The following is a 69,889-nucleotide window of genomic DNA, read 5'->3' on the forward strand; positions in this document are numbered from 1 at the left end:
CCTTCAGGGGTCTCCACATAAACATAGTTTAAGTAAGACATGACGGACCTCATGACGGTCCATCGTACTCACGACGAGCCGTCACCTGGTCCGTCGTGTTTCACTGTTACTGCAGAAATGTTATTACATCTTTGCTCTTATATTTATCTTGTGTCGTCTTTGCTTGTCTTGTTTGCCCCTTCTAGTACTAATATTTTTTTTTATAGGTACTATCTCTAATGTCACCAAAATAAGATCGAGTTTACGCACGTGGGCGTTCAAAGTCTGTCCCCCCGTCTGCAAGACTGGTTATAGGGTCTAATGATGAGCATGATCCCGAGTTCGTTCCCCCAGGCACTGCCACTCCATCATGAGCTGCATGTGCAACCAGAACTACACCCAAAAAGGTGGCATCCGGCGTATTCACTGCCTCCCAGTCTGATGAGGAGTGCACACTAATCGGCAAACCTTCTGGGTCAGCTACACATGAAGAAGGACCGTCTAGCTCCTTAGGAGTTTCGTGGTCGGAAGAAGCCTCCAGGTCCGCAGTAGTCCCTGCACCCGCCACAGCTGCACAGTCTGCATCGTCTGATAAGGCTGACAATCCTGAATACACTCCAGGCTCAGCGACAGGTGCTCTCCCCCCGGTTGCCGACCATCCCAACTGGTGGTGTGTCGACGGGCAATACCAAGTGTATTCAGACGCCAAGTTTCTAAATGATAAAGGCGTCATGACACGGACCCTTACACTGGAGAGACGGGTCCTTACGGGAAGTCTCCCCACCATGCCAAAGATCCACAATCTCTTCACCAGACACCGGCTAAAGTGGACAGTTCGTTTTTTAGGCCTCTATAGTGAGGAGTTGGTCCGAGAGTTTTACGCCTCTTACGTGGATACTCTCCAATCACAGATAGATAGGAGGGGTGCCCCCGCAAAAAAAGCCCCACTTGAGCACGTCCGAGTAGGCGGCATACAGGTCGACATCTCCCTGCCCGCCATCCGTCGGTATCTGTACGGAGAGGATGTTGATGACAACAGGACCCCTCTCACCGCCGAGTTCGACTACCGGTGGAAAATTGTAAAAGATGGCCAATACTTGCGTAAGCCATCGCTGAGAGAGACCACCAAGAGGTGGATAGCCCTGCACTTGTCTATTGATTGAGAGGGTACCAACTGGGCAACGGAGCCGAAAGGAGCCATCAAGAAGGCTAACTTCACCTTCACGGCTAAGTTCTTATGGTTGATTGTTTGCCACAGCCTTTCCCCCACGACTGCTGATAATATAGTCACATGGGATTGCACAGTTCTGATGGCGGCGATGATAGCCGGGTTTGAGGTGGATTTCACTTGGCTTCTATAGGCGGTCATTCACGAGAGGGCTTTCAAGGTCACAACTACTTACCCATTTCCTTGCATGATATTTTCCTTATGCAGGTCACCAGGTGTGCCCATCTGGCACATTGATCAGCTCAAGACTCCGTTGGGCACTGTTGATATCGGCCTCATTAGGGATGACGCTAATGATTTGGCTCCACGCAGAGGGCCCCGCACAGAGTTGCCTCCACTTGTTGAAAATCTGGTTGGTACGGTAGCACATGCTCGAACGGCTACGAAGGCTGCTTCTGAAACCACTAACACTACCCCAGTCGAGTCTATCCCGAGTAGTAGCACTACCCTTAGCTCCTCTCGCTAAGCCCCATTCCCCACTCTGGTCCCACTAGCTAGGGTCCAAAAACTAGAAGCTCAGATGGCCACACATCCGCATCACATCCAGCCTTGGATGCAGAGGTCTATCGCTGAGGTGGAGGAGAGCTTGGAGCGTAAAATGGTCCAGCACACAAAGCAAAAGATCGCTGAGGTTCATCAGTGCTTGGACGCTTTTGAGTTGCGGGTGCTAGCCTGGCCAGCCCCTCAGGTGGACGTGTCACCCTTCAGGCTGCGATTCAGAGTCTGCAAGCGGATATTGATATGATCCTAGAGGCTAGGGTGCCTCAATCTGAGGCCCCTTCTATAGAGACTGCTGAGGACACAGTGATGGCTGCCTTATGTGCCACTTCTGAGATTCCACCACCTCCCCCTCGAGATCATACCAAGAGGCGGAAGGGTCGAGAGGAGCATGAGGCTAGAGCACGAAAGAAGGAGAGCCATGAGATGGAGGCTGCGAGGAGAGCCTCGCTTGTTGATGAGGGGGGCGTCGGATCAGGGCTGTAGAGTCAGCTGCTGGCGCATCTAGCTCCAGAGATGTGGACACCGCGGGAGGTACTACTGATAGTACTGTTGCTGATGAGGACACTAGGGTCCAGACTACAGAGGTAGTGGGTTCCGGGGAACCTGACCCACCAGCTTGCTGATCGTCGGTGCTGTGCGCCCCAGGTTTGCTTCACCTACCACTCTCATATTTTAGTTTTTTGTATGCATTGGGGACAATTTCATATCGTTTTGTTGGGGGTGGGGTAAATGGAATGTGAGTGCTAGGGTGAAGTCTTAGTAGCCCAATTCACGATCCTCATTTGGGGTTTCCTTGCCTGTGTTCTTTTTCCCCAAGAGACTGATTATTTTTATTGTTGAACCGGCATGTCTATATCTTGTGTACATAGTATAACTTTGAAGCATGATGTCTAAAACAAAAATGATATCTTGATGTAACGAAAATGATGCATGACTAGGCATAGTAATTGATAAATGTGTGGCTCTAAGCATGACCTAGCGATACACCACTGCATGACCCTAAGTCTAAAATTCTAGCTAGCTGTCTGATAATCTGGTAGAGTAATGAGATGTCAAGTGAGTGTGAGGAAGATTTGAATAGTCCACTATTTGTACTGACCTAGAATTTGCCGGGTTAGTCCTGCTAAAAGTAAGTTGTAATAGACAATTAGGAACGGATCATAGGCCCTTGTTCAATATAGCCATTTTTTAGCCTAATAAAAAAATGAATGAAATTAATCCCTCTTTGATCCAAATGATTTGAGCTTAAACTAGACTTTTCTTTTTCACCCCAACCGATCTTTTCTGCGAATAATGTGTTGGCCCTGGTATCTCCTTGGACATATGCACCTCAGCTTATGCCAAAATCATAAGTTGAGTGTGGCTAATGCAGTAAAGAACCTGTTCATGGCCCTTACCCACCTTTGGGTATTGTGTACTTTGACTCATGGCAAAGCCATGAGTTGAGGGTGGCTATTATGAGTAATACTTTGGAAAGTGGGGTTTGAAGAACAAAGAGAGAGAAAGAACAAAAGTAAAGTGACTCAAGAACCAATTGAAAGAAAAGGGAAATTTATATATATATATATATATATATATATATAGTAAATACAAGCAAGAAAAGAAGAGAGTCACTTACACAAATGAAGAAAGATAGGAAAATAGCAATGTGAAAGAATATGAGATATTGGGCGAAATAAAATGATAAAAAGTGGTATGTTTACACGATATGTCAAGGTTGGCAAAAAGTCACTAAGGTATACCTAAATATACCCTACCTGACCCTGCGCCTATGTTACAAGTGAAGAAAGTCCTATCGTGATCCTAAGAGTTGTATGGCGAACTTAAAGCAGTGAAAATATGGGCAAACTTATTGCAATATGTATGAATGAGTTGTCAATTTGTTCTGAGAGTGAGTGTTGAAAATTAATCCTTATACTCAAACTGAAATCATTATGTGAAAAATGAGGATGTTGTTTTTAATTGAGGACACTAGTTGCAATACCGGAAATATTGGCACCTCGGTGAGAAATTGAAGAGGATAGAAGTTAGTGCATGGTGAGTCTGTGTCATGGTCTGATTCCACATAATTCAAGCCTAATAGTGATAACATGCATAAATATGATGAGACTGATCATGATTGATAGCCAAATGATTGCGAAAGCTAAAATATGGATATTACTGTACAATGATTTTGTAGTGAGTCATAGTGCGTCGCTTGAGGACAAACAATGAATTTAAGTTGAGGGTGTTGATATACCGTGGTTTCATGGTATTTTTAATACTTTTTCCGTAAGTTTAGTGTGTGTCCAAAAGCCTTTTTGTATTGATTTTTATGTAAGTTTCTCTTTATTTGTAGGAAATCTGTCCAAAGATGAACGCGGAAATTTTTGAGCAAGAAATGCAGAAAAGTTACCACCTACGGATCTTATTACGGTCCGTCAAGCTTTTGAAGGTCCGTAGGTGGTAACATTGTGAAGATGGTGAAGGAAAATGGGGAAGTCTGACCAAGTGTGGGATTGCGGATGTTCATGACCTACCGTCATAGCCACGACGGTCCGTCCTTTTGGTTTTTCACAATGATTAGAGAGTAGTCCCAGTACCCAATTTACAAGAACTTTAAGTGTTATGGAATAGAGTACCTCGACGGACCATCGTGCTTGGAACGGTCCGTCATACCTGTCGTTAAGGGTAATGAAGAGAGCAGCAGAAGAATTTGTGAAGTATGGGACGACGGAGGCCATGACGGCCCATCGTGACCACGACGGTCCGTCACGAGGTCCGTCGACCCAGCAGCGTTTTGATAGATTTTCAGTAATTATAGTCCTTCTTTTATTAGGTTTTTGTTTTTTTATAAATAGTTCAAAAAACCTCATTTTTTGTGTTAGACTTTTTTGTATTAGACTTTTGTTAGTAGACACTTTGATATTATACTTTTTGATTGTTACACTTTTTCTGCAATTGATTGTTAGTGATTTTTTTGATTAATCAAGTGAATTTTTGGATTTTATTCTGTCTCATCAAAGTAAGTGCATGAATTCTAATATTAAATATATGAATATTGTGATTATGACTATGGGTAACTAAACTCTATAACTAGGGTTGTGGGAACCATGGGTGAACAATGAGGTAAATCTAACTAAAATAATAATTCCAAAATAGTGTCTTGCATGTATTGATAATTCTTTCGTTTAGAAGTTTTTTAACGAATGGCCAACGTTAGATTTCGCCTTAATGCTACTTGTCGGACAAAGGAGGTAGATAATAGGATAAGAATTATTAATATAGATTTAGTGTATACTATCTAATAGGCTAGTGCCGATTGGTACGAGGTAATAACTTAGTCAAATATCTAATACAATGCTTAATATGAGGTGAGGTAAAGGTAAGGGTTAGTATTAGCAACACACGTAGCCGGACCAAGGTGCGGAGTGGAATTTTCTAGATGCCGGACCAAGGCTTTAGAAATACATAACTTATCACTTTGCATGCAAGATACCAGGAAAGAATTGTTATAGTAGAATTATCAAGTTAAGAACCTATGGGGAACACTTAAACCCTAATTATTTTTATTAATTGATTAAACTCCAAGATTTGAATCTGTTAGTTGTTTACATTAATTTAGTTTGTTATTTTCATTCATTTAGAAATAAACCCCCCCCCCCCTTTTATTATCTTTTGTTTTCTAATGAAATAATTGACTAAATAATAGTAATAATACATTAAAGTTAAGTCTAAACTATTTTCCTCGTGGGAACGATCCCAACCTCATCAGGTGGGTTCTTTACTTGATACGACCGCTTTACTTCTTATTTGAAAGTAAATTTGAGTGTATCAAGGCTGCCCAAGTTAGTGTCCACCAATGGATGCAACCCTTAATCCATTGTCCAATCGATGGACACTCAGCTAATTTTTTTGAAGACTGAAAATGGACAGTCTCTGAACTTAGCGATGGATGTACAACAAGAAGGTGAACAATGTCCGTCGATGGACACACGATCCGTTGATCGTGGTCTCGTCTTTGATGGGCTGGTTTTGCTGCACGTTTTAAATTACTTCATTTTATTAGTACGCTTAGTTTAGAGATTAATTAGGGGTTCGGGGAGGTATAATTAAGATAATTAATAACCTATATAAAGAACCTAACCTAATTTGACTAACCTAAGCCCTCATAATTCACAAACCCAAACTCTCTTCTTTCTCTCTTCTTTCTCTCTCTAGTTGAAGAACTCCATAGGAACAATGTCAAAAAAAGGGGGGGGGGGTTCTAGGGATGCAATCAACAAAATTTCTCCATAAATATTCTTCAAACAATAAGGTATGGGATTCCTTTCACCTTTGGGACTTCTCTCCCCAAAGAGTTCCATCAAATTGATTTCAAAAGTATGAAATTCAAGCGGGTCTTTTCCAATCTCAAAATTGATCTTGTGAATTACATTTTTATGGTTTATTTTGAATATAATGAGTAGATTATCATGTATGATAACTCAATTGTGTTATTTGTTGATGTATTGGTCTAGTTTGTGGAAGATGACATATTCCCCTTAACGCTAGGTTATGATCTTGATATGAATTGTGTAATGTTGGTTAAATTAACTTGGTTATTGGTAAAATTACTACTAGATGATGTTATTGTGTCAATTATGAATATATTAAGATTAATTATAGTCCTATCATGCTAGTTTTTGAGTAATTGATCTAGGTTATGGAATATGTTATGAATTCGGCCTAACTCTCTTATCTTAAGCTATAAACTAGTAATGAACTGTGACGTAGTGATTCAATTGTCTTTGTTGTCATGTTGGTTTTTGATTTTTGATGATATCACACTATTTTTTGGTTGAGTTAAGGGTTGATGGTAAGACCTTGATGATGGATTATTGAAGGAGACTTGGTAATTCTTGTGATCACTATTCTTTACTTCAATTATGGTTACTTGAGATTGAGTGATGATGTTACATTGAATTATATCTTGTATTAGGATTGATAGGGTTTGTATGATGTTGAATTGAAACGTCTTGACTATGGTTTGTGAGGTATTGGATAAGATGTAAATGATATAAGGATGGTGAGAACTTACCAATGTTCCTTATATTGATGTGAATGTGTAAATGTGCTAACATCACTTATGTGAATTGTAATGAAAGGATTATACTCATGCAATTCTTATTGAGCTATGTTGATGAGTATACAAGGGTTAGACCCTCTGACCTTCATTAAGCAATGATGATAAATACAGGCATTAAAGACATTTCATAATAAGACTCTTGCTTAGAACCGAGTAAACTAGAGTGAAGAGTGTCCCTTCCCACATCGGGAAGGTAGGATCACTAAGGTACTCTTGAGATTGGAGGCTATAATGCGTGTAGCATAGAGAGGGTCCCAACTATATCTTCTAGTTTTTGAACTATGTTTCCCCCATTGAAAAACTAGCTAGTGGATCCACATAGTTGTTATGTTCATGTTTTGGTACTACCTTGGCAAGTAGTTCGCCTTCCTTCGGTGTAGTGTTGCATAACACCAGATTCCACATTATCTAATGTGGTATACGTGGGTTAAGGCAAGATGTTCCTAAAAGGTAAAATGAACTAAATGAATGAACTCTAACTAGGATAACCTAAAGGGTTTATATTAGTCTAGGTAGTGGTATGAGACTCTACCTAAACATTGAACTAGTTGGACTTGAGAGAAGTTTTAGGAGGACGATCTTATATATGAATATTCATGTAATTGCATGTGCTATGTAAATGATGTTCTTGAAGAATGGTGATACTACATGATGGTTAGTTTTACTTATGAATATGTGTTTGGTCTCTATGTCTAAAGTATTTTATATGTACTCCTAAATGATATGCTATGTGAAGTTGGATGTTAGTCATGGTTTTTTCTTGGGTTAATTCATTGAATTAGGTTATGGGGCTTTGCTTGGTCATTGCACTTGTTGACTTAATGAGGGTTCATGGGTAATTGTCTTGGTTTGATTATGTTGTAATGAAATCTTATCTACGCTTGTTGGTACTATAACTTGATGATAGATTTACCTTGACAAAGTGTTCAATTATGTGATAGGCATGTTGAATTGACTACATTTAGTACTTGTTGGTCTTGTGATGTACATGCTTTGGACTTAATGACTATGTCTTATTGATGGGTATGGTCTTCTTGAATATGCATAAGACTTTCTAAATGTAAAATAACATGTTTTAATGAAATGTCCCTGTTTAGCATGATTTGATAATATATGTGCATATGGTCTCATACTTAGTACAAGTGGTGTACTAACACCATTTTCTTCCTTTCCCCCCAACATTTTAGGTTCTGACCGTTGAAGTACTTTGAGATGACTTTGAAGAAGACTTCGAATTCTCAATCATCCAAGTTGGTTAGGTCCTCACTTTCCGAGGGCAATGCCAATATCAAGCTACGAGGTTTTTTTAGTTTTAAGACTCTTATGTTCTTTCCTTTCAATTGTGTATTAAACTTTATATAGTCTATATGTGGCTTTATTACTTTGATGTATGGTCTAGGACAAAATTGTTGTACTCTTGTTAGATGGTTATGAGATGATACATCCCATTGAGACTGTTATATCTTACATATCTATGTGCCATAAAAGTTGAATACTATGTAATCTTCTTATATGAAGGGTCTATGTATACTCGATATAAATATTATGTGTATGTAGAGGTCTATGTAAACGTCATTGTAGAAGTAATGAAAAGTTTTAAATTTTTCATATTTTTGATCTACGAATGTAATATTGTAAGCTAAGAGACTAGTCTTAATCGTCAAAGAGGACGCCGACACCGATTACGTCTAGGGGGTACTCCCCAGATGTGACATTAACCATCTTCCTTTTAGATTATTTATCTATAATGGAGTAAATAATAAAAACTATCATTAGTAGTTAATCAACAAATTTGGGCTGCTTGATCAAGACCAAAACAATACTTGGCAGTAAATCTATAATTGATACCATCAAGGGTGTTCTTCCCACCCATTCTCCTCTAATTTTTTTCTTATACTATACAACCTTCTTATAAGGTCCTCTGAAACTCCTTGGGCTTCACATTATTGGAAAACAGTATACAAAGGGATGGCATGAAGTAAGCTCATGCAATACTCAATTAAGTGTCATATATATACACTTTTCAATGTTCAATCCTATAACCAGTTCCCCTGACTNCCCCCCCCCCCTTATTTTACGATACAAAACAGTCCCCATGACTCACAATGTGGAGATAACAATATTAACACATCACTTCCAATCAACATCCGTGAGTTCCAACTAACATTTAGATTCTCAAAACAACCTCACAATCAAAATTTAAGGGGACTAGACTACATGTCTAACCCAACAAGCACCTCCTTCCTGAACATTCAACAAGCTCACAGCATATAGAGGCAACACTCCTCAGTTCATTAACGCATACAAACTTTTTACATATAATGCAAGAACAAGAGAGAGATTAAAATTTCCACAAGTTACCTTGCTAGACATAAACTTCACTTGCCAAGACATGGATTCTTCAAGGTTTAGGTTGTTATTTCTCACATACCTTGTTGTTAAATCAGATTATTCACTGGATTTTTTAAAGATTCTACCAGCTTGTACTTTTGAAACAATGGGTTTGCTTAAGATATTAATGGTGAAGCTATAGTCTAGAATTCTTGGAGCTTCCATGGCTTCCCCTGGTAGTAATTTTCTAAAAAAATAAGTGATATGATAAGCTTGATGCTTTAAAGGCTCAATTTTGGACGTTTTCCCTTTAATAAATTGGGAAAAAACATGGTCCTTTACTTTAATCAAGCAGGTTCATCACCTCCTTAATTTCTGCTACAAGTTTTTAAGTAGTTGCTTCAGCTACTTGCCCTTTTCACATAAATGCAGTCCACTAATTTTAAGTAGGTGAATAACCTACTTGCTCCTATTTCACTCAAAATGCATTCCACTAATTCTAAGTATGTGCATCACCTACTTGTCACCTACAAGCATAGTTTAGTCAAGCAAGCACCTCAATTGTTTTACAATGTTTTCCCCATTTAAGTTTCTTTAGAAGACCGTAATACTAGTACGCACTTGACCACTTTGACTGTTACATGAATACCATCTTTTACTATCCCGAGTTTGAATTTTGAGTTCAATTATTTGTATATGTGCAGGAAGGCACGTGCGGGGTATTACAAATTTTAACATATTCTATTGTCACCAGTCGCATAGAAAATCGAGGCCATAACTATACCATGAGGAAATTTTTAAGCGATATGTACATGGAATTAGTAATGTAGAATATAGGCGTGTACAAAAACTAAAATTTATATTAGACAAATAATTAAAGTCTTTATAAATGATATAATAATGGAATATTTGATATATAGATTTGTTGTTGATGATATATTAATTAATAAAAATATTTCCTTATGTAATTAATTTTCAGATTTCAATTTAGCATATTTTAATTCAAGGTAATCATTAAAACTGAAAGTAAAAATTTCTATGAAGATTAGGAAATGCATGTTTGACAAAAATATTGTTATTATAAATATAATGTCATAAGAATACTTGATAGATAACCTAACTTCTAAATTAAAAATAAACATGTAATATAATACTCTTTGTTGTGTCGTAATTTTACTATCTTTAGAATTTTTTTTAAAGATGTTCTATAAAACAACAGTAGAAAAACACATAGAAAATAGTCGCTACTTTATTTTTTCAAAGAAATTAAGAAACCTTAATTTTAAAAGGCTCTAACCAATTAAGTCTTTATAAATTTAGTAAAATGAGTAAGAGATCTTCATTTACACTTCAAGAAAGTCTTTAGAGCACTTAGAGTGCCCTCTAACACGCGGTTATCGTACGATTTGACCAAATCTTTTTTGACTAACTTTTGAAAGAAATGAACATTAAAAAGATAATTTTACTTTATTTTGCTTGCTTACTTCTTTTATTTTCATTTCATTTATATATAAATATGTGATAATTTAAGAAAACACTTGAAAGGAAAATAACTTAAGCGATTAAAATAATTAGTAATTTTGTCAGAATAAAGATAAAAAAAATTTAAATAAATTAAAGCCGCTAATAATTAATCAAATTTGTTAAAATAGACTACAATAAAATATTAATAGAAATCATAACCAATTTATCAAATTAAGATACAGAATTTTACGATTTCTTGTTTTTAGTACCACAATCTGCAATTTCTTCAAACTCATTTAAAAATATTAATTTGATATATTACTTTAAATTATCCTAAAATAAATAGTATTAAGATAAAATAGATATTGTGGGCAAGTCCCAAAATCATTTCAATTGAAAAATACACTAAAAGTTTAAGAAATAAATACAAACGAATGGTCTTAAAGAATTTAAATATCATATCTTACACCAATTTGATCAATAAAGGCAAGAAGCTATCTAAAATTAACTGAATACAAATTAACTGAACAGAAGTGAGAGTTTAGACTTAATACAACTGATTAAATAAGAAATAAAGAGTGATAAGATACAAAAAATTCTAAAAGTAAACTTCACAACGAAAAATAGTTCATCTTTGGGGGAATTAGATTAAAATATTGACTATTCTAGCGTAAGAGTTAATAATAAACAAAGAATTATAGAATGAACATTAAATAATGACAATGAAATATTTAAGAGTAAAGGAGAAAGTGATTTGGGCCTTTCTTGGGCCCAATACTCTGCTGCTTTTGGGGTTTAACCCAATTTCATTTTGTATACAGCAGTCGTATATCAGTGTATAAAAGCATAATACAACCAATTTTGGACTTCCATACAGTCACAAATCAACCTCAAACACTGTATTTAACCTCCGAGGACCTGTTTCTTAGCATCTTTTTGATAGAACAATATGGGCTGACTCGAGAAAAAATTAAATTGGGCCTTCAAAGCACAATGGATATGAAAGGACCAGTGGACTTCATAGTGGTAAGCTCACAACAAAAAAAATGAAATAGTAACCTGAAAGAAAACTCAATCCTAAATTAAAATCTGGACACAAATAAATAAATAAAATTTATCAAAGAAGAAACTCAAAGATTTATACCTATTTTATTAACTGTCAACTTCACAAATGAAGCAATAAAAGAGGACAGTAGTTGCAATACTGGAAAAATTAGCACCTAGGTGAGAGATCGAAGAGGATAGGTGTTAGTTTGTGGTGTGTCTATGTCATGGTCTGATCCACATAATTCAAGCCTAATTGTGATAACATGCATGCACATAATGAGTATAATAAGGATTGATAGACAAATGATTGCGAAAGCTAAAATACGGATACTCTTGTACAAAGATTTTGTAGTGAGTCATAGTTAGTCGCTTGAGGAAGAACAACGAATTTAAGTTGAGAGTGTTGATATATCGTGGTTCCACGGTACTTCTAATGCATTTTACTTAAGTTTAGTCTGTGTAAAAGCCTTTTTCTATTGATTTTTAATGTAGTTTTCTATTTATTTTTAGGAAATATGTCCAAAGGAGAACGCTGAGATTTTGAGCTGAAATTGCAGAAGTGACCACCTACGAACGTCACAACGGTCTGTCGTGATTGTAACGGCCTGTAGGGGCCAACCTTCGTGAGAATAATGGATGCTAAAGGAAGTTGGGGAGTTCTGACCAAGTGTGGGACTATGGAAGTTCACGACGGACCGTCATTAGCCACGAAGAACCGTCCTACACATTCGTCAATGCTAACAGAGAGAAGTCCTAGACCCTAAATTCAGAAGATTCTATGTGTCGTGGAACGAAGCCCCTCGACGGACCGTCGTGCTTGCAACGGTCCACCACACCTGTCCATCGAGGGTAACAGAGAGTTGATGAAGAAAAGCGGCATAAAAAGAGCTAAGTAAGGAGCGACGGAAGACCACGGCGGTTTTTCACGAGGGTAGTCAACTCAGACGCATTTTGACCAGATTTTTCCTTAAATAGATTTCCCTCTTTTATTTGGTTTTGCTTCTTACAAATAGTCGGAAAAACCTCATTTTTTGGGTTAGACTCTTGGATAATTTTTAGTTTTATTGTCTTAATATTGAACATTTGATTTTGTGATTTAATATTACTTTTGCGGAATCGATTATTGGTTTTTTTTGTGATTTATTTTAGTAAATTTCTGGATTTTGTTCATTCTCATCAAAGTAAGTGCATAAATTCTTACATTATTATTATTATGAATTGTGTGATTATTAGCATGGGTAACTAAACTCCATAACTAGGGTTGTGGGAACCATGGGTAAATAACAAGGTAAAACCTAACTAAAATAACGATTCTAGAATAGTGTTTTGCGTGTATTGATAATTCTTTTGCTTAGAAGTCTTTTTAACGGATGGCCAACCTTAAAACTCGCCTTCTTGCTACTTGCCGGACCAAGGAGGTAGATAATAGGAAAAGAATTATCAACATAGATTTAGTGTGATAGGCTAGTGTCGGTTGGTACGAAGTAACAACTTAGTCAAATATCGAATATGATGCTTAATATGAGGTAAAGATAAGGTTTAGTAAAGAAACACACGTAGCCGGACCAAGGTGCAGAGTGGAATCTCTAGATGTCGTACCAAGGATTTAGAGATATCTAACTTATCAATTTGCATGCAAGATACTAATAAAGGATTGTTATAGCTAGAATTACCGAGTTAGGATCCTGTGGGGAACACTTACGCCCTAGTTACTCTCATTACTTGATTAAACTCCAATACTTGAACCTGTCACTTGTTTATTTTAATTTAGATAATTGATTTCATTAATCAGAACCCCCCTTTAGTTATTTGTTTTCGTGAAATAATTGACTAAATAGAAGTAATAATAGAATAAAGTTATGTCTGAACCATTTTCCTCGTGGGAACTATCCCAGCCTCACAAGTTGGGTTCTTTACTTGATGTGACCTCTTTTACTTCGTTTCGAGAAGTAAATTTGAGCGTATCATGCATATGAAAACTATCCTTTTCTTAGTCACCATGAATCTAACTTACTCATAGGTATGCATGAGGTGTGTAAGTACATTGGTAAACATGATCACATAATGGAAACAATATGGTATTGAGGAAGCCACCCTCTAAAGATCACAAAGCATGTACAACATCCCTCAAGTCTAAAGTCACACATATAGAGAGCATTTAGGAACTATAGACCACAAACTCACATTACATCATAAGAGACAAGAACATATTCAACATTTGAATAGAAGACTTTTAATCATTCTCAAGACTACACATTATACAGGGTTACATAGTTAGGGGTCATTGTAGGATGTAATTCATCACAACCAAACATATACCAAAGTTAACCCTAACATATTCATTCACATGTTCATAACATTAGCAATACACCCTAGATCATAAATTAGAATGGAAGACTAGGCATAAAACTTAATATGTGTGATCATCATAACCACAATTTACCAAACATCAATTTGCCTTCAAGGACATGATCATAAAATATAAGAATGTACAAGAATATAAACACTACCACCATAAGTGGACCATACCACGCAATGTACAAGTCAATATCTATTATATCCTAAGTAGAGAAAATAGGTCAATTTACCAACTCTCCAATATTTGATCATCATTGATAAAATCCTAACAAATTATAATCAATTCACATATATCACAATAGCAATAGGAAATTCAACATAGTCGAATCATCATCTCATAAACATCTTAACAAGATCACAATACCCATATCGTAAGCTAAATTGAGAAATTAGAAGGATAATGGGTTCTTCATGAAATTTGATTGAAATTCATCATAAAATCAGTACCTAATGATAAATTAATCATTAGAATGTCTTTGGAAAACGTTTGACCATGAACCCATGCCTAGATTGAAAGATAGCAATTTTGTTCAAGAATTCTCTTTTAAAATTTTTTGAAAGAACTCCTCAGATGAAAGGTAAATTAAGGATCAAGGATTACCATACCTTAATACATGATAATACCACTAAAAATTGAAAAAAAAAACCATTAGAATCCATCCCCTAGGCTGTTCTTGAGCTTGATATCCAATGAGGGTTCTAGACGGAGTTTGTTTTGAGAATAAAAGGTTTTCATTTTGAAGAATGAATTTTAAAGGGGGTTTCATATTTTTAAAAAACATAATATGCCTAATAATATACAAAATAATTGCCCATACCCTATCTGGAACGTGGTCTGAATTTCCCAATTCAACCCTTAACTTGGTAGTGTAGAGACAGAAAGTTGCAGGTCCATGTGAATATGGCAGTCGACGGACCGTTGATGGAACGACTGTGCCATTCTGCACTATGCGTTTTGGACAAAGACCTCATATTTTGGGGCTGAGATCCCACACATAAGTGTGTAGGAACTCCCCCAATCGATGGACCGTTGGTCAAAGGACGGGACGTCGTTGCCAAGGCAGTGTCTTACCAACTTTTGAGTCCTCCTCAAGGACCCCTTGGTGGTCCTTGGGGATACGTGCCAGAATATTTTGACCCTTAACACGATCATATACATGTTAGGGTCCCATCCTATAATTTAAGGCACCAAACAATACATAAAACATTCAGAAACACACTAGAACGTCTAAAGACTAACTTTCGCATGTCTTTGTCGTTCTTGGACGTTTGACCTCCAAACTTCTTCAAATCAATTATACAAGTTGTAGAACACTTTATTAACATGTTATTAACCTTTTAAGGCACAGGTGAGTTTCTACATACCTTAGTTCATTTTGAGGGTCTTAACACATGTATTATACATAGTTACAATATTCAAACATTTCCATTTAGATCTATGACAATGTTAGGAAAACATATCCTAATAACTAAACAAAAGGATCCATTCTAAAATACCTGTGTTCATCCTAACTGATGGTCAAGAAAAAATGAAACAAAATCAGGATTTCAGCATCATGCCACTGGTCTTTGTTTCCTATTTTACAAGTATATGAATGCATGGAACATTCCTGAAAATAAGGCGTAATGAAGTAATATGAATGTGAGGAACATTACTATGTTACGGTCAAATAAAAATTAAAGAAGTTGGAACTTCACAAAAAGCGGGAACACGTTAAACAATAAGTGCAAAGGAAAACAACAAGATTATGTGATGTTCACACCGAAACAGGCAATGACAGATGAAAGAAACTCAATACTATTCACATGCATGACTCTGCTCTTAATACAAAAAAAGTCAAAACCTTCCCAAATAGACGATAATAGTAATCAACCAATCAATCAAAAGGCAACCTCATGCATCTATTTAGCAACTACTCAAACTTAGCCACAATCAACACCAATCCTATATGGCTGAAAGAAATCATACTTTTAATTTGTATCCTGGATGAGGAAAGATGTCCCTAATACAGAATGCCAACACATTAGAGCTACACAAGTTGAACAATAAGTGATTAAAGCACCCAAATATTCTATTTTTTTATAAGCTCCATATACAACTGTTTTATAGAGTAACATAAGATTTTCTTTGATTGAAATTGGTTTGGAAGAAACACTAACACTAGCCAACATTACTAAGAAAGAAAACTAAGCAGCCTACAAACATCTTGATTTTAGAGAACTGATGTTACTTGCGTCTCTCCCAGGGGTAGCTGATACTTCTCAATTGCGGGTTTATTCATGGGAAGTCTCAATCAGCCAGAAGCAAGAATGACCAACGTCTTCAAAATGCAAATCATGTGGTGAGAAAATATTCGAACACTTCCAGATGATGAATTGACCCTAAACTAGCACCAAATGTGTATTCATGGTTAGACGACCAAACTCCAATAGTGAGTGATAGTGTTCATCAGAGGAAGCCCGAACATCACATTGCAAACATACTTTACAAAGAAATGAATGTATCGAATTTGAAGTGACTTCGGCCTCCAAGTAGATGCTATGAAAAGTGTAAAATCAAATCCAGGGGTCATCCAATTCAAGAAGATGGCTCTTTTCTCAACACCTTTCTTTCTGATAAAGATTCCCCATCTCAATGATGGTTTCAGTTTGAGCCATCCAACAAAAGTTTTTCCTTAACGGTTACGGTCCTCATAAATACCATAGCTTAAAAATGTACTTGGTATGCATGGTGATCCACATGGGTAATTATTATATTCTGAGGTACTAGAAGAATCATAATGCTGGCCACTCATGTTGAATATATGAGAAGATGTTGCATGTCGACATTCTCTTACATTTCATGACTTCTAGTGCATATATCTTCCTTTTTAAAGAAGTAATAAGCTCCTTTATAGGATGAATTAGGAGTTGCAGCAGTAAAAGAGTTTTAAAATGATGGCTCTGGTGGGAGAAGATCCATTCTACTCTCACTTCCAGGTGGTTGAGCTTGTTGCGTCATGCCTACAAAGTTGTTATGAGGAAATGAAGCACCACTTAGATGTTCATTGACACTAAGATTGGTGTTTTGAGACTTTGTGGTGTATAAGACTATCGCTATACCCTGGTAAAATAGAGATATGTTCATTATGAAGCAAAACATTATAAAAGATATGGAAGTTACAAATAGGTGTTATTGCATATCTAATGAGTTAGATCAAATGGGCAATTATTAATACAAATATTAGCCTATAGTTAAGTAAGAGTTACAAAGCATTCAAGTGCTTAACTAGAATGAGATAATGTCATATATGGCAGCAAAATATAAATCTTAAGGTACTTTTTCCCATTTCTTTTTTTAATAACCGAGAAATTCATTTGTGATCCGCCCTTTGAGCCAATCACAACCTTTTAAACTCGGTTGATGATGGGCCTGCCCCTTTACGCTTCTCTGCTTAAATACCGGGCTTCAGTTTGCATGGTGTTGTACTTTGTCCCATTTTACGAGACAACTTACTAAGTATGATGACCTATGTTGCTCAGATTCTCCAAATAGGTTAACAAACCCATGCTATATCATCCAAAAAGGCACTAATTTTGGAGGATCAAACACAAACCCGTCAATATTTTAAAAGTGCTAAGAAACATAGATGGTTATTAAGAAGTAAATTTACTTAAAAATAACATCTTTTTAAGAAAGTAATTTGTATTCTGTTACAAAAATCAAACCTGCCACAATATGTTACACGTTTACTAATTGCAAATAGAGGACATTGTCAGGAAGATCTTCAACTTTATTAGAAAAATTAAAAAATGCCTAAAACATTCATCACTGATTCTAGATCTTCCATATACTCTTGTTTACACCAAAAACGAAACGAAAGCAAACAATTCATCTTCATTTTTTGTCTGTTGTTGCTTTTTTTCTTGAAGCATCCGAAATTCCTTTCTTTCCACACAGACCACCAAATACATGGGGGGATGATCTTTTATAAGTTGGTTCAGAGTAATACATCACATTATCGTACTTAAGACTATTTTCAAACTGATTCAACACTATTGCAGTCTTCTTCTATTGAGATCTGCGACAAGCTATATTTTCTAAAATAAGGTGGAATTGTTGGAGGGAGTACTATGTTGAAACAATGAATAACATGCTTAGACAAGAATTCACTTGTGAAACCTATAGTGGGTTTATTTCTAAAGCAATACAGCAACAGATCTAAGATTGTTCTTGCCTGTGTACGTGTGTATAATAAAGAATGCAGAAAGCCTAGAAGTGACAACTCACATGTATAACTCTCTTTATTGAGTATTGACGATCAAAGGTTACAACTTACAGTGCTCTACAGATACTAACATAGATATAAATAAATTTGTTTTTCCAACTCTTGAGTTGTTAAAGCTATATGTCGAATTTTGATGTCTAAATGAATAAAACTATTCCCAAATAACGCATAACTTTTGGATATGAAGGCATAGTTGATTAAATCATGAGAAAGAGAAAGCATGTCAAAAAGACAAACCATGTTGCAGGAAACAATTTATCAAGTTATCAGAAGATCACTAATCATAGACTGGCAAAGGACGGGAACACGGTAACACAAGTCTAGGACAACACTGTCTTAGTCTTAATAAAAGGGCATGCAGAGAATATCTCATGTGTTATTTACACTAAATGTTCAGGCTCATGTTACTGGATGTGTGGAGTTTCTTATAATTTATATTCATATTTAGCAATGAATTCTCTTTCATTTATCAAAGGACCTCCCAAAAAAGCGAACTCAGTAGTAAAAGCAAAACAAAGAACACAATAGAACACACTTCAAGATAACATTTTTTAAGCATCGAACTAATATCTTGCATCCGGTGGCATAAAAATATACCTCCCAACTTCATGTTAAATCCTGAATTAAAAGGAGACTGCTCTGATGAAGTTGAAGCAGGAAGACTTGACAACTTGAGTTGATGATCAAATGAATTAGGATGGTTCTGAGAACCAGTTGAAAGATCATACTAAGGAGCATCTAAGGTTTTATTCTGATTAAGGCTTAAAAGAGATTTTCCATTATATTCAAAACATGTATCTAGTTGCCATATGCCTTCTTGGCTATGTCGTCCACATATTCCTGCAAGAAGAGTTTGATGTTTGCTTAAGCTCTTCCTCATACCGGGAAGTTACAATCCATAGTCAAGCTTATCCAAATGGTAGTAACATGTTAATTATTAATAACCACTACTTTCACAATTTTACAATATGACAGAGACAAAAGGAAGAGTACAAACCACATCAAAATATAGGCTAAATGCAATAGCTGCCAAGTCGGTATATGAACCCTCATTTCGTCATTCAAGCTCATATCATATCATAATAAAAATAATAAACAAAATAAAAGTGAAAAAATACATTAAAATTATATAAAATTAAAAATAAATAAAATAAAAGATAAAATTAAAACAATAATAATAATAAGAATAATAATACAAGTTCCATACGAGACTAAAACCTAAACTCAACAAGTAGTTATTACCTATTATTGATCTTTTACCTCCATTATTCCCTATCTGTAGATATGTATGTATTGACACTAACAATTGTAGGTATTTGGAGACCACTTCATTCCATATAATTTTAGCCCTACTCTGTCCCCTTTACCACCTACACTTCATGTTTCACACATACGGACCGGTGCATCTATAAGTCAATGCAGAACATGTTCAAGCTATCTCAAGAGACCTTCTCCAAGTTTATCCTCAGTGTGTGATACTTGCACTTCTTTGCGAATGCGGTCATTTCTAATCCTATCTAATCTGGTAAAACTGCACATCCATCTTAGTATCCTCCATATGCATCTCTATGACACTTATCTTGTATATATGTTTCACTTTACCTAACATTCAGTACCAGACATGATACAACAACGTCAATCTTATAGTTGATATATAGAGCTTATCTTTCACTTTGATATGTATCCTTCTATAATATAACACCATAGTAACAACTTCTCCATTTACACTATCCCATTTAAACCCTAAGAGTAATATCTTCATCTATAATTACATTGTCTTGATAAAACGAACCTAAATAACTAGACCGTTTGGAGTTTATCACTATGATACAATCTATTCTCACCTCAACTTCTCTCCTCTCATGTTGACTAAACCTGTAATGCAGGTTCTTAATCTTACTTTTACTTATCCAAAAACCCTTACTCTATAACATGCTTCACCATAGTTCAAGGTTAGGTTGATATCCTCGTTTCAGCAATAAACATAATATCATCATCATTTAAAGAGGCTAAAACAACTTTAGTAGAAAAATTGTGCAAATTGCATAAAAATAGGGTGGCGACTGGAAGATCAATATTGGATTTAAATAGGCAAAAAACAGATTTAGTAAAATACTCGATCTCAAATACATTACGGTCAAACACGGTTGGGCCAAAATATTTGTGTGGTGAATTACAAAAACCTATATTTAAGTCATTTAGGGACGTGCTTGATAGCACCCATTTCCTTGACTTCGGTATCCAAAATGACAAAGAAAATATTGTTTTTGGAGGTGCTGGAAAAGATGAATTTTTCTCTACTTTGCTGCAAGCAAATTGAAGAGCATAATATTTTTTATTCTCTTAAATTTACAAAATAATTCGATCGGTCCACAACTTATTAAAAAGAAGAAAAGAAATCAAACATAATTATGTAAAAGAGAAAAATTAATTCAAGAATACAAACCATTTGATACTATGAAAGAGAATCAACTGAATGATAGCGTCAACCTGAGATTAAACCACACAACTCATAAATACTGCTAGAAACAACCCCGACACTCTTCATATCATCAAGATAATAGACATAGAGTTTTCCACTAAGAATATAGATTTTATCATGCTCCACAAGAGCATCCCACATCTTATTTGACATTCCACTTCCCAGGACAATTAGGTGAAAAATAAAAAGAAATGTTGGATATAACCATATTTATCAAATTAATTTCCGATGTTATCGGATTGATATTATTAAAATTTGTAGCCTCTGAGAGTGTATAACGATGAGCAATGGAAATTCTTCCACCGTATATGTGCCAGCTTTATTTAGCCTCTGGTGGAAGGATCTATTTTTTCCTATCTTTTATGATCTCCAAACAACATCATTTAATGCGGGTGGATAATGTTTCTTAATACACTGAAGAATAAGACAGTAACGGAACTACAACATATAAGCTAATGGAGATTTGCATAAAAATTGCACATAATTTGACATTTAACATACTCACATTCTCCTCGATGATCCTTCACACTAAAGGCTTCTGTTTTAGCCTCTCGAATATGAATCCCCTCATGATAACCTCATAAAACATTAAGCCTAGCCTGAAGTTTTGCTTCTAATCCAGCTAGAGTTGTCTGTAAATGTAAACTTGCCAAGACTACCTACACCTTCCTAAAATATAACTTGCAAGTCCCCTCTTAGAAGCGGCCTTTTCCCATCACACTCCTTCACAATCTGAGATTTAAATTCTTCTTCACTCAATCCATTATCGTCCTCATTATTGAAATCTCCTCCAATCACAACAAAATTTTGTTTAACAGTGGACTCCTGGCGGACTGTTACAACATGGCCTGTATTTCTATTAAGCTAGACAATATGGATAGCATAACCCTGTTCCCCTTCTACTTTCCCTCCTGTAAAGAGAGGCAGTGACAATTTAGACCTGAATTGAAGCTACAAATTTCTCCCATTTTGGCCCTTCAATTCAATTTGGAGAAAGCCGACATCATTATTTAGTTGTTCATATCAAGGTGGAGTGTATAGTCATTAAAAGCAAAATTACATGGAACTCAAATAAGTAGGCCCAACTCAAACCCCAAAAGCTAGCTATTGAAGTGCAAGAGAAAGAAGGTTGTATAAACTCCACCTCCGGACAAATATAGTAGTATCGCTGTTATACTGGACCATAACAAACCACCAAGCTCCGCATCCGTCATCCTCGATGGATGTATGCTAGACATTACTAGCCCAAGAAAAACACTGCAATACCAGCGTTACCCTCCAAGGCACAATGGACTGAAAGGGCGATGGTGGATCTAATACCATGTAACAACATTGGGTTTCAAATCCCAAAATCTAGCTATTGAGGTGGGAGACCCCAAGGCTACATAAAGCCCACCTCGACACATAGTAGTACTGATGTGGGAGTGGTCCACAAAAAAATTGAATCATTACTCTAGCTTTTGATGAAATCGCCATAGTTGTAAAGAATAGAGTGGCAAAGAACCTAAAGGCTTTGATTCAACTTCAACAAAGGCACTATTTCTAACCAACACTATAGAGAAAAGAATAAAGATTGCATATTTTTAGTAACATCCAAATGTTAGTCATGCTAATTGCTTAATTTATTCCTTTACGTAATTAGTATCCAATGGAAGACTAGTCATAAATCTATACAACTTTAAAGAAGAAATTTATGACAAGAAATCAAGTTAAATACATATTGAAGTTTGGAACTATCATATATACAATAATGTGAACTATATTGTGCCTATTGTATCAAATGTTCCTGAAGTTTCTCTAAAATACATGATGCATGGTTTCCAACCAAATGACCCTTTTAAAGCATGTTTTCGCATGGTTATCATACTTAGTCCATTATTGTACTAAAACCATTCTTCTTCATCTTTTTACACCAAATGTAGACGGCAGCGGCTAAAGGACCTTTCCTAGAATGAAGAGCTTGGATTACTTTTCCCAAGTAACTATCGAATCTTGAAAAGGTTCACATAAATTATATAATATCACGGAGTACTTTAATGTGAGCAGAGCATATTAAGCATCAGATATGAAGAGAAAGAAAATAGTTCATTCCACTCTGATTGAAGCCAGGGCCCTTTTCCATTTAGTATGCTTTATATCTAACCACTTATGGAGCTCTGTAAATTGATAAAGACTTAACAGAGATATTTTTTAAACTATTTAATGTCTTTCCAAACTGACATCATGTCTCTGTAACCACTCGTTTTACCAAACTAGCTCTTATATTGTTTCCATGAAGCACATCATTTCATGAAAAATCTACAACATGGAACCTAATCATTAGAACATACTAAATACATGACTGTTACTATGGTGCCTGCTGACCTAAATTTGTTATGTCAATCAAATCCAGGCAAACCTCCTCTCTACTGTTCACTTCTCAAATCTATTTAGAGAAATAAATAATAGGTTCAAAGTTAAGTCAAATGATCCTCAAGGGGATTAATTGTAAACACCTATAATCTGACATACCTTGCATTAAGTTTAGTAGGGACATGTTTTGCAAAAGCTCGCTCCACTTCTTCACTAAACTATTGAGCACAAAAGAACATCAAGAATTAAAGATACAAGAACCACCAAATCCAGAAGACATCTTGTTCAAGTGCAACACCAAAAGAAAGACTAATTATTGGCAGTGATCCCAAAACCAGGAAACACAAGGACGCTTCAATGTTGTTTCCCGATTTAATGTACTGGTTAATAGACTTTCTTGATCAAAATCATTCAATGTCATGCAACAGTACAAAATAGCCATTCCCAAATGTATTCTCAACTAAACCTTGAAATTGTGATCAACAAATAAGTTTCCTATCACAACTTAAATTACATATTCTGTTTAACAGAAGAAAGAGACTAATACACTTAAATCTGTTAGATAAGAAAGAGAAACTTGAGGAAATGGCATCTTAAGGAAGCATTGACACTGTTCAAATAGGCATAGATATTGAGAACACTCTCACATTGTAGAGTGAGAGAGATCTTTGTAGAGATTAAAATCGCAATTGTTAACAGAGGCGGACCGGACTTCCTTAGGTAGAGGGGTCATGGGCACCCTTTAACCTCGGCAAAATATATTTATACATCTTAAATAATGTATATATTTATGTATTGGCACCCCTAGTAGCAAAGGTAAAGTTGTTACACTGGTTGATTTGAGGAACACAGGTTTAATAAATACCAAGCTCACCCGGGTTTGGTTCCCACAATAGAATTTTCCAAAATTCATAATTTTTGACATTTTGTTAGTTATAGTCTATTTAGTTTTGTTCTGTTTTCGGTTGCTTCTTTTTTAAAAATATAAATCAGAGAGTTCCACCCGTAACTTTGTAGTGAGATGTTGATATGGAGTTGTTATTTGAAGGAAAAGAACTTAACATGTTTACAGTAAATATAGTTGTGCCCCCTCAAGATCCATTTTTCAAAATAAGAGGTTGCAACTTTCACAAATGTAGCTCAGATAACCTCAAAACGACTTTTTCAGGAAACATCAAACCATGTATTACACTTAACAAACTGAGTCATAATAGAGCAGACAACACTATGAACCTCTGGAAATGATGAACCACATCAATATGTCCGGGAATGTAATACTTAAGAATTAATCTTAAGAGAACATAATTCAATTGTCACTAGAAGAACCACAAATTGGCTAGTCATGAATCCAAATTTAACTCTTCCTTCCCCCAAGTACCTAACAACTATTAAACAAATTATCTGTTCTCAATGGTCTTCGTAAAATGACAAACATATCCATCAATATAATAACTTTTCTTAACAAATTTATTACCCACTAGACTATTATCCTATAATCACTCTCAACCTTCACCTTCCACAAGAATTTGCAGTGTCTTTCAATAAAAGTAACTACTAAAACATGTTTAGTTATTTGATGAAAAAATCAAAGTGCGACCCTGTTAATCTATTGGAAAAATTATCTCAAGAAGAAAGTAGTAAAACCTATTTACATGATACATTTTCTACACCCTGATGTTTTAGGTTAAAATGAAGATTATGGTAAGTTTACCTGGCAAGAGCTGGTCTTTTTCTATCAGTTTGACCTTCTTCACTACTGCTTACATCAAGTCTACGTTTTTCTCCACTAGGTATTCCCATGAAATTCCTCTCAGTTACTGTATTGGGTATCTTTAGATCTGATTTTTGAGTTCAAATTTTAGCTCCCAAATTCCTAACGGGAAGATTAAAAAGAGGAAAAAATAAAGAAACCAGATATGAAAGCAAAAAGGGAAAGCGGGAAAAATTTATACAAAAAAGAGAAATGGTTGAAAGGTTTCACGGAAATTTCGAGGAAGATCTTGAGATTATGTTTTCATGGCTGCCTGCCTTTGGCTTGTATGCTGGATATTTATTGATTTGGACCATATAAAACAAAAAATAGATCAAGCTTTGGAATTCAATAACATCCTACTAGTATAAATTTATAAAGTGGGTCTCGAAAATGGAAGAGTGTATGAAAATCTTACTTCTACTTTAAAGGTTGTTTTCGATAGATTTTTCAGCTCAAGGAAAAAAATAGGTCATAAAAATCCAGAAAAAAAGTAATAGAATAATTGGAAACATCAAGTAATGAATACACTAGACATAATATAATAGTAACTAAACATAATAATATGGTGGTCGAAGTACAAGCAAGCATTCTATATAACTACTAGTATGAATGGATAACAAGATAACATATTGTTATTTACTTACATTTTATCCTAATTTTTAGTGTTCGAGCCTCATATTTAAAGTCATATCCTTAGTAAGTTGGAATTGTAATATGTCATATCTGATCTTATTCTATCACACGACAAACCTAGGTGAGGCGGACAAGTACCATATGAACACATGCTTTATAGTGACCTATGATGAGAAAGTAAACTATGATATCGATAGACTTACTGATGGGAAGCTTCATATACATAACATGTTGACTAGCTGAATGATACATGTGACAAGTGATACTATGAAAACAGATGATAGCTTTCAAATGTCTACAAAGACTCAATTGGAATCCATGACATTACACTATGAAACTACCCATAGTAAAGACTCGGTAAAGCCCCGAATAAACCTAGAGATCACCAAAAACTATTGAGTATAATATGCTTTTTATTGGGTATATCTACCAGTTGAGTACTTGTATTTACAACATGAAATGCACAGTCCTAATAAGGGACGTCAGTATGAAAGAATGTACTTAATATGTAATGCATAATACAACCATAAGTAAAATTAGAGCCCAAAAGAAACCAAATACCTATTGATAAGGATTAGAGACCACCTTTATTTATACTTGTGGAATTCTGTATGTTACATTCTTTTGTTTACTTTTTCGTGCATTATAATAATCGTAAGACATATGATACAAATGACCAGTTTATCAGTGGTAGGAGAGGAAGACCAATGCTAGGCATTTTAACTCCTGGGATGCGGTCCTTATAATTCCACCAATTGGGATCGGCCCATGCTAGGTTTTCACCCCTGAGCTGCCACCCTTCTATATCAATTGGGATTGACCACTGCTAGGCATTTTCCCCTGGGCTGCCACCCATAATTATATAGATATCTTCACTTAGATTATTTAATCTTAGAGATCGTTGTTTGATATTTCTAACTCTTTTGAGATTGTTATTTGGATAATCACCTCTTTTGAGATTGCAAATGTGACAGCAACGTAATAGTTAGGAGCTTCTACGACTTAGTAAGCATTTTTACATCTCAAATTGAAACACATATCAAGTGAAGACAATTAACTTTTATACAAGAGATTTGAACTCTGTATGATAGCCAAATACTCACTAACTAATGTCAAATAAAAGGTATACATGAATGTGGAACCAAGGAAGAATGCGGAAGATTAAACATAAGGGCAGATACATATTCCAAGTAACAAAATATCAAATGTTCAATAGAGCAAGTAGACATCTTGTGAGGTAATATGATAGTCTAACACAATGGCAATAATAACTAATAAAGGGAACACATGACCGTTTTAAAGATAACACATATATAGAGATAATTGAAACAAGTTGGCATAATATGAGCAGATTGTATATCAAACATATAAACGTATGTACCATGTATAATCTAAGATCATTTTGATTTTTATATGGGAAATACGTGCCAAGGGTACTTTGACGATGAAACAAGTTCAGACCTTCCGTGCTAATACTAGCTAGAGTCAGCATTTACATTTAGTAACAAACTCATATTAGAGTGCTAACTTAAATGCTCTAGGGAGTTGGAACTGGCACTTAGAAAGCTTACTTTTTGTAATGCAGGTAATGAATTTATGCCAAAGAAATAGGAAATCGAATAGCCTTACATACCTTGCTGGACAACAATGGATATTACAATGAGTTAACCATCTTCCTTTCAGATTATTTATCTACAATGGAGTAAATGATAAACACTAGCATTAGTAGTTGATCTACAAGTTTAGGTTGCTTGATAGGACCAAAATAGTAATTGACAGTATATCTATAATTGATCCTTCAAGATTTCTTCCCATCCATCCATTTTCCGCTAATTATTTTTATATACTATACAACCTTCTTATAAGGTCCTCCAAAACCCCTTTGGCTTCTTCACGTCAGGAAACAGTCCTAAAGGAATGGCAGGAAGTAAGCTCATGCAACACTCAATTAAGTGGTGTATCACTACACTTTCAATGTTCTATTCTCTAACCAGTTCCCGTGACTTCTCTACATATCAAGCAAAACCCTCTTATTTTATGATACACAAAACAGTCCCTAAGCATCCCAATGTGGGAGAAACAGTATATGAACTCACAGATTCTGATCAACACCACATGAGTTCCAACTAACATTACATTTAAGATGCTAAAAACAAGCTCAGAATCAAAATTTAAGAAGACTCCACTCCATTGTTGTCCCAACAATCACATCCTTCCTAAAAAATTACCAATACCACACCATATAGAGGAAACACTCCTTAGTTCATTAACACATACAAACTTTTACAAATAATGCAAGAACAAGAGAGGGATGAAATTTTCCACAGCTTACCTTGTTGCACATAAACCTCACTTGCTAAGACTTGAATTCTTCAAGGTTTATGTTGTCTTCTTCCCCTTACCTTTATTTTAATCATATTATTCACTTGAATTCCTTAAAACAGAGATAATCTACAAAGTTGTACTTCAAAAACACTTGTTTCCTTTCGATTCTAATGGATAAGTTGTAGACTAGAACTCTTTGGAGCTTCTATGGCTTTCTTGGGAGTAATTTTCTGGGAAATAAGTGATGAATGAGATGTGATAAGCTTGAGTGCTTTGGAGGTCCCTTTTGGACTTTTTCATTTAATAAATTTGACAAATAATATTGTCATTTACTTTTAAGCAAGTAGGTGTATCACCTTCTTAGTTTCTGCCATAAGTTTTTAAGTAGCTGCATCATCTACTTGCTCTTTTAACTTAAATGCAATCCACTTATTCTAAGTAGGTTCATCAACTACTTGCTCCTTTTCAACTTAAAATTCAGTCCACTAATTCCAAGTATGTGCATCACCTACTTGCCCTTTTTCACTTAAAATGCAGTCCACTAATTCTAAGTAGATTCATCACCTACTTGTCACTACAAGAATATTTTAGTCAAGAAAGCATCTCAATTATTTTACACCATTTTCCCCATCTTAGTTTTTTACAAGACCGTAGCACTAATACACACTTAACCACTTTGACTTTTACATCGAATACCATGCTTTACTATCCCAAGTTTGATTTGTTTTCAAGTTCAGTTATTCATATATGTGCTGGAAAGCACGAGCGGGGTATTATACTCTTAATCATATTCTATTGTAACCAGTCTCATAGGAAACCGAGTCCATTACTATGCCACAAGGAAATTCTTATGCGACATATACATAGAATTAGTAATGTAGAATACGGCGTGTTACATATTCTTCCAATATATTCAGTCTATCTGTACCTCTTATGTAATGATTCATGGCTAGCATCTCACACCTGTGCATTATAGCATTCATAAATCTCTTTTTCATATTTTAAAATCATCTAAGTCTCTTTTCTCTCATCTTATTCTCCATCGAAGCTACTTTCACCTCTTCTGAATATTGTCATTTCTAAACTTATGTCTTCTAATATGCCTATATCTATCTCAACATCCTTATTTCTGCAACTTTCATCTTCTCAATGTAAGAGCTATTGACTAACCAACACTCTACCTCATATAATATAGTAAATCTAACTATCACTTTGTACAAGTTTCCTTAAAGTTCATGGTGGCACCGTTTTATCATACAAAAAATCTAATCGAGCCTCTATTTTATTAACCATTTTCTCAATGCGGTCAGTGACATCGTTGTCAGTCTCCCTATTTCCATAGGTAATAGACCTAAAATATTTGAAGTTTATTCTTTTTTGGATGACTTGTGTATCAAGTCTCACTATTATATATGTCTCATGTGCTACGTTACTGAACTTGCACTACAAGTATCATGTCTTTTCAGGATATATTCTTTTAATCTCCTTACGAACTCCTACATCTTTAACTCCCTTGGTGAATCGAACTCGCAACCTTAAGGTGGGAAGTGAGGGGTGCTTACCACCCGAGCAACTCCCACTCATCACAAGTATCATGTCTTTGTTGTGCTCAACCTAAAAAATTTTGACCCAAGGGTTTGTGTCTAGATCTCAAACTTAACATTATCTTTATAGAGAGTCTCATCAATCAATAGTAAAAACAACATCATATGCAATTAACAGAGATTGTGACAACTCACTTTGAATTTGTTGTGTCAGTGTATTCATCTCTAACACAAACAAAAATAAGTTACAATTTGATCCCTGGTGTAACCCCATTAAAATTGAGAAGTTTCTTTGGTGTAAGTCCTTATTCTTCTCATTATACTGCTCCACCGGTCTCCTTACTTGATGAATAATTTCTATAATTGCACGTCCTTATATGAATCTGAACTGATTCACAATAATTTCCATGCTCTTCTTCGCCCTCATCTCCACCACCCCTGCTCAAACTTTTATAGTATGGCTTAATAGTTTGATTTCCTTATACAATAGAATCATTGTACATAACCTTCACTTTTCGGGCATTTTTATCATCCTAAAAATGACATTAAAAAATCCATTTAACCACTTCATGCCCACCCTGACCGTGCTCTTCCAAAAATCCACAAGAATCTCATCCAACCCTATTTCGCTTCCATTATATATCCAAGGAATAACACGCACAATCTTCTCAACCCTTGTACACCTGGAACATTCAAGATCATGGTGTTTTGAGTGCTTCAGATTTTAAAGCACAATAAGTCTATATTTTTCTTCGTTAAAGAGTTTAGGAAAATATGACTGTAATCTTTGTCTAACGAGTATCTCCTCCACCACAATTTACTATCCTTATCCTTTATGCACTTCACTTGATCTAAGATATGGGATCTTCTTTCTCCATCTTGACTAGTCTGTACAATTTCTTATTTCCACCCTTGCCCTCTAATTCAATATACATGTGTATTTAAATATATTTCTAGAAATCAATATAATCCATACTAAAATTTATTTTTAAAAAGGAACTACTTATCTTATGTCCAGACAGGTTAACCCTAGACATAAATATATGAGTGCAACTTGAATGGATGATTTTATATATCACATGCATTTGAACCTATTGCATACGATAGTCTCATATATAAGTGAAAAATAATTAAGAAATTGACCAATTATCAACCAAATTTAGTTGGGTGACAATTTTATTGGGTCAAAAGTTACATATTTTTGTAAAGAAGGATAAAGGATCAAACCTATTATTTATAACAAATTTCTAAATATGTATGACTAACCATTAAAAAGTCATTTTAAAAAAAAATACATAATAAGATTAAGATGAAAGCACGTTAATATTAAATATCACAAGATTATGGAAAATATCTCATATCATGATATTAATCTTTTGGTCCATATGGATGTGAATATTTTATAATTCTTTTATATTTGACTGATCAAAATATTTCTTTTCAGGATAAACAAGTTCATATAAAAATGAGGAAAATAATTTCCAGTAGAGAAAATAAATTTCATAAATGTTATTCCCAGTTCATTGTCTCCTCTTCACCCACCCAACACCCCCCTTATCCTATTATCACAACCCGCATGTATACCCTAGAAGTTAGGGTATTCTTGGGTCATGGAATGGCGTACTTTACCTCTCGGAGGTCTTATACAAGCCGTTTCATATCATTCACCGCACATACATATACGAAAAGTAGTGCTGAATTAAAACTTTTAACAACATTTGAATATTCTTTGAAAATAACATTCGTATAAAAACCATAGGAAATAATAAGTATCATATCATTAAATCTTAGACTCAAAAATACTTGGGACACGACCCATACAACAAATATTGTACAACTAAGTCTATTACATTTCTTCAAAAAAAGAAATCAAAAGACATCTATTCCCTCGAGTCAAATGAGGACATACTTCAAACTTGCTTGAAAGATCCTATAATCCAAGTTTCGCTCCCAAAATTCCCTTCACCTATGAATCCCTTTAGATATAGATAAAAATATGAATTAGTACAAACACATGCACAAAGTATGGCATAATGCATAAAATCAAGATAACGAACATTTATTAGAAATATATCCTTTTTGATTAAAACATCATATTATAAGCATAAGAACAACATTTAACACCTTAGAAACACATCAGACACCACATAAGGATTTTATCACTTTTTAAGGAATATCACAGTAAGCTAAGTCAAGTTACAGTGAATTACCTCAAGCTTCACAGCGAAATCCTTTAACATGTAACCCTCTCACCAAAAGCTATCCTAAGACTCACTTAAGTAAGACAAAGAGAGACCGCCCATACACCCTCTCTAAGCATACCTAAATGACCCTTAAGACAACCCATAATGAGATAAATACATTTACAATATACCAAACCCATAAACATGAGATCCTCATATCAAAGGTGATTCTAAGGTTCACTTGAGTGAGTTGTGTAGTGACCACCCATACATCCCTTCACACACCTAAGAGATCCTTTCGACTCCTTAATATAAGTTCATGCTCACTTTATTAATCATGTTTCCTATCTAGATTAATCCTTAAGATTTTTCTAGTTAAGAGATAAAGAGACCATTCCTATGCTCACTCCACGCCTTAACTAGGAAATCTATAAAGTTACTTAGACTAGGTTCTTATTCAATTACATACTTCCTAACTTAAGTCATTATGTCCATTTGTCCATTAAGAGACATTCAACAATCACAAGATATTCACATAATGGTCTAGGAAAGACCTAGGGACTCACACATTAACATCTTCAAAGCCTAATCATGCAACGTCTAGATAGCGTCCTATACCACTACCTAAACCTCATAGAACTTATCTAACACTAGCATGTATTCCACATGATGAGAATTGTCAATAACCTACATAAACCATGGTAGCTAAGCATGGAATCTGGAGTTGTAACCTACTCCGATGGATGGTGTTCTATTTTCCAATGGTAGAACTTGGATACATCCTATGTAGCACAAAGTTAAAGAATATGAAGGGTTTTCTTTGTACTCTATCCTCATGTCTAATTATAGACACTCCGCTTACCATACTCACTCGGTGTTAGCCTTTGTTCTCATAGAGTAATTCAATAAAGGAGTACATGAAGAGGTTCCATGTCTAGTTCATAATCTAATCATATTACACCTTACCAAAGAGGGTCAACTAAGGCTATCTACAATGGTTAAAAGGATAGCTCAATGATTTTCCTAAGAATAATTCATGCCGTTCCAGCCAACCATTCCTAAGTCCACTATTCACACAAGAAGGATGTCGTTTTGACTTTCGACTTCAAGCATATCATAACCCTTCAACTAGGTTGAAGGTTTCACATAAATGACCCTCTTGTCTATGTTAAAGGTCATATTCCAATAAAACATATGCACACATCAAAAAGGAGCGTAGGCAATCTAATTCAAGGGTTCACATTCTTATACTTCATGTATCAAGTAAGAGACACAAGCCTACCAAACAAGACACATTTCACTATCGTGGTAATACATGTACAATATAATCCAAGTAGCATATAAGGTCAATCAATGCATATTCACAAGTCACCGTACACACCACTATAGAACCATTAACATAACCATTTCGAGACTCACAAAACCAATTAGGAAGAATCATGTATTAACCCTAACACTACACACATAAGGACATAGTCATAGTCTAACATGATCCCCTTACATCAACATAAGAACACATACTTCACATTACTCACATGTAGATAGATAGATAGATATGGTCATACTTCACACAAATCAACTAAAAAGCTATTACAATATATCATGTAATACCGAAAAGTCCATGATCATCATAATACATAAGTAATGCCGATAAGGCCACATAATTAACATTTATAACACATAGCACCACCACCATAAGTGGACCACATACATCACAACATAATTCAAGACCTAAATTACATAATATATAGAGAATTAGGGCAGTGTACTACCAATCCATTCTCGCCACTTCAATCAATAGATAAATCATCCAATACAGTACAAAAAAGAACTTAACCATGACCATGATCATCAATTCAATACAAAAATAATAATACTCAATGAATCTAAATTAATTCAATATAAATTTATCAATATAAGACAACCTATACATAAATGAAATACAGTTCTTACATTATTATATAGCCCAAAAAAATCTACATAAGAATTCAAGAAGATCAATCCATGAACAAATCACTCACATTAGATCCAAAATTAGGATTACATGATTTGAATGGGTCCATAGGAATTTTGATCTAAAATCATTCAATTAACAATAATCCAATCATAAATTATTGATCTAAAATGTATTATGCACCCATGGCTAGAATTCAATTTAGAAGATTTCATGTTTTGGATCATCTTTTAAATTCAATTGAACTGTCTCCTTGAAGAAAGATATTTCAAGGATTAAGAACCATACCTTAATTGTGAAGGAAAGCCGACAAGATTAATGGAGAAAAACTTGGAAAATCTAGCTTTTATCTTGGAGATTCAAAGCTTCATCAATGGAGGTTTTTTGTCAGTAGAGATGGAGATATTTATTTTTGGCCATGAGGGTTATGATTGGAAGTGTGAAATGGGGTTTAAATAGGTGTAATAATAGCCAATAACTATCCTCTAAAATACCAAAAAGACCCCTGAACTTATAAGACCTTTTAACCAAGTCAAACTCAACTCAAATTTCAGGAATTATCATGGGAAACAAGTCCGCGACGTGGGCTACTCCCGCAAGATTTTCTTAAATTAAATCCCGAACCAGTAGAGTCCGCCATGTGCCCGCGATGTGGAGCAACATGTTTTATCTTTGTGGACCAAGTCAGCGACGCGGACTGTCTCCCACTAAGTGAAAATATTACTGCCTTGGGCAGCTTGCTAGGCCAAGGCTTGCGTTGTCACGATCGGAGTCTAGACCCCAGACAAGAGCGGCGTCGTTGACCTCTCAGGGATCGCAGACAAGCCTACATACGTCATTGTTATTTCTTGTAGGTTAATCTTAGCGGAAAATTTGAACTTTTTGTCGCTTAATATTCATTTAAGACATTTGACTTAAACTCATAAACGTACACAATCAACCATCTAATATTAAGATCATCAAATGAAAGAAATAGTTCCATATTGCATTAAGTGTATACTTGCTAAAATTGCACCAATACAATGTATGAAATAAGATAAGAAAGAAACGCTAGTAGAACATACTCCACTAACTCAAATCTATATCTAAGATAGAATATAATGGGCAAGCATCCTCGAAAGCACGAGGGCCTACAAAATCCAAAGGAATGCTCCATGTCCGGATAGCTGCAACATTGTACTTTAAGCTCTGATGTCCACCAGTGCCTGCACCTAAAAGTAGATATTGTATGGGATCAGTACACAGTTGTACTAAGTATGGGTGTACGCAAGCATACACCAAGGAGATGCATGAGTAAAAATATCTCTTTCCTAACAACATTATTTATGGTAAGGCAAGTTAGTGTACTTGCCAAATTTAAATTTGGAAAGTCAGTGGACTTGCAAAATTTGGATTAGGAAAGTCATGCAATGAGATTAACATGATTCATCATACTTATCATTTTTCAAGCAACACATAACGTATGGCACATATCATATCACGTAGTTCACATCATTCTTTCATATGCCATGAGACCTTGAAATCATGGAATTGACATTAGGACTTCCCAAAATAATGTCTCAACATGTAGGACCTCAACTAGGGAGTCTTCTTTAGAAAATACAGAATCTTCTTCATTCATTCATACGTAATTTATTTTCATTCATTCATATACAAGTGCAATCACTAGTCATACATAGGATGTAGTTTAACACTCTCATCGGGTTTGCTGTGCAATGACCAAGAATAACCAAGTGTCATTACTTGACTCTAGCTCACCTCTTTATTGTCCTATCCTAACACCTTTTGTATCGTTTATTTCATTATGTGCATTCGTTGAGGCTGGTCTCATTCTTTCTTTGAGAACTTTAACTTTAACCGACATAGATCATGTGAGCGAAATCCAGTATGGAATCCCCACAGCAAAAAAAGGTGGAATCACCGGCGAAAGTAAACCAAAACATGCTAGCGTATATAGGGAATTGAACCCAGCTAGATCCCTATATTGGCAGTATAGGTTCAAAGACTAGGAGATATAAGGAGACCCATACACGGCATGCCGGACAATCTAATATCATGAGAGTTACGTGAACCTCCGCCCTTCCTGAAGGAAGGCATTACCGCTCATAGCTAGCCTATCGGTGCTCTGTATAAAGTTCAATTACATTCAACTCATACATCATGGAAGCTGGCTTCTAGCATGAGGACATCATAGCTCATTAGATGATTTCTCATCTCATCATTAGTAATAAGTATGCATTAACTTCAATGCTTTCATTAGAGTGTTCATAGTGACTGGTCTCTTCATTAGCTTTACACTCTCATAAGTGAGTACGTTTTTGTAACATTTACTCAGGCTCGTTTGAGATTGTTCTCATCTTTCACATTATCCTCTTATCATATTGTCACCTCATTCATTAACTATAACACATTTGACTTTCATAATTATTTACCCCTTCACGTGAATATTCATTTCATCATATTCCAGTACACTTGGTCATTTAGTGTGTTTCACACACTTACTTATCCCTTCTAGGGTTGCATCATTTTATCATATACATCTTAGACTCACTTACTTTTAAACGTATGTTAGACTTATGAGTCCACACATACAAGCCATGAGGCTTTATTTGTAGTTTGTCTAAGTGATTCATGTTTACCAAAGATTATGTGGTACAAGAATTATGCATCCTGTAGATATGCCAAGATATTGATTTCGATCATTAGAGGAATCATTTATTAGATATTTACTTACGTATGACCTATGTGTCAGTAATGAATTTGGCAAGGGAACCCAATTTTCAATCCCTTGGACAACACTTATTCTTATTTTAATCTTGATAATTGCATTTTTTTCAGATTTGAAGGACCCTAGTTCGATCCCCATCAACCCCACAATATTTCCTTTCTTTTTCTCTTCTCTTTTTTACTTTAAGTCAAGGATGTTGTGGGTTCAATCCCCCAAAAACTTATTATTTTTCTTTAATTTATCTCTTAAATTTTTCACCTATCCAAGAGGTTGTGGGTTCAATCCCCACTCTCCACATTTATTTTCGCCTTTATTTTTCTCCTAACTCTCTTATCCATTCAAGAGGTCGAGGGTTCAGTCCCCACTCTCCACATTTATTTTCTCCATTGTTTTTCTCTTTACTTTCTTGTTTAACTGAGAGGTTGTGGGTTCGAATCCCACCCCTCTCAATTCTTTATTTCCGTTTAGGATTAGGAGAGTCGACTTAGGGCACTCGGGTTGGAATTCCGTCTGCCTCACTCCATTTTATGTTAATTAATTAAAATATGCCTTAGTGAAATATTATAATTTTTAGTGAAGGTCACCCAAGATGGATTCCCCTTAATCCCATTTCCTCATTTATTTCTTTAATGATTTCTTTTGTGTGAGGTCTCGGGTTCAATCCCTAGCGACCTCAAGTATTTCATACTCATTTAATATTTTAGATTTGTTCATCCTTTTTTTGTCAAAACAAAGTTTATAAAGGTTGGAAATTTGGTCATGTCCCTCACCTATTTCATACTCATTTAAAATTTCAGAGTTGTACGTCCTTGTTTGGCCGAAACAAAGCTTATAAAATGCTAGAAATTTGGTCATGTCCCTCACCTATTTCATACTCATTTAAAATTTCAGATTTGTTCATCCTTGATTGGCCGAAACAAAACTTAAAATATGATGGAAATTTTGTCATGTCTTTCAACTCCCTTTTATCAATATTTGTACGTTAGTTCTTAGGGTAATTCATGGATCATTTAGTATGTTTTTAGGTGTAGTTTCGTAATTACATTTAGCTAAGAGGTTTTCTACTCAAATAAGCCATATTGCACCTTATACAAACATGATTTATACATGTTTGTGGATGTCAAATACAACCATAAAATATGTCATTTTCGAACTTCAAACCAACAGTATATGTCACGGCTACATATTGCACACACATAATTTTTCACATAATTTCGGAAGACATAAATTATCATTCATACAATTGAGAGCACAGTTTCATGAAAATATTCATCACATTACACGCCTAATCTACCAGCAGACATACAAACCTAAAGTCATTGGGAGCTAGTGACAGGAACATGTAATTGGGAACAACCCTACTTTTCGGAGTAGATTCATCTTAGAATTAATGGTATCTTGGGAAAGGAACCAAGAGTATGAAAACCCATACATTATTTCCCGTCGTTAAACCCTTGAACCTTCTGCCTAAAGACCTTCTGAAAACTCATGTCAATGTCTCGAAACCTCAACACAAAACTCAACGGAAAACCCTTCCTTTTGCCTTACGTTTTTTGTTAAAGTTTGTATATGTTTTAACGTGAAACTTCTTCAAGTCTGAAGAACTTTTGGTTGCTTTTCAGTTCTTGTGTTTTGGTTAGGAATAGAGAACGTGAAAAGAAAGACAGAGATATTGATGTGAGAGAGAGTTAACATGAAAGAGAGTTGAAAGAGGTGAAGTAGTTCAGACTTAGTCAAATAGGACTCTTAGGCAAGACTTAGTCAAATAAAATATCTTAACTGATAAATAATCATTAATAGTTAAAATATTATTTTCCTTTTTCATAAATCATCTATTAAATATTAATTAATTATATTAATTTACCAAGTTAAATAAAACAAATTAAATCATTGCTCCCACCTAGGTTCGATCCCGGGTGGAGCAAGATTTTACTAAAAAGGCAATTTCGGCCGTCTCTACACAAAATACCCCTCCACCTTATTAATTTAATAAATAATTACATATTTAGGGTAATTATGATACTACCCTTAGCCTGGAAAAAGACCACTTTACCCCTAGAACCTCCAAACTTAAGATTTCCCCTTTTGAAGTCCGGTAAAGACTCATCCGAGTAAATTTTCATATTCGGGAGCCCTACATGTCTGGACCCAACCTTTTCTAGCTCAAATCACTCCCCAAGTTAGTTGGTTTGGATGTGTCAAGGGTTCATAGGTCTAGTTCTACGCGCATCAATCCGTGTGAACCCGGTCTAATCGTACGCATTCTAGCCAAATTAACCAGTACTTATCATATCTATTTTTAGGGTTGTTACATTATCCCCCCTTAAGAGCATTCGTTCCGAATGACACCAGTAACTATCTAGCGTAATGCCAGTAATATCATAACATAGTTACAATACACAATTAAGCAATAGCAACAAAGAATGGAGAGATAAGGAAACTTAGACTTAAGAGTAGGAAGTCTAACCTCAAGAGCAGAAAAGATGAGTGTAGAGGGATCTCATATCGGCCTTCGCCTTCCACGTAGCACCCTCAACAAGATGATTCCTCCATAACGCCTTTACTGTGGCAATCTACTTGTTCCTCAGCTGCTTAATCTGTCTGTCTATAATCTCAAAAGGTACCTCCTCATAGGACAAGTCTTCATCGACCCCCAAACTTTCTACAGGTAGAATCAATGTTGGATCACCTAGGCACTTCTTTAACGTAGAAACATGAAAGAATGGATGAACAGAAGGTAGCTCCACAGGCAATGCCAACTCACAGGCCACTTCACCAACACGCTCTAGGATCTCATATGGCCCAACATACCTCAGACTCAACTTCCCCTTCCTACCAAATCTCATCGCCCCCTTCATAGGTGATATCTTCAAATAGACCGGGTCACCAACATCAAACTCTAAGCTTATTTTCTATTGTTTGCATAAGACCTCTGGCGTCTGTAAGTAGTATCTAACCTGTCCCTATTCACCCAGACCTTCTCTAAGGCCCCATGAATGATCTCTGGACCTAAAATCGATGACTCTCCAACCTCGAACCACCCAACTGGAGACGTACACCTTCTACCATACAACGCCTCAAACGGTGCCATCCCAATGATTGAGTGATAGTTATTATTATACGAGAACTCTATCAAAGGTAGATGTTCATCCTAGCTACCCCTTAAATTTATCACACAAGCCCTCGACATATCCTCCAATGTCTTAATGGTGTGCTCTACCTACCATAAGTCTGAGGATGATAGGAAGTAATAAGCTTCACCTGTGTGCCTAAGCTCTTCTGAAAGGATCTCCAGAAATGTGAAGTAAACTGAGCTCCTCTATCTGAAATGATAGTCAAAGGAATCCAATTCCATCTCAAAATATCGTCAATGTAGAGTCTCACATAATTCTCGGCACTTTTAGTAGACTTTACAGGGATAAAGTGGGTAGACTTAGTCATCTGGTCCAGAATAACCCATATGGAGTCATGTTGTCTCCTAGTCTTCGAAGACCAACCACGAAGTCCATATTAATGGCCTCCCACATCAAAGTCAGAACCTCGATCATCTGAGTAAGAGAATGCCAGGCTTAAGATGTTCTTCCTTAACCTGCTGACAATTAGGACACTTGGCCATGCTATCCCACCAATAGATCTGCTTAAGGTCATGATACACCTTGGTGGAACCTGGATGTATTCAATATTTGGTACCATGGGCCTCTGCAACAATTTTGGTCCGAAAATCATCCACATCTGGTACACACAGCCTTTCCTAGTACATAAGTATGGCCTCACCTCCCAAAACAAAGACATTCATCTTTACCAACACTAAGTCCTTCAACTCCATCAACACCGCATAAAGATGTTGACACTTCTTGACTTGAACTACAAAGGATTATTCAGAATTAAGATGAACTTGAACATTCCTACTTATAGAGTCAACCAACCGCACACCCAATATGGCCAGTCTGTGTACATCTTTCACCAACTCGTTCTTCTCATCCTCAACGTGGGTTGTACTTCCCATGCTTATCCTGCTTAAATTATCAGCTACAATATTAGCCTTACCCAGATGGTAGTGGACATTCATGTCATAGTCCTTCAACCGCTCCAACCACCCCCGCTGACGTAGATTCCACTCTCTCTATGTGAACACCTAGTGGAGACTTTTGTGGTATGTGAACAAATATACATACACTCCATACTAGTGTGCCTCCACATTTTAAGAGCAAACACCACAGATGCGAACTCCAGGTCATGAGTGGGATAATTATTTTCATGAACCTTGAGCTTTCTGGACGCATAAGCTATCACCATACCACCCTACATAAGAGAAAAACCCAAACAAAACCTGGATGCATCACAATAAGCAGTGTTATTCTCTCCACACTTAGGCAAAATAAGCACTGGGGCTGAAGTGAATGTGTCCTTGAGCTCCTGGAAACTCTTCTCACAAGTATCCGCCCATTCAAACTTGACTTTCTTCTTCGTCAAAATTGTGAGTGGGGCAGTAATGGAAGAAAAACCCTCTACGAAAATACAATAATAACAAACAATCAAAAGAAGCTACGGATATATGTGGGAGTAAGAGGTTTTGGCCAGCTTTTAACAGCCTCAGTCTTCCTGGGGTCTACCTACACACCTATGTCGGACACAACAAGACCCAGGAAGGTCATTGATCTAAGCCAGAATTCAGACTTGCTGAATTCGGCATACAACAGATGTTGTCTAAGTACCTACAAGGTTAGTCTCAAATGTTGTTCATGCTCTTCCTTGGTCTAAGTGTAGATGAGAATGTCATCAATGAATACTATGACAAAAGAGTCAAAGTATTGACGGAAGACTCTATTCTTGAGATCCATTAATGCAGTAGGTGCATTAGTTATACCAAATGACATAACAGAAACTCGTAATGATCGTAATGGGTATGAAAGGCCGTCTTTGGAAAATCTTCATCCCTAACCCTAAGCTGATATTAACCTAAACGAAGATCAATCTTCGAGAACAAACTAGAAACCCTTTTAGTTGGTCAAACAAGTCATCTATTCTGGGAAGTGGATACTTATTCTTGATAGTGACTATGTTGAGATGCCGATAATCGATGCATTCTAAGGGTTCCATCTTTCTTTTTCAAAAAGAACAGTGTATCTCTTAAGTCTGCACTCGGAATCCCTATCATAGAGACCCTTGAATGACCTTGCCTCCCCTTGGTGGGAGAGTCACTTAATAAACCTAGGGTAATCTCTGATTTCATTTCTACTCTTTCTTGAAAAATTATCCTTAGCTTGCCTTGACCTGTTCCCTACCCTAGTGTGCTTCCTTTTCCTGTTTTTTTTCCACTTGTTGGACCTGTACGATAATCCTAGAAAGGTCCATGCTATAATGCATCATATCTGCCCTACATTCCTCCTCGAGATCCTCAACAATCTTAGGTCCAATGTAAACAGGAGAATTCATCCTCGTGAAGTCCCTTAACCTTCTAGCTATGGTGCTGGCAGGTGGGTTCTTCCTGGGAAAACCTTGTTGATCTGTCTGGGCTGTCATAGTACGAGCTTGTAAGGTGATGGCTTGGGTAATCTGTACCAGGGCTGTCCTCACTTCTCCATCTGTCAACCGAGTTGGGTTAACAAACATCTCCATTCCAGTAGCCGGAGCTTGGGGAGGAACTTGATTTACCCCAGCAGTTGCTCCTCCAATCTCTCCGCCTGCATTTGTACTCATATTCATCTTTATGAATCTCAAGAATTGATGTTAGATATGCTCTTAACAGAAAAAAATTCAGACATTAGAGAACGCACGATAAGATCAGAAGAAGGGAATTTTTCCTATGCATCATGCAGTCTCTAATTCATGACAGTGGTGCACTTCACTACCTTGACTTAGAAACTCCTCGATGTGGTTGATGTGAACTTATTATCCTCAGAATTTAACCTTATGCTCAGAAAATAACTTTGTCTCATCCAGAGTGAAGACCCCAGACGAGACCGGCCTCGTTGACCTCTTAGAGGTCGTAGAAAAACCTACATACGTCATAGTTACTTTATCAAGGTTAATTGTAGAAGAAAATTTGAAGTTTTTATCACTTAACTTTCATTGAAGACATTTTACTTAAACATATAATTGTTCACAATCAATAATCTAATATTAAGATCATCAAATGAAAGAAATAGTTCCATACGTCATTAAATATATACTTGCCAAAATGGTACCAATACAATGTTTTAAATAAGATGAGAAAGAAAAGCTAGTGGACTATAGTCCACTAACTCAAACCTATATCTAATCTATAATATAATGGGAAAGCTTCCTCGAAAGAAATATGGCCTACCAAATACGGATAAATGCTCCACGTCCGGATAGCTGTAATGTCGTACTGTAAGCTCTAATGTCCACATGTGCCTACACCTAAAAGTAGATATTGTATGGGATTAGTAAACACTTTTACTAAGTATCGGTATGTGCAAGAACACACCAAGGACATGCATGAGTAAGAATAGCTCTTTCCTAACAACATGATTTATGGAATGCCAAGTTAGTGGACTGGCCAAATTTGGATTAGGAAAGTCAGTGGACTTGCCAAATTTGGATTAGGAAAGTCATGCCATGAGAGTAACATGCATCATCTTACTTATCATTTTTCAACCAACACTTAATGTATTGCACATATAATATCACATAGTTCACATCATTCTTTCATATGCCATGAGAGCTTGGAATCATGGACTTTACATTAGGACTTCCCAAAATGAGGGCTCAACATATGGGACCTCATCTAGGGAGTCCTCTTTAGCAAACACAGAGTGCTTCATTCATTCATACGCACTTTATTTTCATTCATATACTAGTGCAATCGCTAGTCATACCTAGGATGTAGTTTAAGACTCTCATCGGGTTTTCTGTGCAATGACCATGAATAACCTAGTGTCATTACTTGAGTCTAGCTCATCTCTTGAATATCCTATCCTAACACATTTTGTATCGTTCATTTCATTATGTGCATTCGATAAGGCTGACCTCTTTTTTTCTTTGGGAACTTTGACCTTAACCGACACAGATCATGTGAGCATCATAAAATCGACTGTGTAATCCCCACACCGAAAAGAGGTTGAATAACCGGCTAAAGTGAACCAAAAAAATGCTAGTGTATACAGGAAATTGAACCCTGATATATCACTACATTGGCAGTATAGGTTAAAAGACTAGGAGATATAAGGATACCCATACCCTGCTTGCCGGACAGTCTCGTCTCATTAGAGTAAAGTGAACCTCCGCCCTTCCCGAAGGAAGGCATCACCAGTCATAGCTAGCGTATCGGGGCTCAGTATAAAGTTCATACATATAAGTCATACATCATGGAAGCTTGGTTCTATCATGAGGACATCATAGCACATTATATGATTTCTCATCTCGTCATTAGTATTAAGTATGCATTAACTTCAATACTTTCATGAGATTGTTCATAGAGACTTCTCTCTTCATTAGCTTTACACTCTCATAGGTGAGTACATTTTGGTAACATTTACTTAGGCTCATTTGAGATTGCTCTCATCGTTCACATTAGCCTCTTATCATATTGTCACCTCATTCATTAACTTTAACACATTTAATTTTCATAATTACTCACCCCTTCACGTGAATGTTCATTTCATCATATGCCAATACACTTGGTCATTTAGTGTGTTTCACATTTTTACTTAACCCTTCTAGGGTTGCATCATTTTATCACATAAATCTTAGGCTCACTTACTCTTAAACGCATGGTCAACTTATTAGTCCACACATATAAGCCATAAGGCTTCATTCATAGTTTGTCTAAGTTATTCATGTTTACCCAAGAATATGTGGTACAAGACTTATGCATCATGTAGATATGCCAAGATATGGATTTGGATCTTTAGAGGCATCATTCATTAAATATTTACTTACATATGACTTATGTGTCAATACGGAACTGGGCAAGGGAAGCCGATTTCGAATCCCTTGGATAACAATTAATCTTATTTTAAACTTAATAATTTCATTTTAAGATATGGGGGACCCTAGTTCGATCTCCATCAACCCCATAATATTTCCTCTCTTTTTCTCCTCTCCTTTTTTGTTTAAGCCAAGGAGATTGTGGGTTCAATCCCACAAAAGCTCATTATTTTTCTTTTAATTTATCTCTTAACTTTCTCACCTATCCAAGAGGTTGTGGGTTCAATCCCCACACTCCACATTTATTTTCTCTTTTATTTTTCTCCTAACTCTCTCATCCATTTAAGAGGTTGGGGGTTCAATCCCCACTGTCTACATTTATTTTCTCCATTATTTTTCTCTTTACTCTCCAGTTAAACCGAGAGGTTGTGGGTTCGAATCCGACCCCTCTCATTTCTTTATTTCCATTTTAGGCTTAGGAGAGTCGACTAAGGGAACTAGGGTTCGAATCCCGTGTTCCCCACTACATTTTATGATCATTAATTAAAATATGCCTTAGAGAAATATTATCATTTTCAGTAAAGGTCACCCAAGTTCGATTCCCCTTAACCCCATTTCCTCATTTATTTGTTTAATTAATTTTTTTGTGTGAGGTCTCAGGTTCAATCCCTAGCGACCTCACCTATATCATACTCATTTAAAAATTCAGATTTGTTCATCCTTGTTTGGCCGAAACCATGATTATAAAATGCGGGAAATTTGGTCATGTCCCTCACCTATTTCATACTCATTTAAAATTTCAGATTTCCTCATCCTTGTTTGGCCGAAAACAAGCTTATAACTGCTGGAAATTTTGTCATGTCTTTCAACTCCTTTTTATCAAGATTTATACATTAGTTCTTAGGGTAATTCATGGATCATTTAGTATGTTTTAGGTGTAGTTTCGTAGTTACATTTATCTATGAGTTTTTCCACTCCAATCATCCATATTACACCTCATATTTATACAAGTTTTTTCACGTCAAATACAATTATAAAACATGTTATTTTCGAACATCGAACAAACTGTATATGTCATGGCATACATATTGCACACACATAATTTTTCACATAATTTAGGAAGACATAAATTATCAGTCATACAATTCCGAGCATAGTTTCATGAACATATTCATCACAAACATCACATTACACGCCTAATATACAAGATGGCATACCAACCTAAGATCATCGGGAGCTAGTGAAAGGAACATGTAATGGGTAACAACCCTTGTTTTTGGAGTAGATTCATCTGATAGTTCAGGGTCTCTTGGGAAAGGGACCAAGAGTAAGAAAACCCATACCTTATTTCATGTCGTTTTGAACCTGCTGCCCAAAGAACTTCTCCAAACTTACGTCCATGTCTTGAAAACTCAACACAAAACTCAACGGAAAACCCTTCCTTTATCCTTACATTTTTGGTTACCGTTTTGTATATGTTTTTAACGTGAAACTTCTTCATGTGTGGAGAACTATTGGCTGATTATCAGTTCTTCTGTTTTGGCTAGGCAGAGAGAACGTGAAAATAAAGAGAGAGATATTGACGTGAGAGAGAGTTAAATGTGAAAGAGAGTTGAAAGAGGTGAAGTAGTTCAGACTTAGTCAACTAGGACTCTTAGGCATGACTTAGTCAAATAAAATATCTTAATTAATAAATAATATTTAATAGTTAAAATATGATTTTCCTTTTTCTTAAATCATCTATTAAATATTTATTAATTAAATTAAATTACCAATTTAAATAAAATAGATTAAATCATTGCTCCCACCTAGGTTCGACCCGAGGTGGAGCAAGATTTTTCTAAAAGGGAAATTTCAGCCCTCTCTACCCAAAATACGCCTCCACCTTATTAATTTAATAAATAATTACATATTTAGGGTACTTACGATACTACCCTTACCATGGAAAAAGAAAATTCTACCGCTAGACCCTCCAAACTAAAGATTTCCCCTTTTTAAGTCCGGTAAAGACTCATCCGAGTATATCTTCATATTAGGAGCCCTACATGGCTGGACCCAACCTTTCCTATCTCAACTAAATCCCCAAGTTAGTTGGCTTGGATTTCACAAGGGCTTAAAGGTCTGGTTCTACGCGCATCAATCCGAGTGAACCCGGCCTAATCGTAGGCATTCTAGAAACATTAAGCATTACTTAGCATATCCATTTTTAGGGTTGTTACATGGGTCCTCCTCTAGGAACCTTTCGTCGATCCTCTCATACACATATTAGGAACCTCTCACATTAATTTGACATCAATAAAACACATAAATCTTGACGAAACACACTAAGACACACAAGCACGTTTCAAGGCAAAACTTTCGAACATCTTGGATGTTCTTGGACATTTGACCTCCAAACTTCATGAAGCTTAACACTCTACCTATAAAAACTATTATTACTCATATAGGGACCTCTTTAGATTATGATACACATATAAGCACCTAAAAATACATAAGGCATATAGGTGACTTGTCGTGGAACGTCTTGGTTGTCCCTTGACATTTGACTTCCAATTCACCTAAATCTTTAGACACTGCCTCATTATTACATTATAAACCATTTGAGTACCTTATAACCTCATGACAAAAATTTTAGGCTCTAGTTTCATCTAAGTCGTTTTAGAGGTGTTACACCTACACTCAAAGTAATTTTCTAGATTACGTAGAAATATTTTTTAATTTTATAATATATTGAAATAAATAAAAATAAAAAAAGTAACTTGTTTTTTCAAGAGAAATAGTTTGTAATGAAAAACTTATTCCTTCCTTCCACAAAAACCTTGAAACAAAGCAACCTTAATTTTTCTTAATCACTTAAGTGGTAGGGCAAGGAAAAAGAGGAGGGAATTATAGGATCAAAAATCAAATCCTCAGCAATACGAGTTGAAATTTTAAGTAGCCTAACCTATTACGCTACTAAATATTACTACAAAACAAAAGTTCAAATAACGAACCTATTGACCAACTAAGATTCCCGCAAAAAAACCTGTATGAAGCTCTAAGATGTATTTTTTTATATTTTTGATTTGTTGAGATTTACAATTATTAATATATTCAATTATTTCTATTGATTTGTTTCTTTTTCAATTGGATGTTGGGAACATTTTCTTAGCATGAAAATACTTGTATAATTTTTAACTTCAACAAGAAGTTAGCCTTCACATTTGATATATTTTTTTTTGCTTCCTAATTGGTATTCAACATTTTCATTGTAATCCCTATTAATTCAAACTCGCACAGCGTAAATACTCTTCCTACGGAAATATTCTAATAGGGTTTCAACACTTAACATGATTCAAAATATGTATGGTAGCTAAAGGAAAAGAAACACAACTGCATCATATATAAATGATGATCGAATAATTCAAATGCAAAGATTACATAAATAATTAATTGAGAAAATAATCCGCCTGAATAATCATTGTGAATAAACCTTATTCATAAAGTAAGAATGAAAAAAAAAACTATATGCTAAAAATATTCTCAATAAATAAAATAGGTGCCACGCCACACCATGGATGAAACATTTTCCCCTCTTTTTCATCTTAAGGGGAAGGTGCTAAGGTTAAAGAAATAACAATGCTACTACTATTGCTTCTTGTTCTTCTTTTTCCTTTCCTCTTATCTCTCTTATTCTGTGGCTTGGGGCGAGATCCCTTTTTCGTAGATTCCTTGAATGGTTTCTTCTTACTTACCAGAATGTTTTGCTTGCTATTTTTAGTTTCTCACTTGTTGTCAGATGACGTTCACATCGCCATTGTCATATGTTAGTTTTAACAAGAAACAATAATTAATCCAAAGGTTAAGTTACATAATTGTTTCTAAATAATTCCTAACTATCAAGTAAAGGGACGGATGTATTGTCATATGTTGTAGTCCCTTTTTAACAAGAAACAATAATCACCACCGGTTCAATTACACAACTGCTGCTAAACAATTATGGACTATCAAGTAAAGGGAGAGATGTAGCTTAATATTACCGAGTTCATCTAAACCCAACTCATTACTTTTGATGTGAAACACAAATTTATGAAAATTGCAACAAATAGCACATATCAACACATAATGGTAAAGGACATTGCAGGTGAACCCATGAAAACTTTAATCTAGGGTTCACTTCTGATCAATTATTTAGTGTACTTTATCTTGTTCCACAAGGACAAAGCCCTACCTAACACCATATTCATGTTTCTATGTTAAGTCTAGAGAAAAAGTTACTAATATTGTGTATCAACCACCAAAATTAATATTTACGAAATAAGAAAGGAAGATCCGAGCATATGGAAGCAAAAGTTAAATAAATTATTGAAGCAAAACTAATTCAGGGATGTTTTAAAGCTTAATCGTCTCATATACCATCTCTAACACTCCGAAAGCCAAAGACCTATTCTAGAGCGTCACATGTGCAGCCAATACTTGTAACACTCATTTAGGACCTTAAACAATGTGTTTAAAACATTTAGAAAGTTTTAGAGTCAAGACGTCAAGAAATGTCCAAGAAGTCCGGATACTAGTGAAATAGGTGCTAGTGTGCCTTGGGCTATTTCATGGGATTTTTGGAGTCAAAATTTGATGAAATTTGGTGGAAAGCTCTCAAACAAGTATTAGAGTGTGTTTAGATTTGCAAAATTGAGGTATGGATCCCTAAGGATCAAACTAAGGGTCCTTGGATAGAACCCTTCCATTTTGACCAAAACTGCCATTTTGGGTAGTGCCCATCGACGAGCCGTCAATTAGATGACACTCCATCTATGGATTCATCATTGAACAAATACACAAATGGATAAGGAAGGTCCAGGATCCAGTCTCTCACACCATCAACAGTGTGCAGTACCGGGGGAAAGGGCTGGCATCGACTGACAAATGGACCGTAGGTCGGGGTCTCGTATGGCAGGCCTTGTTTTTTTGTCCGTTTTTTAGTGAAATCTCTTAATTAGTTAGTTGAGTAGTTGGTTAATTAGGTTGAAGGTTTTTATAATTAAGATATAAAGATCTAACCCTCATTAAACTAACCCAACTCACTTCAAATACCAAACATAATCCTCCACCTTCTCTCTACTTTCTCTCTATCCAAAGAAGACTGTCACCACCCGCAAGTACCCCCTAGAAGTTAGATCACTCTTGAGTCACAACACGTCGTACTTTACTTCTTGGAGGTCTTGTTCAAGCCTCTTAGTTATCGTTCATTGCATACATACAAAAATAAGCGCAGAATTAAAACTTTTTCATAATAACATAATGCGGAAGTCACTTAATAAAATGACTAACATATGTATCATAAACCATCTATGACAACATTATTAATAATATCTTGTGACGCAACCCACAAAATATAAACATAAAGAAAACATAAAGGAGCATAAAGGTTCGTCATCGAAGCTATGAGGACTCACCACTTCTTCTCTTCTTGGAAAACATTAAATCTACCCTTCAAGCAACTCATTCTTCTCAAGACCCTACATAGACAACATGAAGGCAATATGTGTTAGTACGATATGTACTAAGTATGGAAACTACACACCAACATAATATATATCAAAGATTAGTCAATAATAGACATAACCATAAGAGATAGAGACATAAGCATATCATGTATATCATAAAATAATAAAGCATCACAAATTATATAAGAGTTCATACTTACTACTTGTCCTTCTTATGCAAGGCTAAGGTAGCATCCGATACTACTATAAAAGCTAAGTACCTCTCTTTGGTCATTCTTGATCATAATCTACTATAATAATTAAGACCTAAGTGTATCATAACATATGAGCACTATGCACTTAGGAAACCTCAAAACATACTTGTGTAATACATGTGAAGCATCCCATAATACCTCACAACTAAGCATATCTGGAAGTCACCCTAACTTGTTCATGTTACCTTATTAGTCATATAATAGACCTAGTTAATATTGAAAAGGAACTATCAAAGCTATACATACATCACGTAGGAGTCATGTCATAGGTAGCTTCAAGTCATACTAGTGTAATGTATAAATGGCATCTCATACTACAATCCATACTAAGTACTACTCTAGAATAACCTAATCAAATCTAACTTATCTTGTAACCTTTTCTATTAAGATCAACATACTACCATAACAGAATGAATTCCATAGAAAGCATCTTATCATACTAACCAAGCTAACAAAGGAAAGATACAACTATCCTAACGCCCATGCATTCAATTATGTAGATTCAAGCTAACCATACGGGAGCATGAATCCTCAACCCTAAGCTACGACGAGAAACTAATCTCAAGCTACTCCTTCAAATACACCTTACATGCAGATCAAGCTACCATGAACTGCCCGTCTCATGCAAGTCAAGATACCATTAGGAGAGTATGGACCTTTCTCCTAAGCAACCATGAAATGGTTTAGGCCAAACCAAGTCAAGTTAACATGAAATTCAATACCTCACGCTACCATGAGTAATCCAACCCAAGCTCCCATGAGATTTATACATCTCAAGCTACCATGAGTATTTGAACTCAAGCTTCCTTGACATTCAGTATCCGTATCACGAGTACTTCAATTCAAACTACCATGTCCTTGGTATGATATCACAAAGTCTACTACAAAAGAAGTAATCATACAACTCTTCTTCAAGATAATCTTAGTCTACCATGTATTGATGAATATTAGGTTCTTAAGTCAACCTAGGGTTCCTATATGTGAGAATTTGCTTCTATTGATCATATTCATGTGTAGGTGTTGAAGAGAAAGTAAACATCATCACAATCATCTTCATCAAGACTTGAACCCCAAATCCCTAACAACAATGGTCATAAGCCCTACAAATTATTTCTACATTTAGTCCCTCATGATTCATATTCAATTACATGTTAATATATTTAATTAGATTATTAGAAGGTAATTCTAGTCATACATGATCACATAGGTTCAATTATAACTTCGGAGGTCTAGATAATCCTTGAATAATTATACCTAGTTCAATACATATCTACGTGATTCAATCATGATCAAATAGTATAAAATTTAATTGATTTAAGAAGATTAACATAACACCTTTACCTAGCATCCAATGGCCTAGAACCACCATGATCATCTTCGACATCAATTACCATAATTCACCGTGAAAACTCCATGAAAATAGTACATAAACATCACATGAACATAATTGAATGTTACCTACTCTATTGGGATCACCACAAGTACACCTTACCCACAATGCAATCACAACCCTCACTTGTTAGGGGTTCTTTGGATTCACAATTGTAGGGAAACTCGGGGGACTCCATGGATAGAAGAATCCATGGATGATTAATCTTCACATACCTTAGATTAGAGCCTTAAACCTAGCTTGAAACCTTGGTGAATTCGTTCTAAAGCTGCTGAAATTTCTCTTCTTCTTCAATGGTGGTTTTGGAAGAATTTTGGGAGAAAAAGTTTTTTGATTTGGAGTCTAGGTCTTATTGGCTATTGTGCTGCTTAACTACTCTTCAAATATCTACAGTAACCTCCAATAATTAATCCCTAAAATACCCAAAATACCCCTTCAAATAATGGACATTTTAACCAACTTAAATTTGACTTATAAAAGACGCAACCAAATCTGGGTACTCACTGTGCGTCGCGAAGGAAGCTTTGAATCTTGGTTCAGGAAAATAGTTTGGGACAAAATTTTTTGCAATGTCCCAGCATCGCATGGAAAAAATTTCCCTTGACTTCATGGCTCTGTGGCGTGCAGCAGCCTCCACATCTAGGCTACCCGGTAGCTTGACAAGCTTATGTTTGGGTCCTCCTCGGGGACACTTAGGCTGATCCGCGGGGCGTAGTTCTCGGACGTTTTGACCCTTTATATTTCAGGATATGAATAGGAACCTCTATACTAAATTTATCCCTGAAACCTTCCTCCCAAACTCCACTATAAAACACTACGACACACTAGTTTGACTTCGACTAGTTTCCGGACGTCTTTGATGTCCTTGAGTGTTTGACCTCTAAGCACTTCCAAACATTATATATTTACTCTTATAACTATTTTTTTTTCACTTTATGTCTTTATAAGCTCATTAAAAACATGTTAGGATCTATATTAACCTAGTTCATTTTGGGTTCATAAAAATATCATCCACTAGGGATACATTTGTCCTCGAATGTCACCTTAATAAACTCTTCTCTTAAGGATCAACTCTAGACTAGCAGCCCATCCTATATGAATTATACCTAAATTCAAATACCCAAATCAAGGAAATAAATCAATTCCAACCTAATCATAACTACACATAATCATATAAAGACCTCATAAAAAGGCCCCTTATTCCCCACCTGGGAAGAAGCTACATATGTCTTTCTAACATTAATTTTTCATTATAAGGAAGCATTAAAATTAGAAAAGTAAATCATAATCATAAGAAATTCAGGAAAAATTTCATAACTAATTAAAGAAACACATACCGGAAAGGGACATATGGAGATCATTCTTGATCATCCTTGGATTGGTGATCATATAACCTATTCTTGCATTTAGGAACACTTTCCACATTACTAGAAGAAACTTGCTTCCCTTCTCTTATTGTAACTCTAGCGTTGCGGCAATTTTACTAGGCACCATTCATAATCTTATATGATCCTAGTAACTGGGACTAAACTTCTCATACTCACTACACCACTCAAGGTGACAATCCTCTAGTAAACCTAGCTTATGCACATCAAGGATACATAACAACCTCAATCCCCCATTTGGAGCAAGCCTATGATTACTCGTTTCTAAACATCACTACGACTCCACATCCTTTACCCAAGGTGACTATTAAACCAAGGAGAATTACACTTCTACCCTCCTTGGAGGGGTCTATCACTCACCCTTTCTAGGTTGTACTCAAACAATTTATTCCACAAATTCTCTCAACATACATTAAAACACATCATGGCGTTCTACTAACATCAACATAACCATAGATGAACCCACTCATACTGAAAACAACATCATAACCCATCATCCCAACTATATAAAGTAACATAGACATAATTGTCATTTCAACTGATCTTTCTCCCTCACTTCTTGTAGCATAACCCTTATAATAGTAACATCTTAAAGACCATCCGATAAGGTATAAGAGAGAGAGATTATATATCTATGGCACGACTTGAAGAATGAAGAAGTGAAACTTTCGCAAGCATCCCATAGCCTACTACTCATAGGTTTGTCGGGACTCATACCGATGAATAAGACTTTACTAGACGTGGTTATGAGACATTCTAAGACCATTTTAATAACCTTATACTATGATACCACATTTATCATGACCCACGAGTACACCCTAGAAGTTAGAGCACTCTTGAGTCGCAACACGGTGTACTTGACCTCTCATAGGCCTTGTACAAGCCTCTTAGACATCGTTCATTGCGTACATACTTATATTAGCACGGAATTATTACTATTTCTTAAAAACATAATGCGGAAGTCATTTCATAAATAGTCTAAAATATGTCTCAAAAACTATCTATTACAACATGATAACAAATATCTTGGGACACAACCCACAAAATCTAAACATAAAGAAAACACAAAGGTTCTTCCTCCAATCTATGAGGACTCACCACCTCTTCTCTTCTTGGAAACCTTGAAACACTACCCTTCAAGCAACTCAATCTTATCAAGACCCTAAATAGACAACATTTAGGCAATATGCGTTATTACGATATGTACTAAGTTTTGAAACTACACACCAACATAAGATATCTCAAAGGGTTTGTCAATAAAAGACATAATCATAAAAGATAAAACATAAGAATATTATCACTATCGTAATATAATAAAGCATCATATATCATATAAGAGTTCATAATTATATACTTACTTGTCCTTCTTACTCAAGTGAACTACACCACAAGCTACCTCCAATTATACTTGTACAAGGCTAAGGTAGCCTCCCATACTACAACAAAAGCTAAGTACCTTTCTTTGGTCATTCTTGATCATAATCCACTATCATAATTTAAACCTAAGTTCATCATAACATATGAGCACTATGATCCTAGGCTTCCTCAAAACACACTCGTGCCATATTGCATGTGAAGAATCCCATAATACCTAACAACTAAGCATATCTTGAAATAACCCTAACTTGTTCATGTCATCTTAGGATTCATCTAACAGACCTAGTTAATATTAAAAAGGAACTATCCAAGCTAAACATACATCATGTAGGATTCATTTCATAGCTAGATTCAAGTCATTCCTGTGCAATGTATAGATGGCATCCCATATTACAATCCATACTAAGTACTTCCTTAGATTAAGCTAATCCAAGCTTACTTATCATGTAACCTTGTCTATTAAGCTCAACATACTACCATAATAGTCCTAATACCATGGAAAGCATCTCATCATACTAACCTAGCTAACAAAGGAAAGCTACAACTATCCTAACCACCATGTAAATAATCATGTAGATGAAAGATAACCATAAGGGAACATGAATCCTCAACCCTAAGATACCATGAGAAACTAATCTCAATCTATTTCATGAAATAGACCTTACATGCAAATCAACCTACCATGAAGTGCACCTTGCATGAAAGTCAAGCTACCATTAGGAGAGTATATGCATTTATCTTAAAGCTACCATGAAATGGTTTTGTACAAACAAAGTCAAGCTAACATGAAGTTCAATATCTTAAGCTACCATGAGTAGTTTAACCGAAGTTCCCATTAGATTTCAACATCTCAAGCTACCATGAGTATTTTGACTCAAGCTTCCTTGAGATTCACTATCCTAAGTTACCCTTGAGATGTAGTATCTCAAGCTATCATGAGTACTTCAACTCAAGCTACCATGTCCTTGGTGTGGTCTCACCAAGTCTACTACACAAGAAGTGATCATACAACTCATCTACAAGTTATTGTTAGTCTACCATTTATTGATTAATGTTAGGTTCTTAAGTCAACATAGCGTTCCTCTATGTGAGAACTTGATTCTCCTAAACATGTTCATATCTAGGTGTAGAAGAGAAATTAAGCGTCATCACAATCATTTTCATCATTACATTACCCCCAAAGCACTAACCACACTGGTCATAATCCCTACAAATGATTTCTACATTTAGTCCCTCATGATTCATACTCAATTACATGTTAGTCTATTTAATTCGATCTTTAGAAGGTAATTGTAGTCATATATGATCACATAGGTTCAATTCTAACTTCCTAGGTCAAGATCATCCTTAATCGATTTGACATATTTCAATTCATATCTATGGGATTCAATCATAATCCAAAAGCATATAATTCAATTGATATAAGAAGATTAACATAAAACCTTCACCTAGTCTCTAATGGACAAAAATCACAATGATCACCTGCAGCAACAATTACCATAACTCACCATGAAAACACCATGAAAACAATACACAAATATCACATGAACATAAGTGAATGTTATCCACTCTATTGGCATCAGAACGCACCATACATACAATGAATTTACAACCCTCACTTGTTAGGGGTACTTTGGGTTCACAATTGTAGATAAACTAGGGGCACTCCATGGATGAATAAACTTCATATACATTATATTAGATACTAAACCCAGCTTCAAACCTTGGTAGATTTCGTCCTAAAGCTTCTACAATTTCTCTTCTTCTTATTTGGTGGTTTTGGGAGAATTTTTGGAGAGAAAGGTTTTTGATTTGGAGTCTAGGGTCTTATTGAGTATTGTGCTGATTAAATACTCTTGAAATACCTACAATAACCACCAATAAATAATCCCTAACGTAACCAAAATACCCCTGCAACAATTGGACATATTAACCAACTTAAATTTGACTAAAAAATGACGCGACCAAATCTAGGTACTCATTGTGCGTCTTGGAGGCAGTTTTGATTCTTTGTTCAGGAAAATATTTTGGGACAGAATAGTTAACTATGTCCATGTGTATCAGGGAAAAATTTTCCCTTTGACGTGACGGATCTGCGGCGCGCAGCAGCCTCTACATCTAGGCTGCCCGGCAGCTTCACAGGCTATGTTTGGTTCCTCCTCTGGGACCCTTAGGCTGATCCCCGAGGCACCGTTATCGGACAGTTGGACCTTTTACATGTCAGGAGATGTATAGGAACCATCTATCTGAAATTTCACCCTCAAACCATCCTCCAGAACGGCACTACAAAACACTACGACACACTAGTTCGACTCCGACTAGTTTGCGGACGTCTTTGGGTGTTTGACCTCCAAAAACTTCAAAACTTCATATAGAGACTCTTAAATCTATTTTTATCAATTTTATGACTTTATTATCTCATGAAAAACATGTTAGGATCTAGATTAACCTAATTCATTTTGGGTCAATAAAGACACAATAGAAGACCAAGGTCAAAGGGAATTAGGGCAGCAAGAACTTTACTTTCTATTCATCAATATTCAAGGATTAATGAGGTATTTAATCTCCTCACTCTTGGGACTCCTTTCCCCAAGAGGTTCCTTCAAATTGATTTCGAAAAATTGATAAGAACATGGGTTTCTTTCTATTAAAAAATCGATCTTCCAAATTGTATTGTTCTTGATTTCTATGGATTATTATGGTTATGTTATGATGGATTATTAGTTATTTATGGTAGTTCTTCATGCTTTACCTAGTATGTGGAAGAGATCATGAATTTACCTATTTCTCTAACATAGGTTATGAACTCATGTTGAATTGGTTAGTTTTGATGTAATTGACTTAGTTCTTGTGTTAATTACTTTCGTATGATGTTATTAAACCTATTGACGGATGAATTTGGTTTGTTTATTGTAAGACCGTTGAAGATGGTAAGACTTTGTGATATTGAACCCTTAGATCAATTGTGATGTTTTATACTTTATGATGAAGTTCAATTGAAGTATTTCTTGTGATTAGTTGAAGTAGGTGTTTGTATGATGATGTAATTGAAATGTATTAACTATATGAGTTGTGAGATTATGATTAAGGTATTATGTTATAAGGTTTGTTGTGAATTACTTGTGTGCCTTACTATTACATGATGACGAAAATGTGTTAATCAAGCGTATGAGGGTTGTACTGGAAGGATGTTCTCATGCAATTTCTAATGAGCTAATGAATCTGAATATACAAGGGGTTAGTTTCCTATGACCTAAACTAATTTATGATGTTTAAAAGAATAACATAAAGACATTTCAAGAAAGGGACTCTAGCTTAGCACCGAGTGAACTAGTAGTGAGGAGGGTCCCTTCATAAGTAGGGAAGGTAGGTTCACTATATACTCATGAGCTAGAGATTACAATGCCAATGGCATAAGAGGGTGTCTAGTATACCTCCTAGTTATTGAACTATGTTTGCCCCCATATTAATACTAGCTGGTGGATCCACCTAGATTGTATGTTCATGTTTGGATCTACTTTCACTAATCGACCACCTTTTTACGGTGTAGGGTTTCATGAAATCGGATTCCACATTTAGCTTATTTTAGGTTCAACGACCGGAAACTGCAATGTTGGGGGGAAAAGGGAGAAATGGGGTTAGCACATCACTTGTACTACTAAGTATAGGACCACATGCACACATAATAAAATCATGCTAAAAAGGGACATTGCCTTAAAACATGCTATTTTACATGAAAAGACTTATGCACATTCAATAACCAATACAAGTTAATAATATAAATTAAGTCAATACCATGTACTCCACAAGACCAACCACCTTAAGTCTAATCAAGTCATATGCATATCAACATACTTGAACACATAATCAAATACAACTCTATCATCAAGTCATATCATCATAACAAAAATAAGGTTATTACTCATGAACCCTAATTAAGTCCACTAGTGCAATGACTAAGCAAGGCCCCATAACCTTACACAATCAAGCAAACCTAACAAGAACCATAACAAATGTCCAACTTCACATATAATTTCATCAATAGTACATAACCTCATACTTTGACAATAGAGACTAAACACATGTTCATAAGAGTAACCAATATTACATAATGTCATTAAATGTAAGATCATCATATACATACCATTTACATTTATAAGCATACACATACATAAGAACATCCTTCCATGACTCCCTTAAAGGAATAACTAGTGCAATGTATAGGTAGAGTCCCACACCCCTATCTAAACTAAGCTACACCCCTTAGGTCATCCTAGTTAGAGTTCATGCCATTACTTCATTTTACCTTTAGGGAACATCTTGACTTAACTTACATAGACCACATGATCTAATATGGATCGGGTGTCACGACATCCTACACTCAAAGAGGCGGACTACTTGCCAAGGTAGTACAAAAAACTTGAACATAATAACGACGTGGATCCACTAACTAGTATTCGTATGGAGGCAACATAGTTCAAGAACTATGATATATAGTTGGGACCCTCTTTATGATACATTATAGTCTGCAATCTTATGAGTACATTAGTGATCTTACATTCCCTATGTGCTAAACTAGAGTCCCTTTTTGAAATGTCTTTAAGCCATGATTAATGGTCATAGCTGATTTTCGATCATAGGGTCTATCCCTTATATAATGATCATCATCATAGCTCAATAAGAATTGCATGAGTATTTTCTTTTCATTATAATTCATACATGTGAGGTTTGCATATTTACATAATCATATCATGATAAGGCACATTGGTAAGTTATCACCATCCTTATAACATTTTAACTATTAGCCAACAACTCATAATCCACAGTTCAAGACATTTCAATTCAACATCATACAAACACTAATCAATCTTAATCATAAGGTATACTTTGATATAACTTCATCACTAAACAGAAGTAACCATAATCAATGTAAAGAATTGTGATCACAAGACTTACCCCAATCTCCTTCTCCAGTCATCATCAAAGTCTTACCATCAACCCTCCAATTAAACCCAACAATGAGTGTAGTTTCATCACACAATAGTACCCAATATGATAATAAAGTCGATTGAATCACTAAACAATAGTTCACTACTAATTCATAGCCTAGAGTTAAAGACTTAAGTCAAATTCATGATATACTTCACAATCTAGGTCAATTACTCCATAACTAACACAATTTGATTACAATGTGTCATCATATACTCATACTAATCATGATGACAACATATGATAGTAATTCACACATTAACCAGTCCAATTATATCAATACTAGAGAATTCAACTCAAGATCACAACCTAGGGTTACGGGGAATTGGTCATCTTCTACAAATTAGACAAATGCATCAAGAAGTAGCATAATTGAGTTACAATACATGATAATCAACTCAATCATTAACAAAGAAATTTACTAGATCAATTTCGTATTGGAAGAAAACCCACTTGAATTTCTTTTTGAAATCAATTTGAAGGAACCCCTTGGGGAAAGAGATCCCAAAGGTGAAAGGAAGCTCATACCTTAGTAATTGATGAAGTTTAATGGATAAACTTGACCTTTAACATTCCTAGAACCCTTTACCTTGGTCTTCTATGGTGTTCTTCTACTTGGGAGCGAGAAAGAAGAACAATTGGGTTTTGGAAAATATGAGGGATTAGGTTAGGGATTAGGTCATTAAATAACATAATTGGACCTACCTTAACCCATAGATAATTAACTAACCACATAATTAATTAATTTAGCTAATTTAAAAACGTGCAACAAAATAGTGTGCTAATAGATGAAACCCCGACCCACGCGCCGTTTGTCAATCGACGGCCAAGGAACCATCCGTCATATTGGTTCATCGTTGGTGAAAAAGACTTTTCCAAATGGATACTTGGCAAAAATGGCTTAAGTGTCCATCGACGCCCCGTTGGTTGGTCCGCGCCTCATCAATGGCCCTTCATTTGTGCACACTATCTCTTGACTACTTTTTGCCGAAAATTGCAAGGGTCCTCCTCACGGTCCCTTTGTTGGTCCTTGGGGAGTCGTACCCGGATGGTTCGACTATAAATTAACTCTAATACTTCTTAGACATCTTTCCACCAAATTTAATAGTTTTTTACCTCGTAATACCTCTTGAGCTAATTTCCAAACGGCATGGACGTTCTTTGTCGTTTTGATTTTCAAACTTCCTAGATGAATTATATTCATTACTAATGATCTTAAAATTGTGTCTAAGCCTTTTGACACCCCTGTTAGGCCCTAGAACACGTGTTAGACTTTCGGAGTGTTACATTATCCCCTCATTTTAGGAACATTCGTCCCTAAATGACACTAAATTCATTAGGAAGGAAGGAATAGACTCAAGACTAGCAGCCCAACCAACCACAATACATTATAACATGAGTTATAAAATCAATCACAACATTTTCACATAGCAATTTAGAAGCTTCAATTACTACAAATAAGGCTTAATATCAGAATATGAGGTATTTCATTCTCACAACAACATTAGCTCACATACCATTAAGGATTAAATCATGCCAAAAATCAAACTATCAACATGATCAATATCAATTCATATATGTTCACCATATCAAAATGCACAACATAACTCAAAACAAGTAAAATTAACAAATTTCAAGTCCATAGGCATAACTTCACTGTAACCCACTTTAACATGAACACTTCTGCAAAACTTCAACAATAATGAAAGCAACTTCAAGTTTAGCCATTAATTTCATTGTTAGTTAGAACGAATAAACTTTTCTAGGAAATATATGAGGATAACAGGATTTCATGTCGGCCTCGTCCTCCCATGTTGCTCCCTCAACCAGGTGGTTTCTGTAACACACTAAAATGAACCAAGGTGAACTAGAGAATCGTGATTGTTTCTTGAGTTAATTTTGTGTTTACATGAGTTATAGTAGTTTCCTTAGGCAGTGTGTGATGTTTGGAGATCTAACATCCGAGAACATCCATGACGTTTGGAAGGTTTGTCTTAGAAAGTGTTCATGTGTCTTGATGTGTTTGAATAAGTTTTACATGTTCATTTTGTTTGAAATTTGTGTGGGATGTTCCTAAGACCGAGAAGACAATGTTTAGTGTTTTACATTCTAGGAACGACCCCGCATAGGACCCACAAGGGTCCCAAGGGAAGGGCCTAAGACAAGGACCCAAGACTGCCTTGGCAGTGTCCACCAACGAGGGCAAAAGACGGCCAGTGGTCCAACCAACGACCCGTTGACATGACCGGTCAATTGTACCTATAAGGTAAGCTATACAGGTCCATAATAAAGCTAACTATTGACCCACAAAACCCCACGAATGGACTGTTGATGGACGGACGGTCCGTTGGTTGCATCCGTTGTTTGAAGATTGTAAAAAGTGTTTTTCATGTAATGACTTGGGGTGTTTGATAAATTCACCCTATGTCTTTTATTAACCTAGGAAGGTTTATTAGGTATTATTAGGTATATTAAGGAGTTCGAACCCTTAGAACTTGTTTTGGACCTCATTTCCTAATATCCAAAACCCCTATCCCGTAGAACTCTCTCCCAAACTCTATAGAGGCTAGAAGTCAAGAAGGAGCTAGGGTGGTCGAGTTCTTCATCAAAATCAATGGGGTTTCTTCTATGTGAGGTACATTAGTCATCCTAGAACTCTCCTTCATTCAAGGACTCCTTTCAACTAGATTTTCAAAAAGGGTTTTAAACACTAACTGCTTCTATCTATAACTCAAAATATGGATCTTGCATGAAAGAATTTTAAAGTACTCAAAGATGATGTTTCTAATGTTAGTATGTGATTGTTATGCTTAAACTTCAATGAAATCATAATAAAGCTTTTTATCAAATTGTGGCTTAAGAAATAGGTTAAATGAGCTTGGTTTTGTAGTCTTTGAGCTTTGCTTTACTTGTCTTGTTATTGATGTTTATCTACTTCAAGGGCTAATATATGATGATTTGTTTAGTAAAATTTTATTGGTAATGGAATCTTGGATTAAAGGGTAAGTTGGTTATGTTGTTTAGTTTTAATTATGAAATATTCTTGAGTGGTATTGTCCAGCTTCGTGTTGGCGGTGTTTACATGAATTGTATGAAAGTGTAGTTACTTGTGTATTGTGAATGAGGACATGAAGGCATATTATGTGAATAAATATGGAAATGAAGTTATTCTTGTTAATTTGTTTTGTGAAACTTGTTATGAGAAGTATGCTAAAGATTATGTCTAAATGACATATATGATTATGTGAAGAATGTTAATGTGTGTGATGTGATGAAAGAAGGTCTAAGCATGTATAGAATGAAATGTAATTGAAATTATGCTTATTGTGAAAGGTGTGTTCACATGTACACATACACTCACACTTAAATGAATGAATGAACCTAAGTTAAGTCAAAAAGGGGTATTTTGGGGTGATCACTATTTGTGAGTTGAGAAGATGTGTTTAGTAGCAACTTCACTATTCCCGAGAGCATTCTAATGTAGGTTGGAGGATGGATACCTTTCGTGAGTTGAGATGTGGCATCCAAAAGTTATCCTTGAACTTTAGTAATTTATCTTGAGAATCCGTGGGGAGTTATGCATAGTACCGAGAGGATATGAAGAAGAAGTGATTACACTTCGTAAAAGGAGATGTTGTATATCGATGTACCTCTTGAGATGAGTATCCTAGTTAGTAGAGAATTAATTATTTACTAGCAATCTCCTTATCCCTTAACTATGAGCCCACATAGGTGTTTTTATTAAGAAATCCATGTAAAAACTAAGAGAATTACCTTACTCTAGGCAAGTGAGGATCCCTCATCTGATAGGAGTTAATGTCGGGATTTCATGTCTAGCTCTCATGGTGTATGTTCATTAAGCTAAACCACACAAAAGTAATGAATGTTCTAAGTCTTCTAAAAGAGTGTACTACTTATGGTAGGTAGTGGAATGGGACGCTATTTATCCATTGCACTAGTTAGGCATTCCGAAAGGGGTGTCTTTGTGAGCCTTATATGAATTGAATTATGTAAGTCTCCTAAAAGAACGTACTACTTAGGGTAGGTAGTAGATTGGGAATATATCTATACATTGCACTAAGTAGACCTTCCAAAAGGGGAGTCCTGGAGCTAAGCCTTCTAAAAGAGTGTACTACTTAGAGAAGGTGGTGGAATGGGATGCCATCTACTCATTGCACTAAGTAGGCATTGCGAAAGGGAAGTCTTGGTATGTTTCTTCAGGTCTCTTTTAATGTCTTTCCATTTAGTTGGGACTTGTTCTACCGAGGTGAGTGAGCCAAAAAGGGGTAGTCTTGAGGATTACTTTGGTGTGTATTGAAGGAGTTATATGTGCATTTACATAATGTATCACCTTGGTCAGTCTTAGGATAAACTTATCTAGGGAAACTTCTATTGAAATAAGTTCACTTTTTCTTTGCTTGGCCTTGGAAGTTCACTTATTTTTTAATAAGGATAGTTCACTGTAATGTTAAAAAGAGTTCACTATGATGATGAAAAGCTTACTGTAAGTTGGTCCTTTGTGGTAAAAATTATGGAAATTTTTCTCTTAAGTGTTAAATGATGATTCTTATGTTGTTTTACTTCAATATTCATGAATTTTTTTCATAATTGGCATGAAAATGTGTTTTTACAAAAATGTCCCTTTTTGCTTGTCTTTGCATATGTCATACTTAGTACATTATTTGTACTAACCCCATACTTTTCTATACTTTATAAGTACAGGTTTGGAAGCAAGGTTGAAGTTGAGAAGGCAAAACTTGGGAAAGGTTCTCTCAAGACAAAGTATGTCCTCATATATTCGAGGGTATTGTCCTTAATTCTTTTAGTTTTGTATAAGTTCTTATTATGTATTTCTTTCAAATGTAAAGGGGTCCCTATGATTTTTATGTTGTGTCTTTAAGATATCTTCTGACGATGAGACTTTCTTAGTATTTATAAATGATTCTTTTTTATATTTAAATGTCGTGAAAAGTTTTAATTCCCACTACTTTTCATGTCTTATATAATGAAAGATAGTTAAGAGACTTGTATGAGACCCCAAAGGGTCAAGTATGACTTTTCCTGATCCATGGGTTCTCCCTAACTTCTAGACGGTACTTGGGGGTTGTGACAGTTTCTCCATAATACTTTTACGGAGGCCACCTCTTTGTTCCTTAACCTCTTCACTTGACAATCAAGGATTTCAACCGGAACCTCCTCATAGGAGAGGTTCTCGTTCACACGAAGACCCTCAATAGGAAAATAGACTTGGGATCACCGATACACTTCATAAGAAAAGAAACATGGCAAACCGAATGAACCGAAGATAGTTCATTAGGGAGTTTCAACTCATATGCAACCTTACCAAACCTTTGCAAGATTTTATACGGACCCACATAACGAGGACTGGACTTCCCTTACTTGCTAAATATAACAACCCCTTTCATGGGTGAAATTTTCAAGTACACCTTATCACCCTCTTTAAACTCTAAATCTCTTCTCCAATTATCAACATAAGTCTTTTGCCAACTATAGGTTGTTTGCAACCGTTTCCTTATCATATAAACTTTCTCTAAGGTCTTATCATTCAATAGGGACCATTAAGCGAAGAAGCGCCAACCTCAAACCATCCAATAGTAGATCTATACGTCTTACCATACAAAGATTCATAAGGAGACATAGATATGGATGAAACAAAACTATTATTATACGAGTATTCCACCAAATGCAAATGCTTGTCCAAATTTCCCTTATAGTCAATGATGCAAGCTCTAAGCATATCTTCAAGAGTTTGAATAGGCCACTCCACTTGAGGATGAAAAGTGGTGCTTAACTTCACTTGAGTACCCAAACCTCTTTGAAACGATCTCCAAAACCTAACTGTAAATTGAGATCCTGTATAAGATAGGATGGACAAAGGAACCCCATGAAGACTCACTATCTTGTCAATATACATCCTTGCATAATCTTCCACCGAATAAGTAGATTTAACAGAATAAAGTGGGTGGATTTTATCATTCTATCTACTACCACACATATAGAGTCATATTGCTTTTGAGTCCGAGATAACCAAACTACGAAATCCATGATTACATGTTCCCACTATCAAGTAGGAATTTTGATTTCTTGTAGTAAACCACTTGGCCTTTGGTTCTTGACCTTCACTTGCTTGCAATTGGGACATTTTGCAACAATCTCCTCAATATTACTCTTTAGGCCATCCCACAAAAACTCCTCTCTAAGATCATGGTACATCTTTGTAGATACCGACTGAATAGAGTAATGGGACCCATGAGCTTCTTTAAGGATCCTACTCCTCAAATCATCAACATTATGCATTCACAATCACCCTTGATACCTAAGAAGACCATCACCTCCTTGGGAGAATAACTCATTCATGTTTCCAAGAACAGATTCTTTCAACTACATCAATAATTGGTAAAGGTGTTGCTTAGACTTCACCTTAACCACCAAAGACAACTCGGAGTTATGATGTACCACAACACCACCATTTGGAGAATCTTCAAGTCGAACTCCTAACCGAGCCAAGTTATGAACATCCATCACTAGGTTTCTCTTGGTTTCTTCCACACGGGATACACTTCCCATGGACAAACGACTTAGAGTGTCCACTGCTATATTAGCCTTGGTAGGGTGATAGAGAACACTCATGTCATAGTCTTTCAGCAACTCTAACAATGTCCTTTGTTGGAGATTAATCTTCTTTTGAGTGAATATATATTAAAGACTTTTATGCTCCATATACACATCAACATAAACCCCATAGAGATAATGCCTCCATATTTTCAAGGCAAATACCACGTTCCCTAACTCAATGTCATGATTCGGATAAATCTTCTCATGAACTTTGAGTTGCCTAGAAGAATAGGCTATAACTTTCCCACGTTGCATAAGAACACACCCCACCGAACTCGGGATGCATCACAATGAACCAAAAACCATTTGTTCCCTCAAGTAGGGTCAATGCTGGAGAGGAAGTAAGGCTATCCTGCAACATTTGAAAGCTCTTTTGACATGCCTCCGACCACTCAAATTTAACATTCGTTTGGGTCAAGGTTTTATAGGGAGAAGCAAGAGACGCAAACCCGTTGACAAACCTTCTATAATAACCGGCTCGGCCTAAGAAACTCCTAATGTCCTTAGGAGAAAAGGTCTAGGCAAATTTTTCACCGCTTCGGTCTTCTTTGGATCAATCTCTACACCTTTACTAGAGATGATATGACCAAAAAACACTACCAAGTTCAAACAAATCTCACATTTGCTATTCTTGGAAAATAATTGGTGTTCCATTAGCACTTGAAACATCACTCTCAAATGGTCCAAGTGTTCACCCTCATTTTTCGAATATACCAAAAAGTCGTCGATGAAGACAATTAATAATGAATCTAGGTAACTTTGAAACACCATATTCATTAGGTCCATAAATGCCGCTGAAGCATTACTGAGACCAAAGGACATTACTAAGAACTCATAGTGACCATATCTTGTTCGAAATGGCCTCTTGGGAATATGTTCACCTCTCACCCTAAGTTGGTGATATCCCGATCTCAAGTTAATCTTGGAAAAGTAACTCTCCCCTTGGAGTTTCATCAAATAAAAAATCATTCTGAGGGAGAGGATACTTGTTCATAATTGTGACTTTGTTGAGTTGGCGGTAATCGATACACATTCGAAGGTTTCCCTTTTTTTTTCATGAACATATACCAGACCACCACATGGATAAATTCTAGGTCGAATAAAGCCATTGTCTAGTAAATCTTTGAGTTGAGCCTTAAACTTTTTCAATTCAGACGGAGCCATCCAATATGGAGGAATTGAAATGGGATTTTTATCTGATATCAAGTCAAAACAAAAATCAATTTCCCTTCGGGAGGAATACTGGGAAGATCATTAGGAAAGACTTTCGGAAATTCTCTCACTAGGAGGACCAACTCAATAGGAGGAATTTTTGACTCTAAATATTTGAATCTTAGAATACGATATAAACACCCCTTAGAGATCATCTTATGAGATTTCAAACAAGAAATGATAAGATCTCTAGAAATATAATTTTCCCCCTTCCGCTCTAAAATGGGCTGTTTTGGAAAGTTAAACTTCACCACCCTCGTTTTACAATCTATTGAAGCAAAACAAGAATGCAACCAATCAATACCCAAAATGAAATAAAAATAAAACATATCATGTTTTACTAGTTAAACATGAGTAACTCTATTGGGCAATGTTATAGACAAATTCTATACACTCTTTTTGCAACAACCGAATCACCTACCCGGGTACACACCAAGTAAAATTCACTCAAGATATAAGGAAAAATGTTAAACTGTTTATCTAATAAAAGTGTAACAAATGACAAGGTAGCACCGGGATCAAGTAAAGCATATACATCAAAAGAAAAACTTTCAACATACCTGTCACCATATCGGGAGAAGTCTCTTCCTCACCTCTAGAGCGGAGAGTATATAAGTGATTCTTCTGCGGAGCATCAATATTAGAAGCACTTGCTTGATCTTGACCACTAAACTTGTATTTACCATTAAAATTTTCGCAATCCCTCACCTTGTTTCCCTTTTTCCACAACCGAAGCAATTGTCCATCCCAACGAGGCAATCACCATAATGCTTCTTGCTACATTTTCAGTAAGTTGGCTTCTTGGTTGATGAACTAGTATCACTTCCATTTTGAGACATAGGGTTAGAAACCCTATCATCACGAGCCTTAGGGAACTTCTAAGGGACTTAATTAGAGAACCTATTTTTTAACCTAGGCTTGTCTTAGATATCAAGCCTACCCTTTGATGGACCACCATCAAAAGACCATGCCCCATGGGCATCCCTACTCTTTCTCTTAATCCTTGTCTTCTCCACTTTTTGAGCATGAAATATGAGATGAGAAATATTCATATTATCATGTAGAATATCCGAACAACATTCTTCTTTCAAGTTATTTGAGACTCCCATGACAAAGCGGCTCATTTCATCCTTTGGGTCGGCACCAAAGAAGGAGCATACTTTGACAATTTAGTAAATTTAAAAGAGTATTCAAGTACACCCATACCTCCTTGACAAAGGTTGATTAATTCTTCAACTTTTTCTTCCCTCTTCTCTCTAGAAAAAACCAATCAACAAAAGAATTCCTGAAAATATCCCATGTCACCGGTCCACCCCTTAAAGGTCTACTGTCTCTCCATTGGACGTACCAAGTTTCGGCCACATCATTGAGTTGGTAAGTGGCTAACTCGGCTATTTCACTAGTACTCAAACCCATAGAATAGAGAATCTTGTAGGTTTCATCAATGAAAACTTGGGGGTCTTCCTCTACTTTGGACCCATTCAAAGTAGGGGGATTCATTCTAGTGAAATCCCTCAAACGGGAGGGCGTGGTGACGAAATGTTTGTTTGCTTAGGGTACCACCTCCCGATTAGCTTCGGCCATCACGGCTTGTGCCTTATTGGTGACGACTTGTGCTTGTGTAGTAATGGCTTGGGCCATTTTGAGAAAGGATGACCTTATGTCACCATCCGTCAAAGGCGGAGGATTGACCGAAACATTGTCATCATTAGCAACTTTTTCAAGAGGAGGGACTTGATTGCCACGGGGAGGAACAACTGCTTTGGAAATCTCTTAATCAAGTCTTCGAGCAATTGTTCTTAGAGTATTCGTTGCCCATAATCATAACAAAAGGATTAGATGCAAAGGCCACATAGAGTCAAGACTCTAGAAGCACAATATTGGATTTCCGAGAAAATGAGACTTTCCTAAGCATCATATAGTTTCCTATTCATGAGTGTGGCGTGCTTCAAAATTAGGAGTAAGAATCTACATAGACGTGGTTGAGTGAGATATCGACTCTAAAGATATTAAACCTCATGCTCTGATACCAGGTATGTCACATTTAGGGAGACCCCCCTAGACGTAATTGGCGTCGTTGTCTTTGTAGAGGACTAAGACTAGCCTTTTCGTTTACATCATCCCATTCATAGGTTAAAAATGTGGAAAGTTTTAAACTTTTCTACTATCTATAATGAGGTTTACATAGACCTCTCGCATACACATAATATATTCATATTGAGTATCCATAGACCCTTTTTATAAGATGATTACATAGTCTTCTACTTTTATTGCACATACATATATATATAGTATATAATAGTCTTTAAATGGATGTCTCATGTAATAACCATTGGGAATAGCCCGTACATCAATGAAATAAAGGCACATATAGGCTATACAATCTTTAGTACACAAATGAAAAAGAAAGAACAAGAAGTCTTATAACTAGAACAAAATCAATAGCTTGACAGTGGCATTTCCCTCGGAAAGTGAGGACCTACCCAACTTGGATGAATGAGAATTCCAAGTCTTCTTCAAACAACGTCACAAGTCGTTCAACGAGCGAAACCTAAAATGTTGGGGAAAAAGGTAGAATTCGGTTAGCACATCACTTGTACTAAGTGTAGAACCACGTGCACATACAGCATAAAATTATACTAAAAAGGGACATTTCATTAAACCATGCTATTTTACTTGAAAAGCCTTATGCACATTCAATAACCAATACATGTCAAAAACACATATTCATTAAGTCAATACCATGCAATCCACAAGACAAACAAGGTTAAGTCTAATCAAGTCACATGCATATCAACATACTTGAACCCATATTCATATACACCTGTAACGACCTGTTTAGTCGTTTTGAGCAGCAGATTTTATTTCTGGAAAAACTGGCTAAGATTACGGACATCACGACGGACCGTCATAGGCACGACGGCCCGTCACAGATGTCTCGTTTCAGCATACTTAGAATTCTGAAATTGGGTACTGAAAATCGACTCTCTGTAATCTGTGACGGACCTGCAGGACGTGCCGTCACATCCACGA

The 69,889-nt window shown here is 35.8% G+C and overlaps 1 pseudogene; it reads right to left on the reverse strand.

The window, feature by feature from the left end:
- Positions 1–16,069: 16,069 nt before the first annotated feature.
- On the reverse strand, positions 16,070–41,943 carry LOC107003709 (annotated as a pseudogene).
- Positions 41,944–69,889: the final 27,946 nt, after the last annotated feature.

This window comes from Solanum pennellii, chromosome 11 (assembly GCF_001406875.1).
Source record: "Solanum pennellii chromosome 11, SPENNV200".
In the NCBI taxonomy this organism is placed as follows: Eukaryota; Viridiplantae; Streptophyta; class Magnoliopsida; order Solanales; family Solanaceae; genus Solanum; species Solanum pennellii.